Source organism: Clinocottus analis, unplaced genomic scaffold, assembly GCF_023055335.1.
Source record: "Clinocottus analis isolate CAN_PGR_092001 unplaced genomic scaffold, fCliAna1.0.p SCAF_15, whole genome shotgun sequence".
In the NCBI taxonomy this organism is placed as follows: domain Eukaryota; kingdom Metazoa; phylum Chordata; class Actinopteri; order Perciformes; family Cottidae; genus Clinocottus; species Clinocottus analis.
Genome location: NW_027175876.1, coordinates 4,754,833 through 4,818,769, shown reverse-complemented (window position 1 = coordinate 4,818,769; position 63,937 = coordinate 4,754,833). Strand labels below are relative to the sequence as shown.

General features: G+C 42.5%; 3 protein-coding genes across 9 annotated transcripts in view; 1 reads left to right on the top strand and 2 right to left on the bottom strand.

Moving 5' to 3' along the window:
* The window catches only part of LOC137786038 (bcl-2-modifying factor-like), an 11,016-nt gene extending 7,757 nt beyond the window's left edge, over positions 1-3,259 (bottom strand). The window contains exons 1-2 of one of the 6 annotated variants that reach the window (XM_068577645.1): positions 2,991-3,259; positions 1-49 (exon numbers count right to left, since the gene is read on the bottom strand). The exon at positions 1-49 is cut by the window's left edge and continues 203 nt beyond it. In XM_068577645.1, the coding sequence (XP_068433746.1) occupies positions 1-26 (26 nt within the window). In that variant the 5' untranslated portion in view covers positions 27-49; positions 2,991-3,259. Of the gene's footprint in view, positions 50-438; positions 467-2,541; positions 2,829-2,865; positions 2,887-2,990 lie in introns of those variants that run through there. The other 5 variants (XM_068577647.1, XM_068577644.1, XM_068577646.1 and 2 more) reach the window with 5 other exon arrangements.
* A 23,660-nt stretch (positions 3,260-26,919) lies between these two features.
* On the top strand, positions 26,920-43,847 carry ptk2bb (protein tyrosine kinase 2 beta, b). 2 transcript variants are annotated; one of them, XM_068577774.1, is made up of 31 exons: positions 26,920-26,968; positions 32,233-32,465; positions 32,813-32,991; positions 33,101-33,188; positions 33,432-33,511; positions 33,723-33,785; positions 34,040-34,094; positions 34,217-34,357; positions 34,478-34,552; positions 35,171-35,272; positions 35,425-35,542; positions 35,716-35,755; positions 35,968-35,999; positions 36,097-36,141; positions 36,235-36,332; positions 36,537-36,618; positions 36,708-36,808; positions 36,971-37,086; positions 37,585-37,685; positions 37,927-38,016; positions 39,108-39,312; positions 39,750-39,861; positions 39,980-40,039; positions 40,139-40,264; positions 40,452-40,604; positions 40,842-40,877; positions 41,405-41,429; positions 41,536-41,570; positions 41,831-41,965; positions 42,089-42,169; positions 42,847-43,847. In XM_068577774.1, the coding sequence occupies exons 2-31, from the start codon at positions 32,268-32,270 to the stop codon at positions 43,060-43,062; spliced, it is 2,988 nt and encodes a 995-aa protein (XP_068433875.1). In that variant the 5' UTR covers positions 26,920-26,968; positions 32,233-32,267; the 3' UTR covers positions 43,063-43,847. The 2 variants fall into 2 exon arrangements, with proteins under 2 accessions (XP_068433875.1, XP_068433874.1); XM_068577773.1 differs by having other exon boundaries at positions 40,452-40,877.
* Positions 43,848-43,960: 113 nt separating this feature from the next.
* Positions 43,961-54,163, bottom strand: chrna2b (cholinergic receptor, nicotinic, alpha 2b (neuronal)). The gene is made up of 6 exons (XM_068577776.1): positions 53,881-54,163; positions 48,731-48,882; positions 47,882-47,926; positions 47,581-47,690; positions 45,345-46,506; positions 43,961-44,854 (listed from the first exon to the last, which is right to left on the bottom strand). The coding sequence occupies exons 1-6, from the start codon at positions 53,945-53,947 to the stop codon at positions 44,729-44,731; spliced, it is 1,662 nt and encodes a 553-aa protein (XP_068433877.1). The 5' UTR covers positions 53,948-54,163; the 3' UTR covers positions 43,961-44,728.
* Positions 54,164-63,937: the final 9,774 nt, after the last annotated feature.

The following is a 63,937-nucleotide window of genomic DNA, read 5'->3' as shown; positions in this document are numbered from 1 at the left end:
GACATGTCCTCCTCCTCATCATCCATCCGACGCCTCAGCGGTAAACTCCCTGGAGAGGAGAAGGGAACCACGAGACGGAAACTTTAGAATGACATAACGGTTTGAAAGTGTTTTGGTGGTGTAAATGTAAAAATGTATTTGTGGGCCTGTGTTTGACTCATATGCGTTTATGATCTTCAGCTGGCAGGTAATTTGAGTGTGATTTGTTTCAGGCCAAACTAAATATGCCAGATATCATCCTGTTATCAGTTGAAACTTTGCCCTCTGGCACACAGCAAATTATCTCACCATGTCTACAATAAATGAAAACAAATCATTAGTCATCATAATGCCTGTTAAGAGGCTAATGTTGTGTGAGGTAATACTGAAAACAAACAAACAGAAATGGATCGTCTCAGAGGCACAGATGGATCCGCCAATGCAAACACACAAGATCACCTCTTGTAATATAGCGATGAGTCGCAACAGGAGCCAAACGTATGGAACCACCCTGTGAAGAGGGAGCGGGAGGGGGGGGGGCTAAGAACGCTACTCCAAATCTGCCACCCTCTTGCAACAGATTTATTCATTTTTTATCAAACTGTTCCTGCAAAATTGCCAACAACTGCTCAAAACTACCTTAATCTGGAACAGTGTGTCACAGAAGAGAGTCACAGTCAGGGGATTTGCTACCTCCTGCACAATTCCTGAGCTCAACATTAATACCTGCTCTTTGCCGCCTCCTCCCATCTCTAAACCACACAATAACCGGATAGGTGCCTGTCTACCATATAAACACACATACACAATCACACAGCAAGTGGATGGTGTGTGAGTGAAACCTCAGTGAAACCAAAGTCCTGGCTAGACTGTCATGTGCCACCGTTTCATGCGGGAGATAATGAGTTTCACTCCATCCTCTACTGTGGGTGCTTAACACAAACACTCACTCTTCCTCTTGGCCACATGCCACAATCTGAACGAGTGTTTCATATTTTTTTCGTCAAGGGTTCTTTCCTTTGGCGGTGTGAGTGGGGATATAAATGGGCTGGGTTGACTGTCAAATGCAAAAGTTGAAACTGGATATTCTGGAATTGTGTTGACTTAGTGACGCAGCCCCTTTCGTATTTCTCTTTGTGAGAGTGTCCTTGTGCCTGATGTCATATCATATGGAGTCAAATGAGGAAACAGATTTTTGAACTGTGGAAAAACACTGTCACATCCAATTATCCAGGCCTCATTATTGTAAGATGCAAGTCTCTGAATCCGCATGGTCCGCTTCTTTTGGTAAACAAATGAACATATGATTGACCCACACATCCTCTGGCCTGCATGATTCCCAGGGTGTGTAATGGCAAAATTGGTCCACTTTGTTGCTGCAAACCAATTAGTTGTGCATTGTGGAAATTCAAAACAGCCCCAAAATGCATTAACTTCTCCTTAAGGCAAATTAATTACTGCATTAAGTATTGCTATGCAAGCAGGAGGGATTTCTCTGCAAGTGTACCACAAGTTTCACTAACACCAATTAATGCACTTGTGTTGTTAGTCATTGGCAACTGTCGTGCAATTTCCACTGGCAGTCAAGAGAGGACTGGCACGATTACCATCGTGTCAGACACATAAAAAAACAAACATAGACAGGGAGACACAGAAAGACATCGCACACACACACACAGCTACACACACAGCTACACACACAGCTACACACAGTGCCTGGGGCAGCAGGGAGGCCTGGCAGTCACCACAGTGCTGGTCAGAGGCTCAAAGCTGCTGCAGAAAGTGGCTCCCTCTGCTGCACCATCTGTGCACCGGGCTCTCCTCCATGCACCTCTCAGGGTGGGGGTGAACTCAAGGTGAGCTCTGCTGCTATGTATCTGCCTTCGTGTATATCCCGTGGACTTCAGTGTCCTGGTGACAGGCTACAAATGAAGTCATGGACACTACTTTGCATTATCACTGGAAAAAGGGGCAAGAGCCCGTTAAATGACACAATCCAATCCAGAAAAAAAATGTGGGTTTAAGTCACACTGAGATGCAAAAGTGTTTGAAAAAGTTACTAACTGCGATTTTCATCCTATGTCTTTTTAAAACCGCTTTATTGAGTGAGCCCCGGTGCACCACCGGGAACGTGCTGCATCTTTACCCGCATCAAGGAGCTCGATGCACCGGCGCAGCTCACCGCGGAGACACGCGGAGTCCGATCCACTGTTGACACCACAAAATTCACGAGGCCGCGATATTGTTCAGAAAACCTGTCGAAACAGGATGTTGACACACAATTCTTAACCGCAGTCGGAATTGTGGAATAAAAGTTTTTTTTTTCTCGCTTCAAAAACATACCCAAAAAAATGGTAAAAGTTTAGCCTGGGTCTTGGCTAATTAATCACTCGTGACAGCTGCCACAAACTATAGGATTTTAGAAACGTGTCACAACAGTGTTACTCTCGCACGGCTCCCATTATCCTGCGTTGACACTTTATCTTCCACTCAGCCTGACAACTCTTACCCAAAACAAACGCCTCTCAAATACAACAGAGACGGAGAGAGATTATTATTCACCAACTACCGAATTCACCAAAGACCGGACACGCCGTTACACTGCGTGGTGTCCAGTCCCGCTTCTTAGCTAATAATCTGTAATACCGTGTTATGACACACAGATACACACCAACGGTTTGGGTCCCAAAGACCCGGGCAACGTCAGAGAGTCCACGCGCGCGAGGAGGTGACGGACAGAACCGGTCACTTCACCGTAAATTCACGTCGTCCGTTAAAACAAGAGGAGGAGGGGAGAAAGAACAAACGAAATGCTCCTAGTTAAAAAAAAAAGAAAGAAAAAAGAAGCTTCCTTCATTATGCCAACGCTCCGATATATCCGCTCACCCCGTCTCTGCCCGGGCATGCCCGAGCCGCACGCGCATTTGTTGACAAATCCCCGTAAAAAAACGAAGTGGAACTGGTGGAACGATTTCTCTCTCGACATCAGAACAAGCGACCGGTACACTCACCGCCAGCAAACGAGCTTTCCGTTGTGCCCGGTGGTATCTTGACAACCTGCCGTTACCTTGTTTTCCACGGACTGTGTTGATGCGACTTGTATCCCTCTTTGCATTACAGCCACTCGTACATGTTTGCTGACTCGAGCGGGGATTGTTTTTTTTGCCTTGTGTAAAAAAAGCGGTCCGCCCCGATAACTGGGAACCGCCCCTTGAAGTGGAGGGTGGGACCGAGTTCGCTACACTGTGTTATGCAAATGCAACACACCGAGGGGATTATATAGCTCACATTAGCACGCAAGCTATATTTTGTATGTAAAATGTACATTTGCAGTAGCCTAACTCCATATGAAATATGTGTATCAAATGGAAATTGGTCAACTCAAGTAAAGCCTGAGTACCTCAAATATATGTAGAAAATATTTACGTACGACCCCACCTTTTAATGGGTTGTCATTTTTCGCCAAATCAATTCACCATTCTCTATTCAGGTGTTTGTAACTGTTTATAACTGCAGTATTTCTAAATAAAAATATATAAAAAGCTGCTATGCATGACATGTTGAGCTCATGCTGTATTGTTTTTCTTTTTTTTTAAGAGGCGAAGAAGAAATCGTGTCTGGCCCTTTAAGAGAACGGTCCTCCTGGCGACCAGCAGTGGACCAATCAGATGGTTTGTTTTGGTCCCGCCTTCTGCTCCGTGTATCTTGACACGTGGAGGGGGAAAAACACAAACCCAGATAAGGCATGTGACTGCTTTTAGCGCTCTGCTCAGCTGATTGGGAGCTGCTGCCGGATGGAGTGATTGTACCTACCCAGTTACCGCTGTGGTCGGCGTGATGATGAGCTGTGTAGCCTAGTGTCATGGCAACAATGTCATCGTCACACATGCATGCCAGTGTCCCATTATATAGCATGATATTCCATGTTTTTTTGTCTAAACATGTGTTATGTAAACATTATTTGACAGACATAACATACAGAGCACAACCAATAAATGTAAATGAGTTAATTCACATACTGTGCTGTATTTAAGTGCCATTTTGATGTACTTCACTTGACTGTTAACACACACACACACACATTAATAAGCATAAATATATGAATATATATATATATATATATATATATATATATATATATATATATATATATATATATATATATATGATTTCTAATATAATAAGTTTAAATGCACAACATAACATATAGCGTGGCTTAGTAATGGCAATGTATTGATATAATAGAGCCATTTTAAGTTCAGCCCCTGAGGGCATCCATTGTTGAACATGTCTGATGGATGCACTGTGACAGTGGACTAAACAGCAACCATGGCTGGTGACCCTCATTGCAGGGTGGGGGCACGCCTACCCACGGCATCACTCAAAATAGGAGGAAAGAAAAAGAACAGTGAAATCAAGCCTTATCTGCAAAAAGGGGTTACTGAGTGCAAAACAGTCAGCCAAGGATAGTGAGACTATTTGATCCATTGCGTGAGTCAGATGTTTCCCAGGAGACAATTTCTGGATGAAAGCAGATGCTGTTGCTTTTGCGTAGCGCGTTGGTCAGCCTCTGCAGGATGTTGTGTTTTCACACTGCCCCGCGCCTTCATTATTCAGCTGGTTACGTGTGAAGTGTGATTTTCTCAACTTTTGACAACATTCCCATGCTCAGTTTACTGGCAGACCAGCAAACAACCCCTGCACAGCCTTGTTTATGCTGCCGCTTCACAGCTCCCAACCCCCCATCCACACCAACCCCCTCCAACTCTGATCCTGCAGCGAGAGGGACCCCACCCAAAATTTGGAAAAAGAGATCAGATGGTGGTTGTTTTTGCTGAAATTTTGAGCATTGCATGCATAGGAATTACTAAAAATAACAACATTTTGTGCTATTTTGCTAAATCTCCTCACTCCACTCCATACAAGTGTTAATCTTATTTGTAACAATGGAGACTAAAAATAGAAACCTAACAACTGAATTATTGCTTGTATAAATATTACAACTGCACTTTGATAACCTGTGATGGTATTTGTGTTTCAAAGCTGTAACATGAAGACTTTTGGAAATGAACAGTGTTATGTTATTTTATGCAGCACGTACTGTACTGTTTCAGCTGTTCAGATATTTAGGATAAAGACATCGCTGTGTAATGTGAACACAAAAAAATCCTCATCATTATAGTCCTTTTTTGAGAATAAAGAGGTGAATCTGTAGCTGACTGAAGAAAAAATTGAATTAAAAAGTTGAAAACATCAGTTTTTAAAACAACTTGTCAAAGGTGGAATGTTTCACAAACTAATTAGTCCATTGTGTGCTGTATTAGAAAAAAGAACAAATAAAACAATCGAATATCTGATTTGCCGTTCATCGCTTTTTTTTCTGCCCCGAGTTCCCTTCATCAATAACTAATTAATGCTCCCAAACAATAGCTCCAAGAATAGTGTGTTTCAATCACATTCAGTTATCCCCCTGTCAATGGACTCTGGGGTAAACAGCAGTTTTTCATCAGTTAAACTGCAGTTTGGTGAAGTCTTGTTGTTTCTTTGAACACAGAGCTGTTAACCACATTTGTGTTGCAAATCAGATTTTTTTTCTTCTTCTGTGTTTTGGCAGAGAACATAACATGATGCGCTGTCAATGCAAGAGATTCAGAAACACAAACGTCATGCATTGTGCAATCTCATCCACTTTTTTAAGTCATTTGCATTCTTTTACTTTCAAGCGTGCCGCTTCAACCGCTTTGAAGAAGGAAAACAGCCTTTGTGTTGACGCTGAACTAAGAACTTGTCATCTAAACTGAAACTTCCAGTACCTCTAATGTGTCAGGTGTAGTGGCAGACAATGTGTCCCAGCCCATTTTTATTCGAGTAATTTTCCCCAGCGAGGAAGTCAAAAATTATCCTCAGTGAGTTATTTCTGACTACGTGCTGCCAGAAGAGGTGATAAGGCTCTGAATGTTGAAATATTTCAAAGTTCACTGCATAATGATACAATTTGCTTTGTGGCTTTTTCCCTAATGGTGCCTGACGTCCAGACGCTTTGTCTTCAATCTTCAATCCGTTCCGCACCCAAACAACTCCGTCAGTGTTTGTGCTTGTACTCCATGCACTTTCGCATCACAATTTCATGGTTTCTATCCCCATGCCATTTAATTATCTCCCCGAATCCCTGTTTTGGCAGGGTGTTTTTCACATAAATTGATTGTGAAATTACGTGACAGCGGTGGCAAGTTTTCACAGGTTATTGGAAACCTCTGTCCGCCTCCAACCCCTCCTCCTTCTGTCTGTTCTGTCAACACCTCTCGATTTAAACCACAGGTACAGCAGGGGTTCAGCCAATGAACGTGGCTCCCACAGAGTTCACCCAAAGGTAACACATTTGAAGCCCAGAACCACCCAAGGGAAGCCCCTTACCATTATGTGTATTTTGACACCACTTTAATGCCAGGAACAGAAATAATGCTGGGCAGGTTTTGGATGAAGTGTTGAATGTAAGTGTAAATTGGTTGCATTGTGTCTGTCAGTATGTCACGTTTCCAGCGGCGCCGGCAAGTTGAAATAAATGAACGCTTAATGATCACTGAGCAGCAGCAGCAGCTCCGGTGGTAAACAAACCATTTGTCGGGCAGACTGGTAGCCCGATGATTCTCGTGCAACATCCGAAACACAACTCCAACGTTTAATTTGCAGATGTCCTGATTGCATTGCTGTTGTGACTTTGTTACCGGTTGATATCGCTGAGTTATAGGGAGGGCACGTTTGTCTGTAGAGCACATTTCAACATCAAAAAGCACAACAAAATTACATAAAAATTCAAGTGCAGTTCAAGAAATAAGAGCTATAACTTGTATTACTTGAAATACAGTGTGATTTTACTCATCACTTGAGATTCATGAAACTTACACGAATCATTGAGTTGAGAGGCAACCACACTGGTTGGGTGTTGATGGCAATTCAACAGGCTGCAACACTTTATCAGCCAGAACTGATTGATGTATTACCCAGAGACATCTTTACCCTTACATATTCATCATTTCTTACCATAAAAACTGCTCCAGTCGAGCGTTTAGGTTGGCCTTGCAGTTATTATGTGACCTGAAAAGACAACTTTTTAATAAAGTAACAAAGTGCACTCCAACAAACCACCATATTACTAGACTGGAGAAGCATGCGTCTATGGGAATCTGGGTTTATTAAAACTCAAGATCTTATTTTCATAGTTTGGACCAGTTTGCTCGTAATTTACTTGTAATCATAAGACTTCACCTTACTCACCATGTGTAAAGGTTGACATTAGAAACCGCCAACTTGTTTCTGGTGGCGCAAAACATCACAAGCAACCTGATGATCAGACAGGTTGTAAGCAAACCATAATTTTCAAACCGCTTTTTGAGGGAAACAGAACGTTAAACAAACGTCACCATCGGTAATGATCTATCATTAGACTGGAAAAACTGTGCGTGCAACTTTGAACCAGGAAGTAGATGTTTACAGTTTGGTATGACTAATGTTACAATTTAATACGGGTTTCCTTTCTTTCTTGAAAACCCATACTTGTATCTCACGAATTACATCCACATTTGATGATTCCCCACCACTCAATTTACATTAAATGTATTCATGTTCAGCGCTAATGCAGGAGGTAGTGAGCCCTTTATTTGGCAAGGCTCAAAGTGAGGGTGTGGTGGGCATGGTGGGGATGGAAGGCATATTGTGTTACTCTGACTTTCAATGCAATGCTCAACAATTGAGCGCGATGAGAGATGCGTGCAATATTCTTCATACTAATAAAAATGACGGCCAAAACTATGAAAATAAGAAACAAGTTGAAATAAACCAACTATTCTTGATGAGATGAAGAAACTCTAAAAATCCGGTCGCCTTTGTATCTATTTTAAATATAGGAATGAGCTCTCAAAATAAGTACTGGAGTTTTTGACTTTGAGATTTAAGTGATCTTGTCATTTTGAGGTCGCTCAACCCTTTCTTGTTGTGTTTGGAGGAAGAATGAAGTGGATGCACAGTGGTGGTCCGTCCACTCGCTTGCTGCTCCCCAGTTTAATTCCATGAAACTCAGTGAGCACTCAAGTGGCAATAATGAGATTTTGGATATAGCTTTAGTCCAAATGTGCTGTTAACAAAGAGTTCAAGGAGGTCGGGGGGAGATAACAGGTTGGTGAAAGATCTGAGTGTGTTTTTAGGGTGAGGGAGACCTTGCTTTTCTGGGAAACACAGAAAGTTAATCTTTTCTACCTCGCAATCTTGACGTGTCTTAAGCTTCGACAGCTCTAAAGTTCAAGTGGCACTGTACGAGATGTGCCTCAGCATGCGCCTCTGCGGCGCTTCATCTCTGCTTATATACAGTTCCTTTTGAGATATGTCACACAATTTTCTGAATACTTCATTGGCTGCTAAAGTGTTGGTAGGTAGGCGCTGTGCAGTGGATTAAAAAAAGAAAGCAAACGATAAATCATTGAAGGAAGGAGACATGGATGGAAATAGAGTTGGAGTTGCTCTTGTTTCTACGGTAACTGTGGATGGGGAGGTACCAGGGATGAAAGTGGAGGGAAAACAAACCTCCCCGCTCCGATGGCAACAGCACAGCAATTGGTTCTCGTTTCCTGCGAGGACAGGAAGAAAAAAAAAAAAAAAAAAACATAACAAGGTCCCCTAGTAGCCCAGGAGACACAGTTCGATGTTGCATCAGAAAGCAAGAGGCAGGGCGAAGTGAACGCGCGCCTCTGAACGCGCACGCGCACACGCAGCTCGCACACGCACGCATACACACACACTACCCGCTGCGCTCTCACACGCGCACCCGCGATCACATGCTCCACTTCACCCTGCAGCCGCCCCTCCCGCTCCTGCTCTGCTCTCTCACTCTCCCGCCAAAAAACATCTACAGCACGTGAAACCTGCCTAGAAACCGTGGGGAGCGAGGAGGGGGCGAGCTTCCGCCTCGCTCTGATTGGCTCAGCTCCCCAGCAACCGCGGATGCCCGACCAGCCAGTCAGGCGCGTTGTGAGAGGCACACTGACCCAATGAAACAGATTATTCAGAGGCGCGGGCAGGCGCTGTGACCTGGTAACAGTCAGGAGAAGAAGTCAGGGAGACGCTGGAGGGGGAGACGGAAAGCTTTCCGTGATTGGCTCGCGGATTTCCTCTTTGTTCTGATTGGCTGGAATGCTCTCCTCTTTGCAGTCATTCATACATTTCTCTGCCTGCCTCAGCACTAGCTCCTCAGTTTCCTCCACCTTCAGCCAGTTGGTTCAACTTCCACAGTGGCCACACTTGCCCTCAAGGAGATCCACTGGCCAAGGTCAAGGCAAAGACTGTGCTGCTGGAACGGGATTGGTTTAGACGGGCCGGAGCAGAACGAGATCCTAGTAACACGTCTACCTCATCATGTCAGCGCCGGGATTAAAGCTTGTCATCAACAACTTGTTAAACAGCACAAGTGCTCTCGCCGTCGATGCTGCTGATGAGCTTGTTATTGTGTTGCTTGTAATGGACACGGGCCAGTGAAAGGCGTAATTAGCTTCCCCCCTTAATAATGCAGCGTTTTAACAGGGCTGCTCTCCGGGCAGGTTGCAACACACAAATAAAGCAAATGGTTAGTTTGTTTTTGAAAAACTTAGCTTTTGTAAGCAACCCGGGCGGGGTTTGCAGTCTTTCAAACTGCTTGCTCCAGTAGTGTGGGGAATTAATGTCAATACCCCGCAGGATCAGGAGTTCACATTGAATAGTTAATGAGTTGGGGGAGAGAAGGACTCAAATAATTCTGCGGATAGAGCATGCCATGCATTCTGCCTAATTTAACATAACTGCAGGCAAAAACTCACTCAGGCAGGAACATTATACTGCCATGATTAGTAAAAACAACATTACCAGCCAACACAGAAATTGCTCGTAGCCCCCTAACAAATTAGTTTACTCGGGTTGGAAGATAAACTGAATCTATATTAGAGAACTTATTTTCGCTATCAACAATAAATGCTGCACTGTGTTATTTATTATGCACTGAATGTTTAATTTCGTATTGTGATTTGGAGCAAATAAGTGTTTTCAAGCCCTTTGCCAATGGTATGATAGTTTACTGTACTCGACCTTACTGTGGTGCTGACGATAGCTGCTACCACATGCTTCTGATGAGATGTTTCAGTCGAGACTGGAGGGAAATAACAGAAAGAGCTGGAGTTCCTGGGGAGATCTGAAGTCAGACGTCAGACACTGAGCTGAACACAAACACACAGACCCCATTGATGTGAATGTTTGTTAGCTATATAGCTTACAGCTAACGTCTGTACATTTTGGTACATTGGGGCGAACAAACAAAAACAGAAGCGGTCCAGCCGCCTGCATGACGCAAGGCAAAGACACGCTTTGCTTTCTGTCTGAGCGCGCCGTAACACTGAATTAGTCCAGCTAGGTGCACCTGATGAACTGGTGCATCAGAGTCATTAAAGAAGGAATAGTTACACATTTTGCTTTCATCTTTTTAGTGGCGCTAAACGGCTCTCAGCATGAAAGTGAATATGCGTATTTTCAAATATGTTGCACTATTATTTATACTAACTCAGAGTGCAGAGTTCCAACAGCCCCCTGATAAAAATGGGACTTTAACTCTGTTGTTATCTTCGCCCTCCTGCATTATGTGTGTGCCTAATGCATTTAAGTTAATCGGTATGCACGCCTCGTTGTATATGATGGAAGCCGACTTTGTCTCAGTCTCTTGGGTCTTCGGTAGCCCGAGGAATTACGAGATAAAGATCACACTGCGTTTAGCAGCCATCCCAGGACGATTTCTCAGAGGGAAATGTACTTTTCTGAAATCTTAGATGTGAATTCCTACCATATTGTCAAGAGGAATATGAGCTCAGGAAGCTAAGCTCCGTCTACATGGTTCGTACGGTCGAGATGAAAGGAACCCTAGCGAGCCCTATATCATAAAACAAATCTGACATCAGAAGGTTTGATCTTCAAGGTAGAAATTCAAACTGTCAGCACCTTAAGATATTTCGCAGATCTTGCTGTAACAGGGTCAGCACTCTTTTATTTTATGCTCAGACCTTATCTAACTTAAAGGTCAGCGATCTTATTTTTTTCCCTTTGCCAAGGCCTCATTAATGTCAGAGGGGATGACTTCAAGACAAACAACCCTTGAGGGCCTTTCCCAATGGCGTGGCGCGACTGATGACTCACCTAATTTAACGTTGCATTTTAGGGGCCCATAAATCCTCCCTTTCAATAAACGGAACTGTCTTTTATCAATTTAGGCACTTCTCAGAAACCGATATGTGTCATGGTTTTGAAGATGGTATGTTTTGCATTACGTCATCCTTCCAAGCGATAGGGATTTACATATCCTTGGGTTTCTGGGGGGGGATAGCAGTACGTTGTGCTCATCCGTGAAATGACCTATTCAACCTTTCCCTTTTTTTGTTTGGCCTGTGGAGGATCGCCTCTGCTGTTGCTGTGAAGCTAATTGGATACAGCAGCGCACCAAGCCAGGCTTCACAGCCAGGAGGAATAATTCCAGGAAATAAAGCATCGAAGTATTGTCTCCATGAAAACAGTGTTCGTTCAGGATTTTAAGCACATCACCGTCGCCGGAAAAAGCTGGCAGAGATAGAAGAAAAAAAAAGGAAAGATGTTAGACAGGTCTGTGAATAGGCAGCAAAATCCTCTCTCTTCCTCTAAACACTGACACACACTTCCTCCTAGTTTGGATTCCACAGGATATAGTATTATCATGCAAATAATTACTTGAGCAGGAAATGCCAAGGAAGGGATTAACATATGGAATATTCATTCATATTAAAAGAAGTCCATAATGTGAGCCACAAATCTTCCAAATACTGCTCAGCCTTGTTCTTATCATCCTGACGCACTAGCTGCATGGTTGTTAATATGGTATAATTAAAAACTGGATGTACTCCTCGTGGAATAAGAGAATTTTAAATGATACAAATGTTGGAAACTTAGTGCCTTTAATTGCCTCTCGTTTATGCTTTCTGCTCTGACCTACATAGCAACTTTTCTCCCCCCAAAAAATCATCTATCAACCAAATCAATTTTCCCGCCTTGGATTAGCAGACATAAAAGACCCGCTGGAATTCCACAACATCACCTCTCTGACATGGTTTAGAGATACAGCAACCAAAATCAATTGAGCAGCTGCTCCTTTCTTTGAAATCTCTTTCACTTGCGCGGCTTCCTGGGCAGCCCCGGTGTATCTCAGGGGGGTCAGCGGCTCTGAAGGATCTCCACTGTACTGCTGGAGATTGCCTGGAGGTGTGACAGCCGCCCTCTGATCTACCGGAGTCTCTGAAGATCTGAGGACAGACTTTGCCCATTTCAATAGTCGCAAGCGCTCCTCACATTAAAGCGGTGGCACTTGAGCAAGCCAAGCATGCACGCAGCGTGAGCCCTGATTTCCACCGTCTTCCTGAAAATAAAGAGCTGGAGAATATCTAAAAGGAAGGCAGATACCAATACAACGAGTAATCCCGAGCATGTTTTGAATAATTTTAAGGTTGCCTTAATTAGACAGCCATTAGCCAGTATCTCAGTCAGTGCACACTAGAGTAGTGGTGCACGGCATTTTAACTAACACCCACCATGCTTCACACCTCAAATGTTAGAATATGTTGAATGCAATTTTGTTCCCCACAGCGGCGGCTTTGCTGGAATTTGTGTTAAGCAATGATCCAGTTACCTCTTAGGGAATTTTATGCTTCAAAATTCTATTTTCTGGTCAATTTAAGAAAGAAGGAGGCTGCATGACTGAGCTGCAAATTAATTTTACTGTCTTTACTGTCTCTGGCGTCCTTCCTCTTTTCCCAGGGGCTTTGCTTTTTGGGTGACTGACTGCGGCTCGCACAGCTTTCTGTCACATGCTGCACACAGCACATGGGAAGCAGATGTTGGCAGGCTGTGTGCCAGTATGGTATCAGGACCCTTGTACTGTTTCGACAGATGTAGCTCCATTTCAGGCAGAGAGCTTGACAAACACACCTGTGGCCAGGACCACCTGCTTTTGACGACCATGCAGCGCATTCCTGCAGCTTGCAGTCGGTGGAATTAATGAGTTCTTCTGAATTCTCTGTGTGTGGGAAAGAAAGGATATAGGCACATTACAGATACTTTAGCAAAGACTGCAGGGCGGAATAACAATATACATAGACTTAGAATAGAATAAAATTAAAAAATATTCAAATGAAAATGCATTTACCAAATCTAGATTCAACATAAAATCTTAGTAATTCAGAATTCTATATTTAAAAAAAATTCAGATCTCTTTTTTTTTCAATTAGTTTTCAGCACACTTTAAACAAGTAAACAAGTCTCCAAGTAGCCATGGTACAGGATACATTTAAGACAAGGCGTGGTCATGTCAGGATATTTGGTCTTCATGTTACCATAAACCTAAAGGTAACCGATACTAATGTGAATAGGGGGTGCCATCTTAAACCATTTACATTTTTGGTTTATCATTTCTTTCTCAAAGGTCAACATTGGAAATGTTATTTACAGAGCAATCATGTGTCCTGTAGCAAACATCTCAAAAATCTCTTTCATTTCAGTTGGACTAAGGAACACCCAACGCCATTACAGATCATCCAGAGGCGGGCACAAAGTACTGAACCAAATGTTGTTAAGAGGTTTCAGTCTGGACCTAAGTGGTTCACACCGCTAGTTTAGCCAAGAATATGTAACTTCACCAGAGGCCATGCCATATCTGGAGTGGAGGGGTACACATGAATCAAATCCAAAGATCGAATGAAGAGAGGATGCCACCAGTGTTCAAAAGCTTGAGCATAAAATATGATGATTTCATGAGCTGTGTTCAGAACCTGTTAAAGATTTTCAAGAAACGGCATCAAATATTTATGAAGATCTTCCCACTGCAGATCTTTTATAATTGTAAGAGATTTCTCCTCTGCCTAGTTAATAATAGAATATACCAGGTAGGTGCCTAACTAGCACTTAATGGCTGGAGACATTGTCTTTTGCCCAGAGCCTTTTTGTGCGGATCAAACGACCATCATCCAGGAGAGCTCACACACTCAGACAGCGCCTTGACAGCTATGCCTTAAATTCATGAGTTCACAAAGGCGAATATGTCTCTGCCTACTTGAGAGAGGATGAGTAGATTTTGGCATAGTGGATGTGAGCTTCAGCTGGCTGGTCCTCCATAGCCAGCAGTCACAATCAGCCTCCTCATCTTCCCTCAGTCACCGTCCCAGGGGAAGCAGGAATTGACGTGCCATTAAAGAGGCTTTGAAGAGAGGCAACTGTCAGCACGAATGCCTCCGCTTTTTAGTCGTGAAGGAATGGAAACACAGATCTGGGTGCATTGAGGACACAGTGAACAGCTTTGGAAATAGCTTTTTGTGTCTTGTGTGCTACAGCGACTGGGAGATAGGTAGAGCTGTCGCAGAAGCAAAAACTCTGTTGGAGAATTTAAAGTTTTTACTCCAGACAAAAGACGACAAGAGCAATATGAGTCACAGACGGCAAAAAGTAGGTGTCGTTGTCTGAACAGATATTTACCGTAGAACGCAGTTTTACGGCTGTAAATAAGCCGGGTTATCATATCGTGGTGACAGGAGCATCGTCATAAGATCACAATTTAGAATACATTAAAGTCATTTTGAACTATTATGTTGAAGTGTTTTCGTCCTGTATTTCAGTTTGTCTATGACCTTTCGTGGCATCAGAAAGATCTAATTATATCAAAAACTCAAGCGCAACCAAACCCACAATGATGTGCCCAGTAGCCGGCAGAGTGACTCGGCAGAGGAGACGTCCTCATTTCCTGTGTGGAGTTTTGGGTACTTGCTCTGTCCCCAAAGTTGTCATTAAGATTAAAATCACACAAAAACAACATGACGCAAAATAACATTTACATCCGACGCAGACAAATTGTGTTAAAGTCGGAGCGTGTGAAGTGTGTAACTGTCTTTCTACCCGTGCTAAAGATGAATTGCACACGCACATTGTATCTGCAAAATGGCATTTACGCATATGTCAGAGCTATAGCCTGCAGAACATATATTGGATGTCATGAATACATTTTATGCGTGTCATAAAAAAATAACACCCGAGAGCCATCTTGTCTCATAAGCAGTGATTTCTATAAATCATTCTCCGCATCGAGCCGGTTCATGCCACACGGCACTGAAAAACAAATTACACTCCTTTAGTTTCACTAGCATTCACGCTGCAACCTTCATGGCTCATTTTGCATACATGCTCCTTGAATGATTTTGTTCATTGTCTGCTGAGTCTGTCTGAATAAGCCTGCGCCCCGCCCCTCTCTACAAGCACCAGCCTGGCAGCACAACTGGTGCGGGATCAAAAGACGTCGCGTAAACAACCCATGAAAAGGGTTACGTTACGGATGACACCATCACTTAATTACAGTGTCTTTTACACAAAGCTGCATCCCGCTTGTTGCTGTGGAGGGACATATAGCCATCCAGATGGTGCATTTAAAAAAAGAAAAGAAAGGTAAAACCAGTCAAATGTTTTAGGCTAGGGAGAATTAAACAAACATTGTTCACAATTGTAATAAGTAGCTCATCGCCAAACCGTTGACTGAATATAAGACCATACATCCATTTAGCCTCCTTCGGAGCCCATAAGTCTACGACTTAAATTACAAAAGTGGTTTAAATGCTGTGGGAGGATTTGGAGCCCTGAGATCCCATGCGTCATATGACCTTTGACCTTCTTTGTGTGACTGTCCCCCCCCCTCCGCACAAGAAGAGATCAGTCAGCCCCATAGTTGCTCATACATTTGCACAAAAATGGACAAAACAAACAACTTTTGATTTTTCTTCGAGCTGCTTCTTACTCACTCATATTCCAAATGTAAGCAACCCCAATATGTCAATCTAGTCACCATTATGTAATAGAGTAAATGACAAGCTATTGTCTTCACATTTCCATCACAAGTTCCTGTGAGGACGTGAGAACAAATGTGCATCTACTCTTGAACGTCGAGAAGTTTCTTACTTGCAGTAATTACCTCATTAAAACAGATGCTGTTTGCCACCTTTAACCAACAGGTCTGCTTTCATCAGCAGGTCTCTCATTCATAATCCATCTCATTTGTTGAGTATAATTTCAAAGTGATGATTTATATATTTTAAGTCCTACTGCTCTTACAGGGCAGTTACATTCCCAAAGGTGAACCTCATCTCTGCTAAAAAGCCCCAAATGTTGTCAGACTTGGATTTCTTCAGAGCAATTGCTTTGAAGTTCTCGGCCTAATTTAGCAGAGGAAGTGATGTTTGCTCAGTAGAAAGTCAAAGGATAGGTATGCAGTTGGACAGAAATAGCTTTAAAAACTTTCGCCCCTCTTTTAGGTGGGCGGACAGGACTTTGGGAAACAGCGGAGGCAAACAATGACATCAGGGTCCCCTCCCACGCATACACACACACACACACACACACACACACACACACACACACACACTACCCAGCCTGTGGTGATCGGTCCTGTGGTGATCGAGGCGTCGACACATCAGGATTAAGTGATGTCATCTCCTAAGCAGCTCTTCTGTGGTCTTCCTCTGTGGCCTCTGTGACCCCTCAGGAGCCACCTGCAGTTCATAAACATCAGCCGTGTGCACACATCAGCCAAGATGTCCAACAATGAGCGGGAGAGACGCAAAGACCCTAAACCAACGCACAACAGCATTCCTGTTGCGTGTTGTCAGTCTCATTGGGGGAAATCCCCCCCAGGAAAGAGGATGACGGCAGCCTGGTAATATACTGGCTGTGTGACCTTGTTGGTCTATTTTAGTATCTTCATCAAAACAGACTATAATTACATTTCAACTAACCAACTAAGCCCTTACGTCAGAAATGTTTAATCAAAACAGTTATTAAAAGTAGATTGACAAAAATGACCTAAACTCAAGACCTACTGAGGTTTTAAAAATGGGAAGGTTCGGAGAAATAAATGGATTTGAAGTTAGAAAAATAATTTTACATTTTGTGAAATCACTTTTTTGCTTTCTTGCCAAGAGTTACGTGAGAAACTTGATACTACCTCTCACTCCTGTACAGCAAATATGAAGCCACAGCTAGCAACCGGTCATCTTAGCTTAAAGACTTGAAATTGGGGGAAACAGAGAACTTGGCTGGTTTGTAAGGTAACATTTTTGGCCTTTCAGCAGCACATCACAGACTCACTCGTAACATTATGTGATGTAACAGCACATTGTGATTTTACATGGGTGATGTGTGATACTTTTTCTTGCACAGTGATTTGCTGCCATGTCCCAGAGTCGCCTGGCAATCTCATGAGGATGACAAAACTCCAGAAAGTTACAGCCAAGAAAAAAAGTCTGTCTTTTTAGTTCCTTATATTTATCATCCCTGTAGCTTGCATCAATGAACTAAATGTTTGACCATTTGCAGAGCTGGAAACGTACTAATTTCATGTATTTATCGACAGTATAAAAATACATTTTATATTGCAAGAAACTGGCAACCCTTTCTTAACGTTAACGTCCACCTCACATTCTCACATCAAGTCTGTAGTTAATAATGTCAACAAGTCATTTAAAAAAGGCTGTGGGTTTCTCACTGACTAATAAGCCATCTACTATAAACCCTAACGATCCTAAATCAAGTTAAATAGTTGCGAAAGAGCTGAGCCGTTTTGTTTCTGTTCCCTAGAAAGTTTCCCAGCAGCCTCGTGTACCTGTACTGCAACCTACTAATGAGGAACTAAGTAAGGGGACCCTGAGAGCATTTAGTATTAGGTACCTCAGTGACACTTCAGGTGCCGGCGAATCTCTCTGCATCTTAATTAGTGTTTCTACTATTCATCCAGTGAGGGGAAACTATGTCACAAACAGCCCAGGGGTAATAGAAGCAGACCCACTCCTGTACAGTGTACAGACATTGATGCGTGTCTAATGAGTCCATCAGCCTGACAGCACAGTCTCCTCGGGGACCCTCCGTTCACGATTACCAGTGTATCATAGATGAATGTCCCTGGATTGAGAATGCCATCTGTCATCTGTGAGTGTATGTTTACCAAACAGGGATACATGGTAATTCATGTGCGAGTGCACCTGTTTGTCATTTTGGTGAATTAAAACTACTTCCTCCATATTTACAGTCAAATGTTGCCGCATGTGTGTGTGTGTGTGTGTGTGTGTGTGTGTGTGTGTGTGTGTGTGTGTAATGGTCAGGGTTCAGGGTCTATAACATGTAAGTCACCGAGATATGAATGATTTACACGGCATACCTCAAGAGCACACGCAGTATATGAAGGTTTAAAAAATTGATGCTTCTTGCCGTTGGTCCCCAACACAATTTTCACACATCAGGTGAGGCAATCAAACTGAAAATGATGTATTTCAACTTAACTTTGCATTGCAGGACTGAAAGAGGGCCCCCGGGGAGACGCAGTGAGGTGGAAGTACTCATAATATTAAAAAGCTGTTGCACGCTACACATCAGAAACCTCTTCCCCACTCATAGCTCTTCATGCTGAATGGTTTTAACCCTCAAATTCAGTCAACACTTGGAAATATCAACTCCCTTTCACTCGGGTAGAGTAAATATTTTCACCATGTCTGTTTTTGCTCTGCATCCTCAGCCTGAAGATTGAAAGCTTTTCCTCAGCGAGCATGTAAACATCACATCACATGTCATCATTTAGCAATTTACTTTTGTCTCGCACCATGTACAGGTGCAACTCACTCTATAGTGGTGAGGTCTCTTCAAACCAGGTCAAATGAGCTGAGAAAATAATGCACGAGAGAGAGAGTGGGTGTGTTTAATTTGCCAAACATGATTTTACTAAGCACACTTGAGCACTTTGACACCTCACGTAAGCATGTATTCATTAAAAACTCAAGATAACAAAGAGTACCTGTAGTAAAGAAAGCTAATCCTGCAGCCTTGTTATTAACCTTTTTAATATATAGTCTGTCATGGGATAAAACTCAACATCCCTCTGTGTCCTTTTCTTTCAGATACATTAAAGCTCGATATGCATGTTAATATTCCCAAATATATTATATTAAAAGTCAAACGTTTGCTGAAACTTCAATTAAAAATGTGCTGATGCTGAGTGTACTGCATCCAGTCTCAGAACACCCCAAAGGATGCAAGAATAACGACAGAAAAAAAAGAAGAAAAAAAACATTGCTCCATCCTGAATTTTCACATCTACAGATATTGTGTTGCAAGGAGTGAATAACAATGTGCCATGTGTTACATTTCCTCAGTGTTTCACAGCCATGCTGCCTTGTTATTGCTCATGTTCACATTCTGCACACATTCATGGACAGTTGTTCTTTCTACGGTTGTGACATGTGCTCTGGTTTCTGGTCGACTTCCTCTCGGTGAGAAGGGAAGCCTTCTGTGCCCCGTGATTCAAGTGTGTGACATACGAAAAGCAATCATATGATAAGACAGATGCTTATGGTTTCAGAAAGCTCTTTTTGCCCAGATACAGCCTGAGTGTGTGTGCGTGTGTGTGTGTGTGTGTGTGTGTGTGTGTGTGTGTGTGTGTGTGTGTGTAGCGGTGTGGGTGGGGGGTGGGAACTTGTTTACAGCTCTCACACGCTGCTTTGAGTCCTTTCGACAGGGGAAGAAAGACAGCGAGCCAGAACTTGGCAGAGTGAAAGTGCAGCGCACTAGTGGTGAGTTTTAAGGGATAAAAATACTGCCGGTGAGCAGCCTCGAGCTCAGCGGTGAGACTAGAGGTACAACAGCCTTTAGGCTTTGAAGCATCACTATCAGTGGCAATCAGCCCAGTGTGCTGAAGTAGGCTAAACCAAATCTCCATAATATGCAAATGCCCGGTAAATCTTCGGATTAAACTTTCTGGAAAGAGAAGTTGCCTACCATATAGAAGTCATGCGTTTTTTTTTTCTTTTTTCGTTGAAGGTATGTGGTTTTGCACGTGTCCTGTTTCCGAATCCTCTTTGACTGAAACTACCCCACAGCATTGCACATTCTCACAGGCTGGGGAGCGGATGAAAACACTTAAGCTTTAACCACCGACTATAATACATAATATAATAGGTTTCTGGAAAGAAAAAAGGGTTTGTGTGAAGTCAGGGAAACCTTAAATGAGCAGATCCTCAGGGTGAGGAGCTCAGCGAGGGACTCCGTGCCAACCAGCCCTGCAGCCTGGCAGCTCTCTGCCTGATTGGTCTCAGTGGGCAAATGTGATGGAGGGCAGAAATCCTACATGCACGTGCATGAAAGGCCATACACATGCTGGCACATGAGCGCGCACAAAGTGATGCACACAAAAGCTTTAACGACGTGAGAAAAAAAATGCCGGCTAAACGGTGGCGAAAGAAAGGACAGACATATCAAAACGCTTCCACACACACACACACACACACACACACACACACCCACGCATTAAAACACATACCACCCACATCCAAGCACATGGCACCCACATCACACCCACACACATTAAGAGGCTCACACATCACAGCTAGGAGCGCAGCGCGGGGGGGCTGGGTTCACATTGCATGCATGCTCAGTGGCTATTCAAAAGCTAATTCTTCTGCGCTGTGTTTCAAAGAGCCTGGCCGGCCACCTGCACTGAGGATGAGGAGAGGAGGGTGGGGGGGAAGGACAGTAGGGGAAAAGAAAGGGAGGAGGGGAGGTAGCAGTGGAAGAATGACATCACCTCCCCTGAAATGTCACCATTATCTCAAGCCTCAGCTTAGCTGTCTACAGAGGTGACATCATCCTCTCTTTGCCCCTCCCCTCTGTGTTCTGTGCAAGGTTGAATGTGGTGAGGGAGCGTGTTTGTTTTTGTGCATGTGCAAGCAGGCGTGTGTGTGTGTGTGTGTGTGTGTGTGTGTGTGTGTGTGTGTGTGTGTGTGTGTGTGTGTGCAGAAAATCTTTTTCAAGGGAAGCATGAGTGGATGTTTGTCTGCGCTCCGTCTTTCATGCCTCTAAACTGACAGAAACACAAAGACTACTTCAATGACACTTAAATGCTATTTGCTTCGTTTAGTGTGGATATAATTATAATCTGTGTTTTAAACTGACAGAAACGGGGTTCAGTTTTGCATGTTTATTTGCACATATTACTTAGAATCTGAAGTATATGATCAATGTTATGATATCTGAGGTCACACTGTGAAGTAACGTAATGTTAAAGAGTCAGTTCCTTCAAATTATGAAAGCCATATTTTCTCTTTTCTCTTTTGCATTTAGTTGTTTTTTTAAATTTCTTTACAGGACAGAAGCCCACATACATTGAAATGGAGTCAATCCATACAAACACCAGATCACTCATGAGTACATTTTGTTATTGTTTTAAAAAATATTACAACTGGAGCAGTTTCTAATCTAGACATGAAGAGTTACGGTTCTCACAGAAAATGTGGATTAACAATCTGATCATATTTAGCTAAACCAATCGTTTTGTTTAGAGATATCTGTCTATCAGAGATTTCCGCCTCCACCCTACTGCAATTTGAGGTGAAATTTTGTTCTCACTTTCAGTGAGAAGATCACAAATAAACATCCAAACAAATAAAAACAAAATGAAAATGCACTTTTATAGGCTGCCCTGAAGTTTATCAAACGTATAACTCTTAAAATAAATATAGCTGGTTTACCAATTCAACGTATTATGAGGTGATGAGGAACAGGCAGCAAAATGTTCAGGAACATTTTGTGAATTGGGTTGCCATGGTTTGAAAAAAAAAAGTTGGGGAAACACTGACAATGAGCCGTTGCGTCTCTGCTCCCATCTGGCCGAGGACCTTTGTTGCGTGTCATCCCCCATTTCTCTCTTCCCTCATCTTCACTCAATGCTCGACTGCTGGCTATCCAATAAAGGCAAAACATGCCCCCAAAGTAAGCTTGTCTTCCTCTCTGGTCTGATAAAAGGCCTTATTAATACAAGTGCCTTGTAATAACGTCTCATAAACCTTCTTCGCAATTTACAAACTCTCCCTCCCCCATGAGGCTGAAGACCGCTCCTGTCCTCATCATGTGTCTTATAGACCAGTGCAAGGATTGACCTCTGTCCTGTTATTACACCATCTGATGCCATCGGCAGCTGGCGCTCATAAAATCAACCGCGGCATGCCAGCCATGCCATCGTTGCCCTTTGTAGACGTCTCAACACTCCCCGAATATACTCACTTCGTAGGACATCCCACGAATACCTCGTTGAGAGCGAGTCCAAAGAGACTGGGAGTGACAGGTAAATAAAGTCACGTCTAATTGGAGGGTATTTCGGCGTGCCGGCTATGGGACAGCCCGTGAACGTGCATCACTCTCCACACTGAGAGAACCCGCTGACCTTGAGGTGTCACTGGAAAGTGAAATAAAGCTTTGAAAAAGGGCGGTGACTTTATGTAAGCAGAAAGCTTTAAGTTACCACACCAAAAATAACTTCATATTCAGGCATTTATAACAGGTGTGTGACCTGGAATTCAAACCTCGTTTGAGGGAGAGCCATCCCACAAAAAATACCTTTGGGTCGACAAAAATCAACGCCCTGCTCACGTCATGTCTGTGGAGCAGTGCCACGTGTCATATCTGACAGAAAGCACTGCTTAGTTTCTACATTAGGATCAAATTGTAGGACTCAATGGTATATTTGAGAAGCTTTTGGAATTGTGTCTGTCGCCGTCACATACATTTTCTGTTTTATTGACACAAAAGGATGGAACATTTGAGTTGAAACGACATACAAAAATAAGCAAAAACATAATAAACCGATAAATAAACCTCTACAATACAAGAGTTTAATGACATAATCTACTTTTTAGACTTTTTTGTCGAACCTTTTGCAGATGAAGTATCGTAAAACAGGATGTTACTACAACTTCCATGTGTTTTATTTTTGTTTCATTATACTTTGGCATATGTGGCATTTTATGAGTTTTCATGCATTTTTGTGTTTTGTAGGTTGTAGGTTTTTTAGAGGCGACATATGTAAAGTCACTCTCTCACATCTGTGTTTGTTCTAAAATAGAGCTCAAGGAAGTTGATCTTAATATCTAACATAAGTCTTTGTTTGACTGAAAATCAGACTCCAGATCAATATTTTTCTCTTTTCTTCTGTCCTTTTAAAGTTAAAAGTAAGTATTTCACCTCTTCAGCAGTAGAAACAGCTACATGAGGTCAAAGGATTACCATTCAACACAACATTTCCACAACATTTGACAATTTGTGAAAACATTTAAATAAAGCTTTGTGACGTTATCAACCTGGTCTAACCTGTGCTTACCAGTCTAACCTGTCTTTAATGACCTGCTGTTTTTTTTATGCTTTTACAACCATTTAACCAGCGCTGTGCCCTTTATTCTATCCTCCAGGAGGCTTGATTGTATATCATTTCAAACAACAGTTCTCCATTCAAACTACCTCTTTAAGGATACGCATGGGGTTTTCTTGTGCTTTTCGGCCTTGTTTGCTGAACTGTAATGTGGGGCCCCTGCTGCTTCTCACCTCTATTGTAATGCAGGCCAGGTTTATAATCCACTCCTGGCCCGGGCCACTTCACACCTCGATGAACACTGTGGACTCCCGCTGAGTGTGGAAGGGACTCAATGACCACCTCTTTACAGGACATACTCCTATAAACACCAAAGACCTACACACCTGCTACCTAAACCAAATACCTCCCCCGTTTCTCCTCCAGAGTTCTGCCATCCCACCTCTTTGTCTTGCAGGTGCCCGCTCCACGAGTCAAAAGGTGAGCAAATAGAGAAACGGGGACAAGTCATCGCTCACCATTACTCAGAGAAGTGATGTCAACAAAGCTGTGACCTCAGAGGTCAGCGCTAGAAGAATGTGGACTTAATGACCATCAGGGGAAAGATAAATATTCTAGACATCATTAAACAGACAGAAGGTGGGGCAAAGATTTCTATAATGAGTTAGGAGGAGGTGGGGAGAGTGGACCTATAAGATCAAAGCATACCACGCCAACCGTTGGCACAGCAAGCTTTCAGGGTGGGGACTTTGGTAAGCAGGGTGGGATGCTTGGACAGGAGCGGGAGTCATCAGAGCTGTTATAACACATTATCCCTCATGAAAGGGCAGCCGCTAAAAATAAGTCAGAATGGTTCAACCTCAAAATGTCTCCAAGGTGGAGTAAAGTCATTCATTAAGGTTTTTAAACATGACAAACCATACTTCATGCAACATCAGATTACTTGTGTTAGAAATCCTCTTGTGGACCAAGACAGAACTGCAACCAGTACTTCTACTTAAATTATTGATAATTTATGCACTTTTACTTAACATCTTTGTTTTAATGAGTTTTACTCTTACATCAGCAGTTCTGGATACTGATACTTCCTTGACTATACTTCTGGACGATTACACCCACATGCATATTCAGTTCAAGTTCAAGCTTTTGTTTACTTGTCATTCCAGCCAAAACAAAATTAAAGTTTCTCTCGGGACTGCGCTATTAAATCAACAAAAGAAAAAACATAACTGTACAGTCTGATATTGCTTGAATTCTATTCATTCTATCATCACCTTATACACCTACGACGATGACAGGATGACTAGAATAACATAGTGAATCATATTATTAGCTCCTTAGCTGCCATAACATATCTGATACTTCTCCCTCAACACCTCAGACTCCCCAGAGAAGCGACATTCTGCATGCCTTGAGTTTATGTTTCCAAATACTGTCACAGCTCAATGTTGGGAGGTGGCACCCACAAGTAGAGGAGGAACGGGGTGTGATGCGGAGGATTTAGGAGTTTCGGGGCAAGAGGGGTCTCAGAACGTCTGTGTTAATGATCACATAGAGCCCAGCGAACAGGGAAGCCATTGTATGTGCTAAAGCTGACCAGTGCACAGCCTGTGCCTGCTACTGTATGAATGCATACAAATCCGGGCTTGACGGGCACCTGTTGTGGATTCTTGCCCTTGACACTGCTCCGGTCTGCTGGGTGGTGGGTGTTGTTTGGTCTCGTTCTGACCCAGACTTGAACTCCCTCACAGCTGTCACTGCTCCACACAGCTATTCCAAACTCCTCTGGCACAGAAAACAGTGCTGGACGTTTCAAGGAGGGAAAGGAATGACTGAGTGACTTAAAGAAGCCACTCTAATATGCTGTTGAGAACACACAGGCTGCATGTTTAATTACTAATATATTGGATTTTATTTACACTTTCTGGTAAAACAGTTCATACCATTGGTAACGTAACAAAGTACATTTATTCTTACTATTAAGTACTGGTACTTTTCTTCAGTGTTCCCATCGTATGCTACTTTCAGAATTTTGACAGTTGTAGTTACTGGTTACTCTGCAGAGATACTTTTACTCACAAACTGAATCATATGATCAGAAAAAGTATTACACGAGATTGTGTAATGCAAGTGTTCCTATGGCCTCTCATCATGCAGCGGCTCGCAAGCTGACAGCGCTAACAGCTCTAACAATGGAAAAGGTGCTGAAAGAGCGAAGGGTGTCGACCCGAGTGTAAAAGAGAGAGAGAGAGTGGGTGCTAGGCTTCCGTAAAGACAAAAGTTAGGGCGATATTAACGGAAAAAATGTATGAAAGCTGTACACAGCAGCGGCCGTGAACTAGCCAGTGAGCCACAATCACGTGCAGGCACTAAACGCAACCGTTCCAGCAAAGTCAACAAAACAAGGAGAAGCTTGGACAACAGCACTCACAGAAGGAGTGACTTCAATCTGTGCTCAGTTGGACAATAATCCTTTTATACCTTTACTTTGCAAATAGGAGTTTTGATTCTTTATTTATATTAAGAATCAAATAAGTTACATGGTACAGTCTCCTTGTATGAAACATGGTGAAATTAGCTCCACCTCAATGATATACAACATTTAATTGCTGTTTACATATTGCATACACAAGCAATCTGACAATATGGTATGTGATAATGACTACAATTACTTTGTGGTAGATACAAATACAGGACTTCAACTTGTAATATTTTTACACTATCAAATAGACACTTTTATTTAAGTTAGAGATTTGAAAACTTATGGTGTCTTCATACACTCAAAGCTTTCAGTTGTAGGTTACATCACAGCGGGTGTTTCTGTTGCAATGAGGCTAGAAATGTAAACAAAAGGGAGCCTCGCCTGCCAAATTTCAAAGTACAAACTGCCATGATTTATATTCATACGATAATATTCCCAGAACAAAAACAAAACTTCACTTTAACTCCACTTTTAGTCTCTATCAGTATCTTAGTCAGAATTGCCAATGGCCATAAAAAACGTCATATAAGCCCATCATGGATTGTTTGTTTTTGCTTTCCACTTTTACTTTATTTAATATGTATTTGCTTTAATGTCTGCATTGTATACCTAATGTCTTACCTTGTATTATTGCTGTAACATTTTATTCTATATAAAGTATAAAAGCAAGAAAGGCTTATACAATCGGTTTACAAGTCCTTTTTTGGTTTAGCTAGTAGCGTCATCTGCCGTTCAGGTGGTGTAATTACATCAGCATAACGCCAATAACCGTAAAGTAAAGACACCTGAAAATAGGCACAACGTTATCAAAGGTAAGCTATAAATGAAAGAAAAAAAGAGCACAATTTAAATGAAATGCCCACAAAGTGTCGTATACTTTCAATTCGTGTTACATATAGTAAGTAGCTAAAGTAACTTTTGTGGTTATTAAAGTCGTTATTTCTAACTAAAAACGTTGGTCACAACGACGTATTTTGAGAGTTTTGCAACTAGCCTTAGCAACTTTCAAGACATGTCGAGACAAAACATTTCCTCTTTTTTTTTTTTTTTTTACTTAGAAAACTTTTAGGCAGTCCGCCGCCATATTCCCGGTTTATGAGGTCCATGAAATAAGGAAGTGGGCCCACCTCAAGGCAGACTGCATAGGTGAGGGAGTGGCCACCTGCTCAGTGTGAGAACCGAGCTGTCAGGCCCGGACTGTCCGCGAGGAATATCACTTTGTGTCAAGCTTTTATTCCTCGAGGAATTAAAACCAGAACCAGGTAAGACACAACTTTAATAGAAGCGTGAGTTTATTACAACTTCTGCTGCGGAGAAGTTTTACTACTAACACTTGTGCTTCGCCCACATTCATAGAGGTTAACGAAATAAACATAGAGACCTGCATTCAACCCATTACACGGTCCTTAACGTTCAGGTTTGCTTGTGGAATTGTCTATAAACACGCCACAACAAAAACGTCACCATTGGTGGGACCGTGCAACATGTCAAACTTGGCTTTGAAGCCCGTATAATTGCACTTTTGTAATTATATTGATTATACTGGCATAGTGTGAAGAGCTAGCTGCCATTTTCTCCCAGAAAAAGAGAGAGAGAGCGAGAGACCTTCATGCTCGTTATCACAGCAAGTCTGTGCAGGTGAAGGAGCCAGCCACATTCCAGTGCCTGGGGTCATGACGGTGCGGTGAGCAGACCCTCAGCTCAGCACTGTGGAGAGAGCAGGCCTGTCTGTAGAGTACCTTGTGTTGACAAGCACCTAGCAGGAAACTACTGCACTCACTCTGCCACTGTCTTCGTAAGTTCACACTATTTAATTCAGTGATTTGTCTCTCTCTCTCTCTCTCTCTCTCTCTCTCTCTCTCTCTCTCTCTCTCTCTCTCTCTATATACACATCAGTATATAGAGCGGTTATACAAGCGTCAGGTTTTATCTGAATATCTGAACAACATTCTTTCTTTCTTTCTTTCTCTTACTCTCTCTCACACCTTTTCTCAAGTTACTTTTTGGAAAAGAAGATACAGTCTGATGATAAGAAACAAAAACAACAACAGTTGGATTGGTAGCAGGGGGTGTAACGTGATATCAGAGAATTTGTTGCTGACAGTTTTCTTATAATGCCCACAAACACCATCTGACGACACTTCTTGATGGAATGGATATTAATTCAGTCAGATGTGCAAGTCATGACAGATTCTGGAAGAGCCTGTGTTTCTCCCATTGCAGCACACTTATAGAGACACAGCAGAGAGACAGTCAAAGGTTGAACTTGTGTCAGAACTACCGCCCAATTTACACTAAATATCCAGATATAAGAAAGAACTCCAGTAATAGTACCTACAGTACACGTACACAAGCAAGCTTTTGGGTTCAGATCCCTTTTGATCTTGTTTAAGATTGTAAACAAGATGCATACTGAGTGAAACATTTAACAATTGAAAAAGTCAGCTTCTCATTGTCCTCTGGTGGACTAATTTAAAGTAATACTCGGCGTACAGTTAGTGATGTGTTTGGCATCAGCTAATGCAAGACTCACTCTTCAACAAACTTTACTTTGGCCAAACAAAAAAGGAAAAGAGATGACTACAGATGTGAAAACAGATTGGATATCTGGGAGGTGAGATCCCCAAAACACACCTGTAAATACTGGCGCTACCAAAAAGAACGCAATATCTCACAAAATCCAAAGTGACATCTATGAAATGTCTCGTTTTGAATGAGCAAAGGTCCAACACCTGGAGACACATTCAGTTTATGTTGTCATTAAACAGAAAGACGTCACTACCGAGCTGTGAAATGTTTGGCATTTTTTGCCAAAAAAAGGACTTCAATAATGATCTGACTTTAAAAATAGCTGCAGAATATTTTATCTCTTGATCCACTATTAATGGAGTCGTCGCTGCAGCTCCAGACATTCACACGACAGATCGGCTAATGTTTGGGTGCTGAATATTCCCGCTGCAGCGTCTGTTGTGGCTGATGTGTTGAAAGAGTTTCTTCACTCCACCTGGGTTTCAGTTTGTGACAGAGATCTCCCTCGGGAGCAGTTGTTACCATAACGACTCAAGTGCCAGCATGACAGTGTGTGTGTGTGCGTGTGTGCATGTGTGTGTGTGTTTGTGAGAGACAACAACATCGTGTGCCTGGAAAGTGACGCTTTTGTTCACTACGTAAAACTAGAGAGCTGCTAAAAACTTGTAGAAGAAAGGACTTCTCGTCCAACAGTGATTTTAGTTTTGGGCTTTTGTTGTTGACAATTGTCCAAAATAAATGACAGTATGTCTTGCAACATGGTTGCCAGGACTTGAGTGCGCTCAGTGATGTGCCGTTTCACAAGATAAAATCAAATGACGGCATTAAAAAAGAAGAGCCCAAGACCATGCTGACAACTTTACCAAAAGAAATAGCCCAAGTTAAAGCTGAAGTCTAACATGTAGAACTTGTGATAAAACAGTCACACGTTTTTGAATTATTATAATTATGAGTTACATCCATTCATATCTGATTAAAGATCAGTTGGTGATAACTTCCAATGCCAGACCATGACCATGAAAAAATGTATTCATGAGGATGAATGGAAATTTATCTTCCAATCCAACATTTCACCGAGCAGTCTTTCTCTATGCCTCATTGTTCTTGGTTTTAGAGTTTAAGTGTAAATAATTAAAACTAGACAAAAATGAAGTCGCACAGCCTCGTTACCTGAAGTTAAGTGTAGGTCACAGGGTCACGGTGAGTCATATGACGGGTCCAAAGCTTCACCATTCATCACTCAGACGAGACTTTTGCTTCATTCTTTTCAAGATTTCTTTCTTTGTCTTCTCTTTTTTTTACACAGCTAAGAAATGTTTTCGTACAGCATATTTTTCAATTCAGTCTGAGCATTTATAGCAATCTGCAATGTATATCTGTCACTCGTCTGACTCACTGTTTCTTCCACGTGAGCCAAAGGAATGTATTTGCACATCCACAGCGCCACGTACTTCCATCCATGGATGTTTTCTTACCCCTTCAAGAAGTAATCTTAAACTTCCCCCTCCTCAATCCCCTCTTGTCAGGCCTCCCACACCCAGGTGATGGTGCAACGTGCCGGCCACGCTGCACACTCATCTTCTCTCTCTTTCCCTTTCTCACTAAACACACACACACACTTACACGCACAAACACACCCACACAACCCTGCTGGGGAATTCATGGCCTCAGGCTAACCAAACACAACCTTGTCCAACAGCGAGGAACTAACGCAGCTCCGCTCCCTCGCAGCAGACTGACAGCATGGAGCAGCATTTATGAGACAACACGTTGTGACATTTTTCTGACGGACACTATTGTGAGGTGGGTAACTGAGGGGGTTGTCTGCTCTCACTCCGTTTGTAGCGTCAACACGCCATCAGGTGTTTGATTGACAGGCCAGAACATTACTATGAGGAGTGGCGAGATGTATTTTTGAGTGCTCAAGGCAAGAGCAGCTCTGGATTTACTTTCCTGATTTCTTTATTTGATGCATCAGTCATCTGCTGCCCTTTCTCTTTGCTCGATGTCACCTGAAGTTCAATCAAAGTGTGAGCAGGCTTTCAGCTTTTTCACCCGGCGAAAAAGTCTACCGGTTGACCAAGTATGCATTTGTGTCTGTGTGCTCAGGTTTTTGCGATGTATATAGTAGCCGTCCGTCATCATGTTTGTTTAAAGCTAAGAGGCCAGAGGAGGATCTCTCGCTGGAGGGTATCTTTTGAGGTATTCACGTTTTAAAGTAACAGACTAGTATCGAATAGTAGTTTGGGAAATACTTTACTTATCTCAGATAGTAAGATTGATACCATTCTTAATTCTGTTAGCATAGCTTAGCACCAAGACTGGAATTAAGGGGACACGGCAAAGGTAACCGAATACACCACTGAGTACGTATTAAACAAACAAGATACAGCTTATTAAATTGTGAGCTTCAGAGGTTCTGGTAGGTAGAGAAGTAGTGCTGCAGGAATGAGTCTAGCAGGAATGAGTCTAAAAACTTTTTACTGCTGGTCTAATTTATGCTTTAAAATCCTAAAAGTGGTGTTTGTTTGTGAATATTACGCTGAACAAAACACATAAGCGCCATAATGTTTCCCATAGTGCTTCTCTCTGCAATAATACAAAATCCCATTGGGTTTTTGTAGTGGGAACCAGTGCGATGCTAAGGTCTAGGTTGGCCTCCAAAAATACATAATCCCTGTCGCACTCTGTTGTTGCCCTCAGGCAGAGCAGGCTGTTTCCACTGTTTTCTGTCTATATACTCTCTCTTAATACTGAACAGACAGATATGACAATGTTGTTAAATTCTTCATATTGACGGTAAGAAAGCGAATACTTCTCAAAATGTCAACTATTTCCTTCCAGAAGGACAGATGAGCTACTTACCTCCAACATTTAGATGTTTTTCCACCTCAGATTCTTCCATGTAGGACAAATCAACACAGGTTGCATAACCGCCCACAGCTAAGAAGTTACTACACAAGTTGTTTAGTCATCAGCTGTTTGGTTTCGGACAGATTTAGGTGTTGTTTCGCTTTACGACACTGCGCCTGTCCCCGTCAGTCTGGAGACAGGTAGTCTTTTAATACTATCTATTTAAGGACATTTAAGTCAAATTTGAATTCAGGGAGAAGATGGAATTTCTTGAGTTTTCTTTGTGCTCGAAGATGATGAATTATACTTCATGAATCACTCAAGCCCACAGTTGCAATCACGGTCAGGAAGGAATGTAATCAGCGGATTTCTGAATCAAACCATGCGAGTCATGGACACCACATGGCACGCGATCACAGAATGAATGTGAACTGTAGCAAGACTGGAGTACTATGATGAAGCAAGTCACAGAACAGTGGATTTCATAGAAACAATGTACCCTACCAAGCTGAAATGATGAATATATAAAAACTAAAAGTCATCTTTAAAGTATTTATTCTTGCAAGAAGACGCTCAGTTGCACAGAACCACAACGAGTCTGTGTAAGGGAGCGCTGAAGATTGATTAAAGACAGTTTACAGGGGCGGGGTCTGTTATTGGAATATTCTGCTTTGGCATTTACAAACAAAGGAGTACTTATTGTACTTGGCGTGATCACAAGACATATAGATACATGTATACAGCAAGGAGCGCTTCGTCAGCGTGGTCAGCACAAACACACACAATGCTAATAGGTGTGACATATAAGCACAAGTCCTTTATTCATAAAAGGCACGTGCATGTTATCGAGGCAGCTGCTGCATAAACCACAAGTCTCACAATGCAGTCCTTAATAGTTTTACTCAAGAACAAACTTCACTTCATGAGTTGACCTATATAAGAATATAAGACACTAATAAGAATTCAAAACTCCCAATATGTGACACTTTGGCTGAAGGGTTTGCTTTACCTGGACCACAGGGTTGTGCTTTTCTGTTTTTAATCCTTCGATTGAAGATAGAAGATTGCAAACAGTTGAAGCCTGCTAATCCACTACTCACTTTAAATCTTAATTAATTTTTTCCCCCCCTTTGTCTGTCTGAAGTATGATGACATGATGGTGCCGACCCACTCGTGAGAATGTATGAGGTGATGTCCGGTGAGACCCTGTCCTGGAAAGTGCCCAGTCCAAGACAAAGCACTCAAGAAGAGTCCAGTGAGTCTCAATTCACTGGGGACGGAGGGCCCGTCAAGATCCTCAAAGTGTGCTTCTGCACCAACAACAACGTGGGCAAGAACTTCAAGCTGGTTAAATGTGACAGCTCCTGGCAAATTAGGGTAAGCCAAAAACACACGGGGAAAGGAAGTAACGTAAAGTAAGTGATGTCGATGGAAATCGTGTTTATCTGAGACACTTTTGATTACAAATAGAAGATTGAAGGAGGTGTTTTGTAGTCATGCCAGATACCTGTTTCCTTTGGCCCTTTAGCATGCTAGGAAGTACATATTTAATTTATCAGTGTGCAAACAATCTTATCCTACAGGTAAAAGGAAAACAGCTCATAGTTTTTCACTTGGACATCTAATTGCTCGACCTTGCATGAAGAACTACAAAGTGCAATATAAAAAAGGGATGACTTGAAAGTCATGATATTTAAATAAAATCCTCATTCCGTCTCCCTCAGGCTATTATTCGTTCGATTCTGATCTGTGGTCGATTGGGGCCGAACATCAAACACGCAGGATGCTACAGTCTCCTGCTGAAGCACCTGAAGTCAGAAGAACTTCACTGGCTGCATCCAGATCTGACAGTCGGGGAGGTGGAGCAGCGTTACGAGAGCCACCACGCGGAAGCTGAGTGGAGGTACGAGGACGTTCAGTTGCTCGGTCCCCAACGTTTTCTCTTCTACGGTGTTTTGATTTTTAAGTGTAGTATTTCATACCATCGCACGGTGTTTCCTTTTCGACTGCAGGTATGACCTTCGTATCAGATATGTCCCCGTCAATTTCTTGGAAAAATTCAATGATGACCGATCTACGTTAGTGTTTTTTTACCAACAGGTAACGAGCTATAGTGTAACTTTTCTTTACTTTGTGTCGATAAGAGGTGATGTTTTCACACAAAAGCTGTCAAAGTGAAAGTACTGCCGTTGACTAGTTTTGTCAATATAAAAACGGCCTGTGAAAGGGCGTGGGGAAATAAAATAACACCTTTGTGAATCTTTAATTTTCCAAAGTCTAATGATCTGGTAATGCTGTCGTCATTCTTGGTATATCTGATTTCCCTTTTTGATGTCCCGACAGGTGCGTAGTGATTACATGCAGTTTCATGCCTCTAAGGTCAGCGATGGGATGGCGCTGCAGCTCGGTTGTTTGGAGATCAGGTGACTGCAGTTATTAAGTGCGGTGATAACACAAATTTGATGGAGTTGGTTCGAGTTTTATTGACAAGTTGTCCAGGTGTTATACAGCATGAGTTCCATGTAAGTGATTTTGTGTAATAATAGGCAATGTAGGTCATAAAGTAGTAGTTTAGGATGAAAAACATTTGATTGTGTAGGATCTATTATTTGCTGAGATGTTTTCTTGTTTCAGGAGGTTCTACAAAGACATGAATGCAAAAGGTCTTGAGAAGAAGTCTAACTTTGAGCTGCTAGAGTAAGTTTTTATTTCCATTCATCTTCTAAGTGTAATTTGGGGGATATAACTTAACTTATTACTCTGATTAATAGTGAGCCTTGAATTCATGAAACGCTTTTAAAGACACTCTGGATAATGTTGCACACACCTTACAGCAGCTTGACTACCATTTTTATTCATTTAAAAAGGACATAAGTACATTATGTTTTAGTCTGGTAGTAATATCCCTTTTTATTCTTACTGCTTTTCTAAATTTCCCTTTTGAAATGAAGAAAAGAGGTGGGCCTGGACCTCTTCTTTCCTCAAGAGCTGATTAACAGCATGAAGGTAAAGTATCTTCACAACAAAAGCACAAATGTATTTTCCGTATTCCCTCCTGTGTGCTCGATCAGATCTTCATCAAAGTGTAGACAAGAATATTTTAATTTCATATTTTGCTTGTGATCCAGTCAAGGGCGCTACGGAAGTTGATCCAGCAAACGTTTCAACAGTACGCGACACTCAAGGAGGAGGAGTGCATGGTCAAGTTTTTCGAGACCCTCAAAGACTTCATCAACTACGATGAAGAGGTTTTCCCATGTGAACTAGTGGTGAGCAGCCCCCTACATCCTATGGTAGACGTTAGCCTTAACCATCCGGAGCTCCAGACCTTAATCTGCTCTTGTTCACATTAATATTACAAACATTTAACCACGCCCAATTGCCAACAGCAAGGTTGGAGTCTAGCAGTGGAGCTGGTCGTCGGTGGGAGGGGGATTCGCCAGCGCACACAGAAGAATTCAGCGGTAAGCACCGTGCAGGTTCAGGTATTACCTGAGAGGGCTTTGACTTTTCATCATATATTGCGATGTGTTGCGTTATATGTCAAAAATATCGAGCTTAGCACCAGGATTTTCAGGCCTGAGGCATTATGTTTTGGGGTTGTCCAGTCCATCCTCATAATTACATTATCTCAAGAGCGGATTGATAGAATAACAACCGCCCTCCTGCACTCAGGGATGAACTGATTAGATCAAAGGTTGCAGAACTTTGCAAGAGTTGTTTGGGCCATAACTTAAGAATTCATGCGCTAATTAGGAAACCAGGGGAAACAGAAAGCCTTGCTCTGTCCAAAGGAAACAAAATCCACTTCCCAGCACCTCTAAAGTTCAGTAATTAACAGTGAGTTCCTAAAGTCTATGCCGGTTGCTCACTGGCTGCTCTGAAAGTTGTATAAATTAATTAGTAGTAGTCGTATTAATTTATTCCTGTGGGATTTTTCAACTCTAGACATATTTTGCACAGAAACTTGTCTCTTGCCATCAGAGGATGCTATGCCATTATAATATATTTAACACAGCTTGTAAAATGGAATCAGTGCCTTCATAATTCAACTTATTGCATTCCTTTCTTTTGGGCCTCAGCCTGTTTTTCTAGCCGACTTCAAACAGATCAAGAAAATACAATGCTTATCTCAGAGCGATGGGAAGGCTCTCTTAGACCTCAGCGTAGAGGGGGCCAGACAAGTAAGTACCGCAACACCACTTACCTCTTATATATTATTACTTTGTTCAGTGTTAAGATACAGAATAGCTAGAATATGTGACTACATTTAGCATAGGACGCTTCTGCACAGGAAACTTGACCCACACTTACATCGTCCTTTTGTTTCTGACAGCGACTATCGATCAATGTGGCCACGGTCCCTATGGCAGAGAACATGATGGACCTTATCGATGGCTACTGCCGCTTGGAAAATGACACGGATGAAACCGTTATCTACCGACCAAATAAAGGTGTGTACGAATCAGCCACTTAGCCACTTATATATGTATATATATATATAGATATATAAATATGTGTTTTTTTTTACTATGGAACATTGTTGTATGCCTTAGAAGCTGTATGAAAAACTTAGATTGTATTATATGAACGTAATTGGACATATCATATCTCTTTTTTATCCAAGATGCCAATACGCGGTGTGCCCTCCCTGAGATTCCTACAGAGTGAGTGAATGATTTGTGTCTTCTCTCAACCTCAGTGTAGCTGCAGAGCTCAAGCTGTTGTAATTCTTTTTGGTTGTAACGAGGAAAGAAAATTTAGAGCTATTGATGAGAAAAGGCTGTTTTATTGAATCCTGCTGTCAGCGCTCTGAGGAGCCGTAAGTTGAAAATTTATGAGCGTGGCTTTCTCTCATTCTGTCTTTTCTCTGGAGCAGAAGAGACTCCAGCTCGGTCAGAAACAGTATGGGTGAGCTGACAGGTTTCAGAATATTACGTAACCTCTATGTATAATGCAATACCTACACCTCCTTTATAAAACATGCATCTCTCTTTTGGATTCTCAGGGTCGGATATCTATTGTGAGATTCTCGACGAAAGGCCGACTTCAGGTCTGTTCAAAGTTTGTTTTCATGTCTGTTTGCTGAACAATCTGTCTGTGAACTGACTTTTGAACTTCAGTAAATTATAATCTCTTTCTGTAGTTGTCAAGTACGGGATCGACCGAAGTGACATTGATCTCGGCCGAATCCTTGGTTCAGGTTTTTTTGGGGAAGTCTACGATGGAGTTTACAAAAAAGATGTAAGTGTATCTCCCTCGTTGAAGTATATCAATTCTAACGGCAAAAAGGATAAACAAAACAACTATAAAACTACCTATTAACTAACATCAGACATTAATGATTGGAAGTGAACGGAGTGAACTGTTGGTGTAAATGCTCCTCCTGGTTCCCATTAAAATATTCACAGCCTCCCTTTGTCTTTTTTTTCGGGATTGATTCAACAGAGTGGCGAGAGGGTTAATGTGGCAGTGAAGACCTGCAAAGACTGTTCACCTGACGTGATGGAGAAATTCATGAGTGAAGCAGGTAATTAGACAAACAAAATAGATTATAAGGAATTGAATGTGTTCTCAATAACTATGACAATTACTTTGTGAACTTTGTGCATTTGCCAGTAATTATGAAGAACCTCAATCATCAGCACATCGTCAAACTGATTGGAATCATAGAGGACGATCCTGTGTGGATAGTCATGGAGCTTTATCAGTATGGGGAGGTTCGTGCCAATCCTAATTTCATGATTTCAATGTTAATGCAGTTGTACTGTATAACTGAACTGAAAGCAGTTCTGCCATGAGTCACAGTGTTGCATCTAGATTAATGCATCACGCCGTGGCAGAAAGTGAATTCCTGACTTCCTCATTTGTTGACTTTGCAGCTTGGGAACTACCTAACAGAGAACCAGAGTACGATCACAAACATAACTCTGGTGCTGTTCAGCCTGCAGATTTGCAAAGCTCTTGTCTACCTCTCAGGGGTCAACATGGTACACAGGTGAGAGGCTCATCCAGGAAGAGCGATAGTGCCGTTGTCTTTTGTTTGTGCAATATTTATCACATGGAACATAATACTATTAATTAAACCAACAAATCTTCTGCAAACGGATGAACGCATGTTGTAATATGTGCACGTAAACCCGGGTCCCCTGAAACTTTATGCAGAAAACCAATGCCTCATGCTAAGAGTGTAGCAAACCTAGAAAAGCATGTTTCTGCAGAATGTGATCAACAGGTTTCAGACAGCAAAGCAGCCACTCTGGATTCAATCTCCTGTGAAGAAAAAAACACAGACAAAGGAAATTACTTTTTGGGTGAAAAATGTAAAAAATCCTTTTGTCTTATTTTCAGGCTGTATTGTGGCAGCATAGCAGTTTTTAAATCCAGGTCGACCAGAAAGGGGCCATTCCCGAAACTCTACTTGTATTGTCTAAATATGTAATCATCTGTTAAAAACCTTAATTTCTCTTTCTGTATTATTCATGTTTAATTTCAGAGACATTGCCGTGCGGAACATCTTAGTCGCCAGCGCAGACTGCGTGAAGCTCGGAGACTTCGGTCTGTCGAGATACATTGAGGACGAAGAATACTACAAAGGTAAGAGATGCTTTTAGGAAGCTGACTTGACTCTTGCACATTTTATTCTTGGATACCTAATTGCCTAAGTTGCAATGCATAATATGCATATATTCTAGACAGAATAGACAGACTAGTAAAGTGGGAACATCAAATATTGTAGTGGAAACAAATAAATAATGTGGAAAATTCTTCATGATCCTGTTAAAAAGTAATACAAAATATGGGCCACATAATCACAATGTCACCTATTTCTTTGCAGCGTCTGTCACTCGGTTGCCAATCAAGTGGATGGCTCCAGAATCCATCAACTTCAGACGTTTCACCACCGCCAGCGATGTCTGGATGTTTGGTGAGCTTGTGATACTGAAACTAAACTCAGTACAGGAGGCACTGCAAACGGCAAACGGCACTGCATTGTTTTATCAGCTGGTAAAGATGACTTGTGACTGATGCACAGACTTGTGAAGGCCAACGGGGATGATGGGCTGAACAACTACTTTATAAACGTTCGTATAGACCATGGACAGAGTCTATTAATTACACGTTTGAGTATTAAGGTTATGAGTAATAAGTTATAAGGTTGCTGTATCATATTTTACCGCCTGCATCTCGACCGGTCTGAACCAAATCAGCACCATCTTGTGGTCAACTTCATAGCCACACTGATCTGGCACATTTCAAACTCATAGATATATCAATATAAATCAAACTGTTCACAATTAACATCTAAGATCCACCTAAGATTCTCACCTTTGATGAATAATTTAAACAGTAAACACCCTCATCTACTTAAGAGACAGAGAGAGAGAGAAACGCAAACACGGCATAAGAGCCTGAATGCCCCTTTTTATTCATATTCCCATTGCAATAATACTGTATTATGTCCTACCTTAAAGCAAAATATCTTCTAACATTTTCTTTTTAAAAAATATTTTTAAGGCATAGAAAAAGGTGGCAATCTCAATATATTCTTTTTAAACCAGGAAGTAAACATAGATTCAATGCCACACAGACTCGGGTATGTCTCTGATATTTTCTGATCAAAAAAGTTTATTATACTGTTATAAGTACATACATTTAATGAAGTGTAATGCACTTCAATTGCACACAATTATCTTAGCTTTGGATTTTTTTTAATACAGAGTTCTGTCTGTTTTTTTTAAATAATAATAATAATAATAATAATATGTATGTAATAATATGGAATGATAATTTAAAGGTTTGTGTGGTCCTCCTTTTTTACTCACCTTCACAAATACATTGAGGCTGAAGTGTGTTTTAATTAGTTCCCCGCCACGCGGTCCTCACTTGTGTCGGCCCTCGTGTCGACAACCTGCTCCTCTCTTTTGCTCCCCTTTGATCTTTTTGGTTGAAAAGATGCATCACAGGAAGCATGTGTCTCAGAACTTCCTCTTCCTCTGTGTTTGTTTTGCTCCGTAGCTGTATGCATGTGGGAGATAATGAGTTGCGGACAGCAGCCGTTCTTCTGGCTCGAGAACAGAGACGTCATCAACCAACTGGAGCAGGGAATCCGGCTGCCCAAGCCGGACAACTGCCCTCCTGCCCTCTACTCACTCATGACCCGCTGCTGGTCCTACGATCCCCGAGAGAGACCCAGCTTCACCGAGCTGGTGGTGAAGATCAGGTACCTCTTCACTCAATATATAGAGAGCTCTATTCGACCCTTTGTTTCCGGTTGCATCTACCGTGGTGGCCGTTCTGTATTGATTTCTATTTACTATTGATGCATGTGAAGTGAGCCTCTACAGTTCAGTTGTATTTATCATGTATAAATGTTTTGCTACTGTCAATTGGCAATTTCCATCGACGCATAATAAGCAACCAAGACAAAGGTTGCTATGTGTGATGGTTGCCTTTGCAAAGATACAACATTTATTGTATCAATCCGCCCACCATCTCATATCAAATTCAATATAGACAACGTTCAATCGTAAGAGAATCAATGTTGAACATCAGCTGTGCATTGATTTCAAATGATTGAGAGCAGTGTGCAGTGGCATAGGATGTGTTTATTTCTCTGAAGTCATCATATACAGTAACTTGTTGTCTAAAATCTGTCAGTGATGTCCACAAGATGGTCGAGGAGCAGGACGTGGAGCGAGAGAGGGACAGAGCGCGCTCCACCAAAATCTTCGACAGCAAGTTCAGCGTCAAAGAGCCGCCTCCTCCCAAGGTACAAAACCCGGTCCTATTCAGCCGCTGTGATGTCACAAAGAAACAGCACATTATTCAAACTGAAACGCTTTGATGTAGTGCTTGTTTTTGATGCATATTTTGAATATTTACTGCAGCCTTCAAGATCGAAACCAGGGCGGTTCGGGAACATGCTCAGTATCGGTCTGCACATTCAGGTAGAGTGGCGTCCCCGCCGGGATAATCTGGAACCGGATTCCTCCAATATGACGGCCTTCAGGTCTCAAATATGTGAAGTGATTTGTTTATCTGTGCAGCTGAACGAGGCTCTGTGTGCCAGCTCCCCCGACCTGGCCAGCCCATGTGACTACCAGTCCCCCATCGACTCCACGAACACTCTTCCTTGCCCAGCCATCAGGTCCCCTCGGCGTCGCAGCATGGGGGTAAGAAAGACTCATCGCTTCTTGCCTGTGTGTCATTTCTCTTACATTTGAAGTCAAGTCTTCTAATGTTGATGTACTTGGATAATAATAATTAACGCAGTAAGAGACCCCCCTCCTCCCCCATCCAAAAAGGCTTTGTCTGTTGTTCACCCATTTTTTCTCCTGTTGCTCATCCACCGATTTATAGGAGGGCGAGTTTTTCCGAGTGGAACCGAAAACCAGAGAGGACGTCACGCGCCTGTGGCAGGAGGAGAAGCAGCACATGCAGAACACTCTCCGCCGGCAGAAAGAGCAGATGAAGGAGGATAAAAAGTGGCTGGAGAAGGAGGAGAGACTCCTGGTGGGAAACAGAGCATCATTCACTTCAGTCAACCCCCTCTCTGTGTCTCTGTGTCCCCCCACTCAGTTGAATGTGGCCCTGGAGGCTACGTGGAACGAGGCATTGTTAAACAATAGCAACCCACGTGTCCACTCTCGGCGGCCCGTTAGCTTGAGATTGAATGTTCCCCTGATGACAGTTCCGAAGAGGGGGTCCATGTCCATATTGTATCAAATGAACCTGCCTGTTCTTTTGCAGGACCCCATGGGACCAGAGGACGCTGCCGGCCCAGCGGTGGGTGCACGCCGACGCAAACTCTGATTTTAGAGTCATTGTTTTCAAATGCTTTTTGGCAATCTGTCTCACATTGCTGGGCCAAGTTTTTTTTTCTTTGGCAAAATATTCTTATTCCCATTAGTGAGCAAATAGTCAGCATGATGCCACACGACAGGTATTTTTTTCATTCTCTTTTATTGAACATGCAATTTGCGTGTCTCTGTGTGATTATAAATTCTGTCGTCCTCAGAGTAGTTCAAGCGGAGTGGAATAGAGCAATAATGACAAAAACAGCTTACTAGTGGGCATTCATGTTTGAGAAAATATCTTATTATATCTTATTTTTTATCCTCAAATACACATTTATAATAATTTGCACTATTTGTACGTTGCATATCCTAGTTTAAACACTACAAGTCGATGACATTTTGTAAAATTATCTCTGTCTACAGAAATGTTAAATAGTTGTGTTGCGTAGTTATTTTTGATCGAAAATAGAAAATGTTTTAGTTCCTCGTGAGATTAATCTTTTCTTTTCATTTTAGTCCCATGAAGCCGACGCAGAAAATGGTAAGCGCTCAAAAGAAATTTTCATTTTATTTCGAGTCATTCTGAGCGCTTTCATCTGCCTCTAAATCCTCCTGTCTTTCATTTCTCTCGTCTGTCTGCCAAGCAGGACCTCCAGAGAAACCCCCGAGGCTCACAGCGCAGGTAATTTATACTGATTGATTCTTTTGGGGGATTTTTAATTCTTTTTAGCCCACTGAAAAAAAAACGACTTAATTGTATTAGCTTTGATTTTTAGATAAAGAGAATTCATAATGACTTATGGAGTCTTTGTAACTCAAATTACCCTTCAGTTGAAAGAAAACCGTTGCCACCACATATTAATATAGTGCTCAGTGATCCTTTGTTTAAGTAAAGACGATGAATATTTTAATTATTATAACACATTATTCCCTTCTACCAAGCCTGCGCCCACAGCTGAGCTGGACCGCTCTGATGACAAGGTGTACCAATACGTCATGGACCTGGTCAAAGTGGTTGTCCAACTCAAGAACGACATCACAGAGGTGCCACCGGAAAAATATATCACCATCGTCCAGGTACGCCGGGACGGATTTCTGCTTTTCACTTAAGTTTTAGAGTTTGTCGTCTGTCTTGTATTGGAAAACAAACTTTTTGAGTCTTACAGCTGGTTAATTTCTTGCATTGATCTCTGCCCACAGTCTGTTGGGATGGCTTTACGAGATCTGGTTCGCAGTGTGGATGACATACTGCCCACTTTACACGAGTCTGTCAGGACTGAGGTACGGCATCTTTTCTGCAGCCTGTTTTCTGTCTTTTCTCATCTCCTTGCTTCCTGTCTTTATTGATTTTCTTTTCCCAAGCCGTCCCTGCTGTTTGTCCAAGAAACAAAAAGTGCCGGAACTCTTAAAACACAAAGCAGCGAGGAGGAAATGACCATTTTGTGTTCACTACTCTGGCTGAGGACGCCCCAAAATCCATAGTTTTCACATTAAAGCCTTCAATTAAATTATTATTTTTTTCAAAAAATTTACAAAATCCTTGCTGACTTGAAACAACATCAGCTGATGTGAACGCAATGGTGTCAGCAAAATGTACACAAAGGACCAAATAGGACAAAATACCAAGAACAGTTGACAGTATAATGCAGTTTGGAAACGTGCATATGCTTCACAAAGACTGTGCCCTTTTTAATGGTATCACAAAACATGTCTGGAAAAGCACAAGTGTTACTAATGACATTATCAACAGCTCTGTTATATTCAAGTGTTCCAATACGCCATGACAGCGTGACAGTGACCCAGCATGCTCAATACCAAGAGCCTGAAACTGCAGCCGCCAAATGGGATTCAGCAACCAGTCATTTTATCATTTTAATCACTTTTCCCACTGTGACGTGTCAACATGTCCTCCATGAAAAAGGCCAACTCTGCCATCTGTTTGTTTCCCGGCCCCACAGATTGAGGGCACCCAGAAGCTGCTGAACAACGACATGGCGGAGCTGATCAGCAAAATGCGGCTGGCCCAGCAGAATTACATCACCTCTTTGAAGGAGGAGTGCCAGAAGCAGCTGCTGGCTGCAGCACACACTCTGGCTATGGACAGTAAGAACATGTTAGATGCCGTGGACCAAGCCAGAGTCAGGGCCAACTTAGCCAAGCCAGTGGCCCCTTAGTGGTCTGCAAGCTCTCCTATTCAGTTTCAAGCTTATGATTCACATCTGTCTGTTAGAAATAACATTTGCACATGTGCACTCCTCATCATACCTGTAAATGTGTTTTTAAAGCTGGGATACAGAGGTTTTGTCTCCCCCTTCTGGAAATGAGAATAACATACACAAACCTGTAAACGCTGCGTGTGATGCATGTCTGCAGGTGAGCTCGCCGCATCTCCCTCGGCTGAAGGAGTGTTTGTCCTCGCCGTCAATCGGCTCCCTTTTTTTAAAAACTTTGTTCTTTCCTCCTAACACTTTCAAAAAAGTCTGGGCAGTCACTACAGAAACTTGTCTTTACCGTTTCTGAGGATTTGCTACCATCGTATCCGGCATACTGTTGTCATTTATGTGATTGGGGATTTATTGACTTAATTGTCTGCTTTGAAATTGAATTTGCTTTGTAAATATGAAATGTTTCAAGCACAATCGTGTTTTACAGCAGAGAAAAACAAAACAATTAACAAATAATGTGATCTAAGTTTAGTCCTTTAAACCTGTGAAAGTAACTGGAGTTAAATGTTAATGTGATTAAACCAAATAGTTTAAAAGCCATTCTACTGTTCAAAAGTGTTTTATGTATACAGTAGAGATCGCAAGTTGGACTGATGCATTATATTAAAAAGTATAAGATGAAGACAAGAACAGTTTGGATAATGGATTGTCAGAAAAAGTGACAGATTCTCTTGAGTGAAAGGTTTTTGTATAATGTCCAGTACTAGCACGTAAATCAAGTGATATAAAAATAAATATGATGAACTCTAATGTATATGCCTGTTCATTGAAAGATGTGTCTTGCTGTTGAATATTTTAATGAAGATATTCTGCATTCAGGAAGGCCATCTCTATGGTCAACTTTACAACATTCAATAAATGCTAGATAGAAGAGATTTTAAAGTTTTCAAGAAGGTATTTATTACATATGATCATTCAAAAGATAATCGGAAATATAGGGGGAAATTCTCTCCAGACCAGCACAAATGACCCCATTCAGAGTGTCTAGTCCAGTGTGTCATAGACTCCCAGAACAGCATGCCACTGTTGGTCAAAACCAAAGAAAGGTGCAATGAGGTTTCTCAATCAAGAGTTTTTTTTAATTGGTCACAAACCGAGCATCTCTGGCTAGCTGCTCTCACTTGGTGGAGCGAGTCTCGGTGCCAACACTGATCCCTACGCCATAAGTTGACGTAATGTACTGCTAATAACATTACTACATTTAAATTCTTCAAACAACATTACTGTCACGCTTTATCCAGCACTGAGGCTGGCTCCATGCTCTTTAGCTAGCATGTGACGCTAACTGACATGCTTAAAGAGACAATACACTGAAAACACTGGTACGTTAACATACTAACATTAGTATGCTAACATGCCGTTTACTAACATTAGCTTGTTGAAAGTTGAGCAAAGTGATACGCTGAGTCTGAGATCCTCTAAAATAGTCGCTGTACAGAGGAAAGACCCTTTAAATGTTTTCCCGCTAGTTATAAGGATCTAAAATTAGCACAAAAAACCCAGCTAACGTAGCAAATTACATACATTTTTTCACATTCAGAGTCTTGAAGGAGGGTCCAGCTACATTTTGAAAGTCAGACTTCACTAGCTAGTGGTGGTTACGATCGTTCATGAGCTAGATCATGCCAGCTAGCCACGGAGGTAGGAAGAGGCCGATAGTCCCAAGCAGGCACACAATGATGAACATCCACAGGAAGATGCGGTCAATGACCATGGCGACATACTTCCAATCCTCTTTCACCTGTGTAGGAATAAGGAGCAACAGAAGGAGACGGAGATAAATGAGAGAAGAAATTTAAAACGTTGCACGTGAAATTTCTTTTGGGGTTTCCTTAGTTAGTTTGTTAACAAACAGTTACACATGTAGCACTTATGGATATCTGTAGTAATTATGTAATTCTAAGTAAATTATGGAGCGGACAGCTAAATAATTAAATTAAACTTGTTGTGAAGTTTTTTAAAGTTGGAGCTCATGATTCAAACGGTAATTATTTGTTTTAGGTTCATTACCAGACGGGAGCCACTTCACATCGTTTCCCCATTATACATTTTTGATTTTCATTGCTAAAACAAGTACGTCATATTTATCTAAAATAAAAAGAATAATTAGTACACTGTACATTGACACAATAACCAAGTATTATAAGGATGTTTTTGCTGCAACATTGATATAAAGAACAGGTGCCTTATCGTTCTGATATTAGCAGACGTTGCATTTCATAGATACTCACGCTGAAGTCGGCATCCTCCGCCCTCAGATGGTCTGCAATGTAGTGCACCCCTTCCAGAGCGCGGATCACACTCGGTGACAGCAGGAACGTTGGGTCTGCTACTGTGTTGTCGGCTTTCGTGGGCCTCTGAGTGACTCTGGTCGCTGTTAAAAGTCTGTTTGTCCCCACAGGCCCCTCCTGTTGCTTCTGGCTGTTCTGTGGGTTTTTCTGTTGTGGTGGAGGGGTCGTCCCCGGAGGTCTGGGCGAAGGAGGGCGAAAGGAGAAATAGGACGTCAGCGTTCCCAACTCTAAATCCTCGTAAGAGCTCCTGTCGTGGTCCTCTGACGCGGTCCCGTCTCCTAGCCAGGTCGCCGAGGTGCTGAGGCAGTTGCTGGACTTGTACCCGCCGACCCGTCCCTGCCGGCGCACCTGCGCCGCTTCCTGCTGCATCAGCAGCAGCCTCCGACGGCGGCCGTCTGGCGCGGGCCGCCGCATAAACAGCCAGCCCGGGATCAGGTTCAGGAACACGGAGTGGACCCAGCGGGGCATCTTGTGAGTGCTGGGAGAGCGATGGTGCACGTTGAGCACGAAGACGGTGATGACGATGGAGAGGGTGACGAAAATCATGGTGAAGAGGAGGTACTCGCCGATGAGCGGGATGACGAGGGACGTGGACGGTATGATCTCAGTGATGAGGAGGAGGAAGACGGTGAGGGACAGCAGCACGGAGATGCACAGGGTGATCTTCTCGCCGCAGTCCGACGGCAGGTAGAAAACCAGAACTGTGAGGCAGGAGATCAGCAGACAGGGGATGATGAGGTTGATGGTGTAAAACAGGGGAAGCCTCCGAATGATGAAGAAGTAGGTGATGTCCGGGTAGATCTCGTGGCAGCAGTCGTATTTCTTGGTGTTGTACGTCCCCACGGCGTTGATGATGGCCCACTCGCCGCTCTCCCAGTAGTTGTTCAGGTCCACGTTGTTCTCGGTCCGCTCCAGGTCGATCTTGGCCTTGTCGTACGTCCAGGAGCCAAATTTCATCTTGCAGTTCTGCTGATCGAAGGGGAAGAAGGTGACGTCGATGCTGCAGGAGCTCTTGTAAATGGCCGGAGGGACCCAGCGGACTTTACCCGTGTGGAACAGGTGAGCTTTCGTCATGTGGGTCACGGCAAACTCTCCGTCAGCGCTGGAAAAGTAGAGACCCCCGTTTTACATATCTGGGAACTAAGGGTGAAACAGACCTGCTTGTGCTGAGCAAATTATCTTTCCCTGTCTTTTGAAATTATGCAGTGCAAAAAGTATTGATTCCCTGATAATAATAATAATAATCTTCTCCAGTAATCTCCCCCTCATTCATCGCTTTCACGGTGATAACAGCTTCTGCTGATGAGTCGTTATCGTTCCATCAGTTTCACACCTTTTTTTAATTTCACTTACAGATTGCGATCACGCCGGCTCGATGGAGCAGAACTCCATCACCAACTCTCTCTCTCGGTTTAATCTCTTTGAGGTGGATTTAGGATAGGGAAGAGCTTTCTCACAATCTATTTCACACTGAAACAATTACACCTACGAAGGTTGACGGCATCTACACACATGAGCAGCACATTAGAAACGCCATCAGAGAAATGTTCAACGTAATTTCTGGCAGGAAGAACTGCTCAAGCTATATCATCATTTGACTTAAAGTTGATTTCCTATGTGAAGGTGCAGACATTTTACCAAAGGCGCACAATGTTTTATTACCACTAGATGGCGCCATTTTTATACCATACACCATCCAGTAAAGAGGCATCAGTTTGAACTTGTATATTTATTATTGTAAATAGTTTGTCTGCCACTTTATATCAGCATCCACTGTGTAACGTCATGAACAGGCCGGCCTGACCTGACGATGAAACTAATTCAATAACTGATGCTTTTTTAGAGAAGAGCTGCATAGATTTGCCAATTAATCGCTAAGCTGATTGACAGGAAATTAATCAGCAACAATATGAATAATCAATTTTTCATTAAAGCAACGGAAAATACAAAAAAATGATCTGGTTCAAGCTGCTCAGATGTGAAAAGTTGATGGATTTCTTTTTTCTTTGTGACAATAAACTGCGTTGGTTATCTTCAACTCGTGACTGTCATATATTATTAATTACAGATTTATTTTTGGAACAAACAATGAACCCGTTAATAATTAAGAGAATAATAAACAATCATACAAAAAGGTTAATTGCAGGCCTCGTGATTCGTCTCTTATCACACTTACTTGTTGTAGAGGACGATGTCTGGGACCCATATGAGCTCTGACGGCACTCTTATGGACGTCACATTGTCGTAGTCGGAAGGTTTCCAGCGAAGCTTGTAGTCGTTCCACTCCTAAAAGATTCACACAACAGGCTTTGAGACGGGCTGTGATCCTTGATTGTCATTCAATTCCCCTAATATGTTGTCAAATAAGTACCGTAGAGGTATGTTTTCATATTTTTAACATAAATATCCAGATCCCCTCTGAGGGGAGAAAAATAAAAAATCGGAATAATAAATCAACACTGACACATTTTTCTGACCTGTTTAAGCCACACGTTGGTTGTCATCATTTGGTTCTTCTCATCCTAGCAGACAGACAGAGATACAGTCGAGAGTTACGTCTGTCAACTAAGGCCAGAGGAATATATGAGAGAGAGGTTCTTGGAGGTTTGTCAAAGGAGACCCAAATATAGCTTGCAGCTACTTTTACTTCAATAACTTGATGGATACATCATGTTCTCTAACAGGTTTTATCTGGCAGGGCAGAGGGTGCATAATGTACTTTTCCTAAGTTTGTTTTTGCTACTGTATTTAAAAATGCCAAACTGCTCGAAAACCAAATAAAATGGAGGAACGTCGGTTAAAGTTGCAGAATATGGAGTATCAAACACACAAAAAGCTCTCGGGATACATTGCTGCGCTTAATAATCAACTAAAATGACCTCAGTGTGACCTTGAGACCTGAAGCATTTTGTTCACAAGTAATCAAAGTCATCTGACAACAATGGAGGGAGTCTCTGTCTGTAGGCATGCACGTCCTTTTCTAGACAACTAAGTGGTGCTTGTACGCTGATAACTGGAGGAAGAGCAGTGTCGAGTGGTAAGTTGTCTGGATGAGCGGTTCTGAAGAGAGCTGCAAGCTGGACTCGGCTGTTCCGATCAAGCATGTTATGAACATTGATTTGTAAAAGAGCTGCATCTTTAGTGAAACAAACACACTGCATCCAAAAGAGAGGGACAAACATGATAGAATCCCATCATGAAGTCTCTGGTTCACATTAAAATCAGCTTTCACGGTACCAAACATAGCTTGTGTTTCTTAAATACCACCTGCGTTAATGTTTTTTTGTGTTTTTGTGCAAATCGGACAAAGACGCACGGCGACTCACCACATCAATGAGTTGTGCGATGGACAGTCCAAACTTGACGATGACGACGTCGGAGATGTTCGGCACGGGTCTGGACCACTTGTTGTAACCTGCGAACAGCCTCTTGAAGAGCTCATCCTCGGCGTGCGAGTGGGTCTTCTCGTAACAAAGAACTGTAGACACATTATTTCTTGTAAAGTATATTCTCTCCATTTCTACATCAAACAAGCATTTACAGGACGGATATAACATGACGGGATTTATACGTTGGTCACATTTTTGCAACACTGCACTAATGTAATTCCTTTTTTAAAAAGATTGTATTTGAATACGCACTTACTATTCTTTGAAAGTGAAATATATTGAGTTTTTCCACATTTAAGTACCGGTAAGTAGGGGTGAGGGAAAAAAATCGATACAGCATAGTATCGCGATATTTTGCGTGGCGATATTGTATCGATACACGGAAGCTGAGTATCAATCTTTTATTTAATCAATTCTACACTTGTTGGTCCTGGAATAATAAAATCTATTATTTTTTTGTTGGCAAAGTTTTCCTTTCGGGACAATTTGCGGTAAAAAAAAAAAAAAAGGTAATAAATCGCAATACTCAACGTATCACAGTATCGTGATAATAATGTAGTATTGTATCGTGACAATATCATATCGTGGGACTTATGGTGACTCCTACCTCTCCCTGTAAGATCATCTGAAACTATTACGTCTAACTGGTTTCAGTGCACATTTTCCTTTTGACAACTTTGACATATTTAATATGTGACGTGTTTTGTTCAGCAGTTAATATCTGATGGCACGATAACAAACACATATAAAGTGACTACTAAGGAAGCCCCCGGGAGTGAATGGCACAGTATGGAGGCATCATATCATGTCCTCTCATCCGCGTCTCCTCTAATCCTCACTTAACAAACTGCAGTCAATCAGGCGCTGCCATGATATTGTGGCTCTCCGGAGTGAAGGTGAGTGTGTTGAACATCTCGTGTTTCGGCGCAGAAGCCTCCTCTAAACACCCAAGACCTTTCTTGGTGAAGTCTTATCGACTTTTCCACATCTTAGCAAATCTTCTGATCTCTTGATCTGAGCTCCGCAATGCGAGTTGACTGCTCAAACCTCTGGAGGTGAGCAGGTGGAGACTGGGTGGGGGTGGGGGGAAGGTATTCCGTGGGCAGCAACATTATTTCAGCTGCGATCGCGCTTTTTAATCTCTCAGATGTTATTATGATGTGTACGTGTTGCTTCACAATGAGAGGATGCTTAATCAAATTGATTTGGAATAAGCAGTCTAGACAGATTTGCGTACACGCTCAAACTGAGTCACTGTATTATTTTTCTGCGGAGTGAATAGCGTGGAAATAGACAGTAAATCCCTCCTCTTGGGGATTACAGCTTCCGCCTTCATCAATGTAGTCAGAGTCAATTACACACATCGTTGCTTGCTTGTGTTAAGTGGAGGTGAGCTAATTTCTCACCAGTGAAGGGTGTTTATTGTTGAAGCTGTCTGCCACTCTGTGTTACAGCTGATGCATTAAACAATTAATTCAGCTTTCACTTGAGGCAGAGGGCGATGATAACATGTTTACATTTGCGTATTGTATTCCCTTAAACCCAGATTAAATATTCAAGAGTTCTTATTAAAAATCTGATGATCACAAACTGTTTCTCTCACATAAATAGGACACTGAGACAATTGTTTTTGATGAGGATCCCTGAAATTAGTTTTTCTAAAGATAAAGATACGGAGTGGGAAGCTACTTTAAGGAACCTTCATTTGCCTTTCATTTTGGCAGTCCCTGTGTACAAAAGCAATAATGTTTCAGTGCACCAGACCAGAGTCCCTTTAGAAAACATCTCATTTTACTCCAGCAGGATCCGACAGCCCGCTCCCCTTAGTCCCGGTTCTGGTTCTCCCGGGCCTCCCTTCTTTCTATAGCTGGCTGCAGGAGGAGCCGCCGGGCGCAGAGTTCTCCACCTCCTGCTGGGAGCTGTTCCACTTCTGCAGGTTGCAGGTGACTGCGAAGTCAGATCTGGGTCACTATACGGCAGGCTGGTTGCTGCTAAGGTCTGAGTTGAAGGACTTTCTGGTGGACCAGCATGATTTCATCTAATATCGCGCAGAATCCGACCCTGAAGTGCCCATGAGAAACATTAAGAACTAAATAGTAATAGCAGATCTTCTCAGATGGTCACGTTTACTTATGAAGGTCATATCGAGGCATCAGTATTTAATTGAGACTGTTTTGTAACCAGTTCAAAGTTCCCCAAAGTTACTTTAAATAAACAAAAGGGGTGTGAATCACCAGAGGTCCCACGGTACGATATTGTCACGATACTTATGTCTCGATACAATATCATCACGATACTGCGATACGTTGAGTATTGCGATGTCTTACCTTTTTTTTCAACCGCAAATTGTCCAAAAAGGAAAACCTTGCCAACAAAAAATTAATTGATTTTATTATTCCAGGACCAACAAGTTTAGAATTGATTAAATAAAAGATCAACACTCGGCTTCCGTGCATCGATACAATATCGCCACGCAAAATATCGCGATACTATGCTGTATCGATTTTTTCCCCCAGCCCTAATAAACAATGTTTAGAAACCCCGCCCCCAACTGTAATGGAATTCCTCCTCACCTATGGACTGACCCACGACACCACTGATTACTGCAATATGTCATCGTGTGTATAGAGGATGTGTGTCACCAAATTGTGCTCATTGTTTAATGCACAGAAAGACAATGTATCTTATCTCTCTCATCGAATGTCTCATAGCAGCTTCTCTAGACAGATTTATGTCAGGAAATGTCGAAGTAAAGCATCTTGCCTCAAGAATCAATATCTAACAACAAAAGAAAGAATCAATAGGGACGCCAATGGGTTTAAATGCCCACTCCCTCTGGATCTCCGTTTGACAGTGTAAGGATGTAATGCGACCTAATGAGCTGTGCCTACATCAAAAGATCCCAAGACGAGATCTTGGACCACCTGCATCTGGCAGCAGACATGGTTGCTCAGCCAAGGCCACGTCATCGCCTGGCCGTGGCTGAGCTGTGGTTCTGATGACCGTATTGACAAGAATGCACAACTCTTAAGTGGAGGATGATCTGGGGAGGGGCTTAGATGTTGCAGGGAGTCAACCTGAGGGATACCCGCACAACTGTTTCCATGATGTGCTTGCTGATTTCTTGTGCTATGAGGGTCTTTAATAGAGAAAGTCTGGACCTATATGGCAGTCTTACATATTTGGTCCGTGGATGTCATGTAAATTGACAATTTCGACAACGTATAATTGTTGGTAAGAAAAAGAAGAAGAAAAAAGCAGAAAGAAAGAAAAAGGAGGAATTAGACATGTATGAATCCAGAGTTAATTTGCCCATGGTGCACTTGGGCTCTCCTCCTGCCATCACCGACTAATTTGATTCTGGCAAACAAGCATGCTCCAGAGAATTCTTATCTGCTTTCTTGACAGTCAGGGCGCCGCGTGATCATCTGCCCGTGCATCTGGTCAGGACCAGATGTGGGACTTGACAAAGGAAATGCTCCTGGGTGTCATAGATCAAAGGGTCCTCCTGCCAGCAGAGACTTGAAATGAGATGACACCTCCAACGGTCCAGCACAGTGCCGGTTGTACCGTGGCCAAGAGGCGAGGTACCTGAACACACCGACCAGTTTAGATGATCGAGTCAGCAGCTTCCTCAAGCCATGTGACGCTCTCCTGAAGTCGAGTATTTTAGGAGTAAAATGTTCACTTCAAAAACAACCTGCAAAAAAATAATAATCCAGAAGTCGGAAAGCTGAACTCCGTCAGTGACACAACGAGATTGGCACGACGTGGAGCACCCGCACATCTGATTGCTGCAGCGTGTCAAGAAAGCAGCAGTACATTTTGAACAATCTCTCACATACGCCACAAGAAGACTCTTTGTGAGCACTGGTGTGTCCATTTAACTCTTTTGAGGGAAAGGGGAACTCACACATGTCAACGCAGAAGCTTTGAATCAAATGAGTTCCACTGGTCAAACTGAAATGAACCATTTTAGGGCTGTCGATCATTTTCTTAATGGAATTCTTGTCGGTCACTGTTACCCAAAGCCCAAGATGACGTCTTCAAATGTCTTGTTTTGTCCACAACTCAGAGATGTTCAGTTTACAGTCACAGAGGAGTAGAGAAACTAAAATGTATTCACATTTAAGTAGCTGGAATCAGAGAATTCTTACCTTTTTTATGGAAAATATATCAAACTGCTGAAAACTAAATAGTTGCAGATGAATTGAATAATTGTCCTCTAATTCATAAATCCTTGCCGCTCAAAACTAATACGTTCTTAGAGACTATTTCCTGCAAATATGTCCATAAAAAGGTCTTCTCCTCTTGAAAATGTGCACGGTATGTATTTCGTGAGGAGAACATTTCAGCTCGACTTAAAGGAATCGACTTTGGGCTTGAGCCCTTAAACCTGCTCCACGTTCTGACTAGAAATATGCATCTTCCTTTAATCCATTGCTATTCTGAAGAAAACTAATCCGACCATCCACACCCACTGAAAATGTAACTATTACTAAGCTTTTGTAGCATATTGTGTGGAATATTTTCTCACACTGTTCTGAGGATTTGTAAATGTTCTTTTAAAGAGCAACTGCTTCTCTGACAACTTCTGGATGCCAAACTTCATCCATTCATCTTGTGTGTATCTCTAACGCCGCCTCTGTGTTGTTTCATGAAAACTAAAAACAAGTGCAGTGGAAGTGAAAGGTGGAGGGAGACCCACATCCTCATGGCGGTGAAACTGTTCTCCTCAAGACTTGAAACAAATGCAAACACATCACAGCGGCAGCTGTCGCGAGACGATGACTTAAATGAAATATGAGAAAAGCATTGTGGGAGTTTCGGATGAAAGCAAAGGCGCATGTCGAGGCTCACAGGTGAGTTTACGTCGAGCAACTTTTAAGCCTCGTAACTTCGTATTAATTCGACGTTCATCTCTTAATAAAGTGCAAATACATGTGTACAGCACTTTGAGAGTGAAGCTCATCGCGGTGTTGAAAATGTGCGTTTAAACCTGACATTTTCTTCTTCTTAATCTGCTGCTCTTTTAACGGAAGTCCCGTTGAAGCCACAACCAAACGCACTGGAGGAAAAGTGCTTACCTGCCCGACACCAGAGTAGCAGGTAGAGAACAGCCGTCCTCGCAGAGAACAGGTGGCCGTGTCCCATTTTGTACTCTTGTGCTCGTGAGAAGTCCAACTTCGGAGGTGTTTCCGCCCGCTGTCAGAACGTTACGTTGAAGCCGTGATCCGTGAGCAGCCTCTGTCATCTTCGCAGCCGGGAGGCATCTCGGGACAACTTCTGCGCTTTGACACGCGCGGGCGGGGAGCGAGCGCGCGAGGCGATGCTGCTCTGACCGAATAACTTTACTGTCTTTCTGCCCTGGAGCCCTGCATCGATACGCGCCGCGTCACAACTCCGAGTCCGCCTCGCTGAGGCAGGATGAGAGCGCGTGATGCGCCTCTCGTGTCCGCGCGCGCACTCAGTCTGCGAGCCATCCGGTGCTGAGTCAGGGAGCGGCACTGTGACACCGTAATGTGTGGTTGTTTTTTTTTTATATACCTCTGCTTTATATGCAGATGTACGTATAGTTCATAATACTGCCTAACTACAGATCTCAAGAAATGAATTCACGAAAAAAGAGTCCGGCTTTATTGCTCTCCATCTTTTTACGCGCGGTGCCAAGATTTTACGCGTCCTTGCTGACCCAATCTAAGACTTCGATATCCATTTAAATGATTTTGTATTTGATCTTTTCCATGATTAGAAGCGTTGTTATGGCCACGCTGGTCCGTAAAATCGCATCATCCACTGAGAGAAGACGGGACATCTGAGTACTACGCGTCTTTCATCTGGTACCTATAACAGCCCCTCCTCCTCCTCTCGCTCTTGTCACTCGCGCGCACAAAGTCTCTCCTCTCTCCCCCCCCTCCCTCTCTCACACACGCACACGCGCACACACACACACACACACACACACACACACACACACACACACACACACACACACACACACACACGCGCGCACAATGTTTCACTTAAAAGTGTTCACTTGCATGTGTGGGAGATTATCGACCAATAAGTGAAAGAGTATCGGAAGAGGCTGATAGTTTATTTGTCCTGTAAAAACAATGAGAGGAAGTGTAAATACGTGCCACATGCAACCGAACCTTCCATGGGATATTTCTGTGGGAGGCAGCTAGAGGGCAGACTAGGTGAATGAATATACCTTGGGAAAATTTAGTACCCCTTAAATATTGATGGGAGTAGAAGATGAGAAAGCGTGGCAACACATGCAGAAAACAAAAGCAATAAATAAAACATATGTCATCATACATTGTACAAATTAATTACACACATGTTGTGATTTCAAACATGAGAGCACTTCTCTCTGGTGAATCCTGCCAAGGCTAAAGTCAGAACGGCACAATGGAGCTGGAGACACAACAGAAGCATATTTGGCACATTTGAACCATTAAATCTGGCCGAGACCCAAACATAGTTTTCTCTTTTCTAATCCCAAGCTTTACATTCCGTGTAAAATTGCGCAAGCAGTCCGTTTAATATTGTGCAGAGCCAAAGGTGCTGTGTTTAAAGAGCTTAATCAGGTTTTCATGATTGTGTTTCCTAAACAGGAATTGTTTTATTGAGAACATCTGTTCCCCCATTCATAGGTTAACGCACCCTGTTCTCCAAAAAAACAGATAACAAGGCTTTATAATAATGCTTTATCACAGTTGGACTTGTTTTTGTTGCAAAAACAAACTTTCCACTGGAACCCACGAGTCACCCTGAAGCGTATACCCGGGCCTCCATCCTCACCCTGGAACCAGATGGTCCCTCCATCCTTCTTCTAGAGAACAATAACAGAGCCATTATGTTTGGTCTCTGACGGCAAATGTAGTTTGGTCCATAAACACCGGACTTGGACTTGGCTCAAGCCTGCTGCACCACATACTGTTACCACATTTGACCTCACCCAATTCCACAAAGAGTGCCTGGATGGAAAATGATATTACATAGGGTTTATAACTTCTGTTGAATAGGATACCCAACAATTATTTATTGCTGTGTCAATCATTCATTCTTCTAACTTTCCTGTCAACCGTTGATGTAATGCCTGCCCTTGACACATTGCTACATCCACAGACACATTACCTGATGATAATAGAGTGTGGGGAACCTTATTTTGGGCCTCACACATGATACCGAACATGCTCACTAAACGGTAGGATGACGAAAGAGCAGCGTCCTTTTTTAGCGATGAATTTTGCCAATGTCCTTCAGCTGCTTGGTGAATGAAGCGTGCAGGGCCTGCGACGAGATCTCCAGCCTGTCGGCGATGTCGGCTGCAACACGGAGCATGCCGTCAAAGGACAAGGACTCTTCTCTGATTCTGCTCCGGAAAAGCGGACCACCCAGGTCACCGGGGGCGGCGGAGGGGGGGGGATGGGCAGGAAGGAAGGAAGAAAGATGGTGGAGAGAGACAGAGTAAGTGAAGGAGAAGATGAGGATATTAGACATTACTGTTAATGACGGTTATATATAGCAAATGTAATGCAAACATGACAGAGACAAAAAAAGAGGGTCATTTTTCAAACCTATAGAATGTATAGTCACTTTAGAGGTGCCCTGTACCATGTATAATAATATCCTAATGTGTAGACATGAATGCTCTTTAGTATTCATGTCGCAAACAGAAACCTTGATATCAATCTAGACGGCAAGCAGAGACACAATGCAGGAGCCTCGCGACATGATATTAATACTTTTGCTCATTTCTTTTGATTGACGTGCATCATGGCGCATCATGAAGCCTTTGCTTTAATGAAAAGCAAAAGATAGCCCGTCTCTGCCATCATTTGAACAAAGGTGTTCGCTCGCAATCCCTCCAATTTCTGTTTCCAACATTTCCTTTATTATTTTTTGTGTTCACGACGCAAAAAAAAGAAAAAAAAAGCTCTTTTGTCCGCTGCTCCTTTACTCCCAGCCTTGACCTTTTTATGAATCTCAGCACAGTCACATTCGACGAAACTAGTTGAAAAACAGATTCTTTACACTCACTTCTGCATGCCGGCGCTCATCACCTCCCCTTCCAGCTGCTTTTCCAGATCCTCCTCCGCTTTCTCCACCGCTTCACGGCAACTCTCGTGGTCCTCCGCGATCCCGACGACATTTTCCTTGATCACGTCTTCGTAGCTCTGATCCTCCAGCTCCGCCCCCAGGAACTGCACCAAGTTCTCCATCACCGCCTTGTTCCCGTGCTGGATGGCCTGCAGGAAGGCCAGCTCCTCCTTCTGGGCCTTCAGCCTTCGAGCTGAAGCGGCGCTCGTGCTGAAGTGGACCGAGCACTTGTCCGGCCGCGGCCCGTACTGCAGCGTGGGCGAAAGTGACGGCGGGAGAGCCGCTGATGGGATCCAGCCCTGATCGGTTCTTATCCTCACAGGCTCATCGCCAGCTGCCTGAGACGTGTCGTTGGTGGCGATTACCGCCGAGTAGATGTCAAAGCCTGAACCCCAATCTCCACTTTGGGAGAGTGTTGGGGTTGCCATGGATACCCAGGCCAAGACGAAGGGCATCCAACAACGCCGCATGGTGACCTGTGAAGAGGAGGAGGAGGAGGTGAGTGACTGTGAATAACTTCTGTGGACTTAATCTACAGGTAAAGAGGCGCCTCGGAGGAGTTGTCGGACATTTTGTGATATATGCTTCTGCGCTTGCTTGTTGAGGGTGATATGAAAAGATGGAGGACACTCTCATGTCTTAACGGTGAAGGCGGGACTCCAACCATCTTAGCTGAGCATGGGGACTGGAAACGGCCGGCCTGGCCTTGTGTCATGACACAATGTCCCATGCAAAGGCAGTAATCTTCATCTTTTCATCTAACGCTCTGCAAGAAGCGACAAAGTATATTTTTATGTCATAAGTCCACTCATTTTGAGGGTGCCGCTTTAGCCCACACACAATGCAGGTTACACTTTTCGTGGGATTTCAATTTGTCATACGTGTCGTGAATGAACTAATTCCCTCACTGCAGTGGTATTTACCAAATAAGTCACGACGCTAAGATAAATACATTTCAATAAACACTTCAGTTCTGTACGAACTGTGAATCCAAAGAACCAGATGCTGTTCATGAGGTGCACGGATACAAGTGAAATCTAAATCCTTGCCTTTGTACTTTCTGCATCTGCATGTTATAAACCGCTTTATTTGAATCAAACAGACACAGCAGAAAGGTATTACGCCAAAAGAAACATTGTCTGGCGGCCTTAAAGTCTAAATCACATTAAGGCGACTTAACTCTGACCTTTCATGACCTTAAGACCTTCACTGTGTGCGTTTCCCAGTCGATATTGTTCCCTTCAGTATTATAGAAATTGATTCTATTTAACTGCAATATTGTTGTGGCTAAAAAATATGACACTCTGCTCAAATATGCAGTGTGACATTCAGTGATCATTTCATACCAATGTATAATTTATCAGCTAACATTTCCTTTTTCTCAAACATTTGTAATATGTCTCTGACCACATGCCTTTATTTTATGGCATGGCATGGATGATATAATGTTTATCTAAAGAAGCAGCTACTTTATTGAGATGGTTTGTAGTTATTTATCCAAAAACCACCAGAGTTCTGCATGGATGAGTCCTGAAACCAGAAAATGAGTTAACAGCATTTTTCCACTTTCCTATGGGTTTTTAATGTTTTTTGGTCAGATGTCTGAAATAAAGTCTGTGGTTAAAGCGATTTTAACATTTTGTTCTCTAAACTTGTGTTTGATACAGATCTATTTTTCTGTAATAATCTGGATTCCCTTGGCTCTCTATTACCAGAGATGGAACGCACGTGTAATGTTAAAGGGACCGCAAATTGTAAATGTAAAGTTCAAATTGAGAAAACAGCGTTCTCAACCTGGGTCGGTGAAATTGAGACACCAAAAGTCAAACTCTGACACGGAGCTTATGACCGATTGAGCAGACCTCCGTCCTGTCCATGAAGAAGACTCCTCTGGAGTCAGATGTTGAATTTTGGTGTCTGAATTCCACCGATCCAATTTAAGAAACCTGCTTTTCAAGCGAAAATATAAGATTTTCCCTGTGGAAAAAAATATGTATTCATGCTTTTTTACACAGTTTTCTAACACCCAAGCTGTAAACATTCACATTAAGTTCTGCTGCTTGTGTAATGTTTAAATACTGTGGATTGCCTCATACACAGATGCGGGCGTGTTAAGCTATAGGGCTGTAAAAGCAGACAAACACCTCACACAGCAGCGTTTGTGATGTTTTTGGTAACTGGCGGCTGTTTGGGGATCTTTTATAACTTCGATTCACCTCGTAAATCCTCACAACTCATGAGAGTACAGTGAGGGAGCGGCTTTTACAACGGCTCCAACACCAGTTGTGACTTTGTCACAAAATGGATTTTGTTTCCTCAAACTGTTTTCCACTCGACATGTGACACAGTCAAACAGCAACAGTGTAATTTTGGAAATCTCTTTAAAGCCCAAACCCGGCCTGTGAGGTAGGTGTTTGCGCTGTTGGAGGACATTCAGGGTGAGTCGCGGTCTACTTTAACAGAAGCCTCGAGACTATTTAAATGTCTCGTTGCTGGCGTGAACATTGCCAAGAGTCGGTTGTTGACTTGCACCTTTTGTCACGTTTTGTCGAGTATCGCCCCGTCGCGCTCAAACGGACCCCGTAAACGGGTCTGTTTATTTTAAGATGAGTTGGGGTGTGGCCCGAACCCGTAAAACAACCAACTGTCGGCCGAGAACTTTGACCTCGCATGTGTTACAGCAGCTGTAAGAAGAGTCGTAAAGAGAAATATCCAAACTAATAGAGACTGCAAGCAGCGGAGCATTGCGTCATGGGGTTTGAGGAATACTTTCTTTTGATTGACGTGTGCATTGTTACAGACAGGCTGATGTCATCAACTGGGATGAAATGGATTTAACAAATTATTTTCCAGGAAGTCACGTTATGAGGAATGATTGAGGCTGGTTATTTGGACAGTTTAAATATTTGAGATATGATTCACGCCGTGAGCCTTTACAAACACCTTTGTATTATGATAGAAATCTGCTGCTTCACTGTGTTCAATTCTCCGCAAAAACAATTGTGCTACAAGTCTCCGTTATCTAACTTTGGATTTGCGTGATTCAGAAAACACACCTGCAGGAGAGTATCCTGTGTCATTTGTCACAAGACGGGTGAGAGCAGAAAACACTTGAATCCGTCCGCTCGTAGGAGAGCTGCAGGACAGCATGTCCTAAAGTGTTTTTTGTTTGCTTCTCTGAACTTGTGCTGCTCTTGTTGGGAAGTATATCACTCCAAACCGCCTGGCACAGAGTCACAGTACATTCAGCCTCATGACAGAACTAAGTCAAGGGGAACATCATTCTTCTTAAAATATCACTTTATGCTGTCTGGGTTCAATTAGCATTGCAGCAGTAAAAGAGAAAGGACATTTAGTGGCATTATTCTGTCTCTAAGAGGCCGGATAACTAGAAGCACACCAGCTCCTCTCCGTCACAGATTGGCAGGAGCACTGGCCTTTGTCTTTGGAAAATATCTGCTTAGTTTCCACGCTGGCGTCGTGGGGCTTAGTTGAAACAGTGTTTGTGTTCTGCTCTCTGTGGCCCATCGCGACCTTTTTGGCTTTTGCTGTGAAGGAACTGTCATTGTGAAGTGGCTTTCAGAGGCTGACTTTTCTCATGGCTTTAAATAGCAGAAGCTCGTCTGCGAAGGGAAAGAAGTTCACCACCAAAAGCTTGTACTTCTCTTTATTTAAAATAATCACCTTGTTTAGTGGTGCAGTGCAGTGATCAATGATTGACGGATTTACTATTATAATTCAAGTGTTCTTTTTCCACTTTTGCTGGTCATTTAATGGCCAGAACAACTTGCTACACCTACTTGGACTCCAGCCAGCCTGCATCCTGATGTAGTGTTGGCTGCACAATGACAGTAACGTATGCAATCAATGAAGAAATCAGGATTCATTTTCACACCGGGTTTGGAATAAATTAATCAGGACTAAGACTAATTTCTTGAATAATGTTTGGTCTGACGATTGGGACGATTCAGAAGCTGAAAACAAGAGGATGTTTGGCACATTTGACTAAAAAATTACTAAAGCGATGCGTTGATTATTAAAGTAGTTACCAAATCTTTTTTTTTTACCGATTCAATTAATCCATAAATTCACTAATTAATTGCAGAGTTTTGATATCTTCACAAATGAACGCTCTCCCTCCCAGCCTCCGGGTTGTCACAGTGCATCTGGAATTCGACACTCATCCCGAGCAGCATCTCTTGGCTGCGGGTCAGAGCTAATCTGAGGAGGCTCCGTGATGTAGCTGCATCTCAACCCCGTGGCCCCTCTCGTCAAAAGCCCGAACAGGTGTGTTTCACATGTGTCAACACTCCACCGCTTCAATGTTGTGATGACAACTAGGTCTTCGCCAAGGAGCCGCTACAGCGGAGAGGCCTCACGGGTTCAGTGTTGATGTGCATTGGAGTGATGGGTGATCATGTAAATTGCCAGCGTAATATTTCGAGAGATAAATAAGGATATTTTTGCACATAGAGACATATACATGCCAACATATACGGAACATAAATGCCATCTGACTTCGGAAATAGGATTTTCATCACAATGCACGCCACTAACTGTATTAAGCACAAACTTATAAGATACTTAAACGTCACGCCAGTTCTGCTTTTCTCCTTTTACCCGTGGTGTCAGCGCCAGGCGAGAAAGCCCAAACGTCCCATTAAACACGATAACCCAAGTTTTATGAATCCAAAAACCCAAACTTACCAAAACTCCAGTTTTTCACAGCTAAATTCTGCCACCTCCACTTTTTTCAGTCCACTCAAACGGTTCAAAAGCCTCAGGACGAGCATTCACAGGCACAAAGAACCAATACTCACTTGGTTTCCTTCTTCATGTCAGGGGGGGAAAAAAACTTTCTCTCTCTCACACACACACACACACACACACACACACACACGTACACACAATTAGGGTTTGGCTGGAGTGTGGTCGTCTGCGTGCCCCTGTCTGCTGCTGCGAGGGGAAGGTAGGGGAGGGGGGTGTTTGTAGAAAAGGTTGAAACTGAATGATTTCATTCTTTGCAGTGGAAAGAGGGGCTGGCAAAAGGAGGGGCAAAGAGTGGGAGTAATCTACTTCACATCTGCGGGCTCTGGTTGGAGACAGAGGAAGCGTGAGGGTTCGTTAGGATATAGAGGGAAATGCCTTTTATGACCGTTGCTGGATATGCATTTCTTATTCATTCAAGGAGTTGACCCGTGATGATGTCAGACGTATTTAAAAATGTGGAAAACAACACCAAGCACTTCTTTTCCAGCAGATATTATGACTTCCAGACCGAGACAATTTGCAATAGTGACACTGAGTTGAGTTGGCAGGGTTGATAAAGCTCCGATAATGTGATTTTATCGTATCTGTTTGAATAAAATGCACTCTTAAAAATAACATTGGGTTCTTGAAAAGACATGTCGCTCATATCTGACTCTCACTCGTGAAACTTAATACATTTTTTACTGCAGCAAAATGAATAGTGAGAGGAAAATGTGGATTAGTTTTGCGTTTGAACCCATCTGTCTGTTATGAATGACCGTGTGTCAAAGTTTTCAAGGAGCTTTTCTCACACTAACACCCGCTATTATAAGGGGGGTGGGAGGATTTGTGCTGTTCTATCTGTCATTTATCTTCCAGCTATGTAAATCAATTCTTCCACTATCTCTATAAACAGATATATGATCGCAGAATCTGTCAGCAACAGGACACAATTTTGGTATCGAGAGTGTTCTGGTTTCAGTTTGTGGCCCGTTTGTAGTATTTGTATTTGATTGGTGGTATTGACCAATCACCTTTGAGCAGGCTTTGGATGGTAAACAGTCTGTGTGGAGATTAAAAGATGAATTGGCCACGAAAAGAGGAATTCTTTACCTGCTTTGTCCGGATATCCTCTGAATATTGGACACTTCACCCAGAGGCGGAATAGCCGTCAGACTGATAGCTGATAGCTTCCAAGATTGATTCTTCCAAAATTGCAAAACACGAAAGCATCAGGACAATTTAATACAGCAGGTTTGGAAAAAGGCATACGTTGGATGCTTTTAGGATAATGTTTACCTGACTGGACTGCATTGTTAGGCAGTGCTCCCTGCATACTTAGAACATAGAGCTTTACAGGAAAACTATACTTTGTCAAATGTTCTATCAAATGAGTCAGTGTGCGAAAACCAGGAAAGCCAGAATTGGGTCAAAATGAATGGAAAAACATATCCTTAAAAGGTAACAGGAGAGTTTTTTTTATTATTTTGGCCCAGTATTCCTGTGATTTGTGCCGACATAGATCTATTCTGTGGCGTGATGTACACCTGAAGTAGGAAGCAGCGTGCTCTTTATGGAGCGAGGTGAAAAGTAAGTTAGGGACATGTCTGACTTTCATGCAGGATCCCAGAGTGTGTGTCCTGATTACAGTCATGCAGGCAATGTCTTTTTTCTTAATTTTAACCAAGAGATTCATAGTAAACCTTCTGTGACTGGACCGTGCAAAGGTGTAGTTCCCATAGCCATGATCTGTGAAACTATGTGGTTACAAAGTGCAAGAAAACTTTGAAAACAACATATTTTTAGGAAGGTTGTTGACAACAACCTTCCTCTGGTGATACGGTTGCTGATCTTTTGTTTGTATAATTAATGAATTTGTTTTTGTCAGTGAAGCCTGCTTCCATCACCTATTGTTGCATGTCTTTATCCACGCTGAAGGAGTCGCAGTTCACAGCAGCTGCACAGCAAAATTGGATAAAATGACCATGATTACCGAAGTGCTCTAAAAGACAATGCTTAGCATTTAGAATACAACGGCGACGGAGCAGTTTCTCATCTAATGACCAAGCTGTGTTTGGTTTGTTGACAGTGTTACATGGGCAGAGTGCTTTTTAGCACCAGGAATAAATGGGATATCTTTCTTTCCCCTGTCCCTCACCGTGCACAGATGTTCCTGCCTTCTCGGCACATGTGTCTGGATTGATGCCTCAGGCAGGTGGGTTCACGGACAAGAAGAGAAAGAAGAAGACATTGAATTCTTCATCTTGGAGGTAGAAATGAACGGCA

Bases quoted from the DNA above. Each gene is read 5' to 3' on its own strand.
- ptk2bb (XM_068577773.1), top strand. From the start codon at position 32,268: ATGTATGAGGTGATGTCCGGTGAGACCCTGTCCTGGAAAGTGCCCAGT. The intron at 34,358-34,477 runs GTGAGCAGCCCC...AATTGCCAACAG, and splicing joins TTTTCCCATGTGAACTAGTG to CAAGGTTGGAGTCTAGCAGT. The intron at 36,142-36,234 runs GTCTGTTCAAAG...CTCTTTCTGTAG, and splicing joins CGACGAAAGGCCGACTTCAG to TTGTCAAGTACGGGATCGAC.
- chrna2b (XM_068577776.1), bottom strand. From the start codon at position 53,947: ATGGGACACGGCCACCTGTTCTCTGCGAGGACGGCTGTTCTCTACCTG. The intron at 47,927-48,730 runs GTGAGTCGCCGT...TCTGTCTGCTAG, and splicing joins TCGCACAACTCATTGATGTG to GATGAGAAGAACCAAATGAT. The intron at 44,855-45,344 runs GTGAGTATCTAT...ATTCCTACACAG, and splicing joins CGGAGGATGCCGACTTCAGC to GTGAAAGAGGATTGGAAGTA.